Source organism: Malus sylvestris, chromosome 7 (genome assembly GCF_916048215.2).
Source record: "Malus sylvestris chromosome 7, drMalSylv7.2, whole genome shotgun sequence".
NCBI classification, from domain to species: Eukaryota; Viridiplantae; Streptophyta; class Magnoliopsida; order Rosales; family Rosaceae; genus Malus; species Malus sylvestris.
In genome coordinates, this window is record NC_062266.1 from 14,465,915 (window position 1) to 14,538,003 (window position 72,089).

The following is a 72,089-nucleotide window of genomic DNA, read 5'->3' on the forward strand; positions in this document are numbered from 1 at the left end:
CTTTGGTACCTAAACAAGCACTTATACCAAGAATACGACCATGACATGGCCCACCAATCACCTCCTTGTATATGACTCAATTATTCACTTCATTTGTTTCCATGGTAGTATTTTTTTGTTGTCCATTTTTTCTTCCAATAAAATTATAATATATAAGTATAGGTAATATAAACAATATCATGTAAACAAATGGATTCAAAATGTGACAACATACATAAAGTTCGTTGGCCTTTTTACTTGCCCAAGTTTCTTCACCTTCACTCTTACGCTTACTCAAATGAAATTTTTTGAAACAATCAATCAAGCTAGGTTCAATTTGGAATTTCTAGGCCCATATGTTTCTAAGCCAAAATATATACATAAACTTAGTTGTTAGCAAATCCCAGCAGCCATGAAAAATGAATAAAACTGAAATTGCATATAAATATTAATACTGATCATTTTAAATTAAATATAGATGCTAATACTGATCCTTTCAAGAAAATTACATGCTATTAATGATCCTAGTATTCGAATTTCATACCTCCAAAATAAAAGAAAACACAAAAAAAATTTGGATTCCCAACATAAAATTGCACAACAAGGGAAATCCAAGGTCACAAAATCTATAATACTGAAAAAGAAATGGTAGGGAACTGGACGAAGAAGATGTCGTTAGGGTTACCTATATGCTTCTTTGCTAGTTTGATCGTCTGAACTCCAAATATTGAATATGGAGAGTTTTTTGTTGCCTGCTTTGAAGGTTGGAGGCGTTAATATGGAGAATGGCATAGATATAGCCTTAATCTAATAAAGAGCACGATATCTATTTTTAGTTATGGTTAAGGGGGAGAATCAAATTGATAGTGTGCCTTGGTATGGAGTATTAAAAGACATGGTTGAGCTTTGTTACACTGAAGACAATAGAGTTGTATTGTTCAGTTTGATTGGTATGATGTAGTGCGAAAAGGAATGGGTTATAAGATAGATCATTACGGAATAATTAGAATTAATACAACTCGCAAATTGAATACTAAAAAGCCATTTGTGCTACCAAAACCAAGCCTAAGCTTTCTATGTGAGAGAGATTAAAAATAAGGCTCGGAGTTATGTGATTGAAACAAAGCTTAGAAATGTTATGAGATGCCTAATAATGATGATGATGAGCCATACCAAGAAGAAGAGGCGCATAGGGGTATTCAAGCCAACCAAAATGATGATGAAATTGTGGTATAAGCTCTCATACAATCATGATTGTGTTCTTTTTTTGTTTGACAATTTAGTTATGCAAGTGATGTAATTATAATTTGTTCAATGTCCATGACAAATGTTATGAGTTAACAAAGGCAAACAAATTGTTTCTTTGTTATAGAATATTATATTAAGTTATACACCTTTTTGCTCAATGGTTTTATTTTTATGGTCCAACTAGTAAATTTTACCCGTACGTTGTTGCGGGAGCGAAAATATAACTATAGACTATATTTTTAACATATAAATAACCAAAGACTAAGATAAACATGTAGAAAATGGAGCAAATATTTTTACAAAGTTGTATAAGTTTATATGACTTACAGAAAAGACATTGTCAAATGCCTTGTCATTGATATACAAAAATGGCTAGTCTAGTATTCCTCATTGACAGTCATCCCAGTGCTTCATTGAAGGATGATTTTGTGAAAACATGTTCATTTGAATAACATCTATAGCATGCATTTAACAATTAAAAGGCGGAATCATGCTTGCATGCATTCAAAAACAAAACATTACCCATGAAATTCAAAGCCTAGTAGATTGGTGAACCAAGACTCAACTCAAAACAAAGTGAGTTGAAATTTATACCTTTGTAGATTCCTCTTTGCATAAGCAAAGGCTAATCACCCAAAGAGAGGGCCTTCATTCCTTGCATCTAAAATCTATGGATTTGGATGGAAGAATAGGTTTCTCCAAGTTCCCAAAATTGAGAACCTCTAAGTATCTTCACCAAGGTTAGATTGGAGAAGAAAATGAGTGACCTTGGAGTGGTAGGATTGCTAGATACACCCTCCAAGGGGGCCGGCCTCTTTAGAGAGAAAGGAGAGCTTTGTGTTCTCTCCAATTTCCTAAAAGAAACCCTTTATGAATTTTAGGCTATAAAGTTCTTTATATAGTCACTTCTTTAAATGACCTAAAGAACCAAAAACCCTAATTCAACACACATGGCCGGCCACATAAGGGATTTGGGCTTTTGGGCCTTTGTGAATCTTTATTCATTAAATTGTCATACAACTTAAGTCAATGGGCTTGACGTTCGAAGCCCATTGGGCCTTAAGGTCCAAAACTATCCCGAGGTCTTTAACGAACTTATTCGTTTGATTAATTAACATATTAATTAATCCTTGCCATAAATAATTAAACCATTTAATTATTCTTACTCATCTCCATTGTTTCTTCAATCTCCACCTTACACGGTGTACGATCCATTAGGTTCCTTTTAGCGAGGCAATGGACGATTAAAACTGTTTCAAATCGATTGTGAATTGAAACTTACTTTCAATTCTCCCTTTAGTGTTTATACACGTTTAGGGTTTCCACAAACCAAGAGTGACACCTAGCAGCATATCATGGTTACCCAAGCTAATCAGAAAAGGTAGAGAACCTTTTCAGTTTAGGATTACAAATGCAATACGGTCTTTCTCTAATACAATACTCTTGACCACATTGTTTGGTTTGATAGTTTATTCATGTCTACTATCCAATGTGATTCGTGTGCTTATATGATTACCTTGAATGTAATTTGGAACGACTTTCCTAAATCTCATTCATACTCTGGCCAGAGATTCTTAATCATATCATAGAGTATTCTCCCCCAAACGGTTTGAAGGTTAGAGATCTCTTGTTGCGCATTCACTTGCCTCCATAGCTAAGTGGCTTAACCCCAACTATGCCGTGGATACCCTCCTGATGGAGTGACTTTGACATAATCAAAGATCAAGGACTTAACCACAAGACAACTATGATGCCTCAGGTCAAAGGACTACTTTGCATTATCCCAACCATGAGTTCTCATGTGACATGAATATGAGAACTCTTCGTTGATCGTGTTCAGTGAACTCATTCTCTATTGAGCACCTACGTACTTGTCTTGATGTCACACACACCAATGACTCGGGACTAGTCACTCTCCCTGAGAGAAGACACAGCACGTACTGATCTTAACGGACTGTCAATGCCCAATTGGCAATCCTATGATCAGGAACGTTTAGGATGTGTCTACGAAAGAATGGTCTCATGAATCTAACTTCTTTAGATTGCATTCTCCCAATCACATATTCCTTGGACTTATCGTTTAAGCATATAACATTTATATGAGACGGCTCAAACAATAATCTTTGCCCTTGATATTAAACTAGATTAGTTTAACATGTGAAATGTCCGTAAAGTATCATCATATGATTGGTTTTAGGGCACATTTCCAACATTCATTTGTATAATTACTTGAACATGGAATATCCCATAAGAGCACATTTTCCTTTAAGCGTTCACTGCAAATAAAACAATTTGGATCATCTGGAGAAAAAAAAAAGTTACAACTGAAACAAAATGTTAATACAATTGTAATTAATTAGCAGTAATACTTTTACATGAAGGAATCGGACAGACGATGGCAAACTACGATATCAATAAATGAAAAAAATTTCAACAACCATCATTCATTTATATATATGAATAATAAAATCCATTTGCATTAGCTCTGGATCAAGTTCAACTCAAGGCTACAAAAATTTTAAACCCAAGATTCAGATAGCATTATTCAACCCCAAAAACCAAATAGTACATTTAACCGACTTAACACGATTGAAGGCATAAATCAAATCTAGGAAATTATACTCAACCTGCAATGCAGAAACGAACACTGTAGCTTATATACATTCTCAATGTCCTCAGCAAGTCCTCTCTCCAATGGCTCTGCAATCTACAAAAGGTTTTTAGAAGATTATAATTTAAAAACTGAATCACATAAAATTTCTGAAATTAGGTTGCTTCTTACCATAGTTATTTTATTCTTCTTATTGGACGTTTCAGCAAAGCATTTGATTGACAAAGGCTACACTGTTTCACAAAATGAAACAATATGATCAACCTACAAACAAAAGCATATCCATCAAGAAAAGAAGAACATAAAATTTTACTTTAAAAAGAAAAAACGTGAAGATCACGAAGATTGTTGGAGATCGATTCCAAAAACAAATACAAACCCAGTAAAATTCAGCTCAAATTCGTGCAATATAATATAAGCCAAACAACCCCAATTTTCTCAGGAAACCAAGAAAACCCAAGAAAAAAAAACGAAAATGTGAATTCCAAGATCTAATAAAAAGCACAGTGCAAAGATAAATTATATACCTGGCCCATAAAGGGTTTGCAAACTCCCACAACAAAACCCTAAAGTTGGAAGATAAACGTTTCCTGCAACCAAAAACAAAATCAGACAAAAGATCCACACGCAAAATAGGAAAAAATAAAGAAAACACTTAGCAGGAATCGAATTTTACAACAATCAATTAAAAAAATTTCTTACCAACCAAGCACAGAATAACGGCACACAGCAACCAACGCACCCAAATCGTTGCGATTCCTCCGCGGAAAACAGCAGGAAAAAACAGACCAACCACCCTTCTAAACGATCGGATCGCGATAAAAACAGCGAGTCACACACAGAGAAACGCAAAGAGATACGGAAAAACAGAGAGAAGAAAAGAAAAGGAAATGAAAAAGTGGAAGATGCTGGAAGTAGAAGTAAAGGTGTAATGCTCTTCCAGTATCTTTCCTACAAAACGCAACGTGGCCAAAGCTCAACCAAAAACACCAAAAAACACCTTTCAAACGGGAGCAACAACTGGAAACAAAAATGAAAGAGGGGTAAAACCGGATGGGCACTGTTAATGAACAGTACCCATCCGCTGAGCTTTAGTATATATAGAATAGAATATCATTTTTTATCCTTTGTGCCACAATCCTGTGGTTGGGTTGAACATCTGATATTTTTTAATTAGTTTTTCATCCTACAACCGATTTTTTTATCATTTGTTTATCTTTTTCTGTACCACATATCATGTGTGTGGGTTTAAAAAACCAAGAACAGGTTAAAAGAAAGAAAAAAAACTTATGAAAAGACCTTGAAAACTTTGAGTTTTAATGATAAGGACAAAATAAAGGTAAAGTGAATATTATCAAGTTTGACTTTTTAATGTAAAAATGTGATTTTTTTTGTTAAAGTGAACAGTACCGTGAGTTTTTCGTTAAAACTTTCAAAAAAAAGAAAGGCTTCACGGTCACGGATGGTGGACACATGGTGTAGAAGAGCACCAAACCGGCCTCACCATTTTTAATCATTTTCTTTCCCTGCTCTAATTTTTTTTATAAATTTTTATAGTTTGTCGTGCCACACAACATGTGGCCGGATTTAATTCATATTTTTTAATATATTTTTTGCCTGCCATCAGTTGCTTTAAACACGATGACAGAAGAATGGCCTAGGAGGGCAATGAAGTCATTTTACTGTGGAAAAGATGGCAAAAAAGTGGCTTAACAAAGGAATTGAGGGGCATTTTGGTCCGCGCACTGTCCGTGAACAGTACAACGTGGTTGGGGTTTTAGTATAGGTATAATGTTCTACATATGTATCCTAAGTTATATGATATATTTATTGTAGAATATTAAATTAAGCATTCAACTTATTTTGAGAATATTCCAATGACACATGTGACCAATTGGTAAATGGTTGATTCCAACAGAACCATATGTCTTTTAAAAAATTATTCTGACAAAGAAAAGATATTGTCTGAAAAAGTATGATCACTTCCGACAACAACGAATCACACTTGAAAATATAAAAACATTATCGAGTGGACTATTTTTTCCTCGAAAATATTAAATCAATTTTGTCAATGTGAGCAAACCCTTGGTAATAACCATTATATTTCCAACAAGAAATTTGTTTGTCATTAATGCAACTACGCCATGTCTTTGCACCAAAATGTGAGACATGTTTCGAGGACATTATTATATGTGTCAGTAATAAAGTTAAGTTTCGTGACATGTTACCGACAACCAATATTCTATGGTCGAAATATGTACTTCTTACAACGATATTTTTTAGACCCTCAAAAAATCTTCGTTGGTAATGATCACTTTTTTTGTAGTCACCACATATAACTTAACGCAACTACAGGGAGGAAACCGAAAAGAAAAAAAAAATCACACATTTTAAAATTGTCGATGCACATACGTATCAATAAAGTACATTCTTTATTTATTTATTTATTTATTTTTAGTTTGAAGTTTGAATTCAAATCACATATGCCGCAAGCAACCGATACATTCACTGGAAACAAAAGGTTGAGATTTTTACCTTCCAGTTCAGCAACGACTACCAACACAACAACCCTAATTCAAATGTCAACCCCCTTCTTCAATAGAACAACTATGTTACACAAATGTATCAAATTAGAATCAAACTAATGAGATTGAAGCCAGAATTATCTATTCTAAAGTAGGGGGTCTAAAGTAGGGGGAGGGCAGGCACTATTCACGTTTGTTTTGATTTTGCTTTATTTACAACAATGCCAGCCGAATGTGGCTGGGTTGGGAGGTAATTCTCAAAAATTCAGAGGGTGATTTTGTCTTTTGAGGTCAATTCCTCCCCCCTCGATTTTGCTTTATTTACAACAAAACCGTGGGATTTGGGGCTGGGTTGGAACGTAGTTATTAAAAGTTAGGAGGGTAATTTTGTCCTGTGCATTTGAGACGGATTGGGGTGGGTTTGGGTTTGCTGTCATTCAGTGCAGGTTTCGGGGATGGCAGGCTATGCTTCCTCTGAGAGATGGATAGAGACAGACGGAGCGAGAGAGAGAGGGAGAGGAAGGAGTGGGGATCTCAGCACCATTGCTGCAGATCCTCGATTTCATGAGTGGGAGTGATGTTTAGAGATTTTTTTCCCACTTTTTGAGGGACGGATGGACAGGGAGAGAGATAGGGCAGAGAGCATGCTGTGTGTTTTTTGGGGTTAACGGGTTACCCCACGGGGTTGGTGAGCAGAGGATGTCTGAGGGAGGTATGGGAGAGGAGAGGGTTTTCGGTTTTGTCCTCTGATTCAACAGGTAAAACACTGTTCAGAAATTATTGTTCATTGTTTGTTTCTCATTTGCTTTGTTAAAACTGTGATTGACATTTTTTTGTTTCAATAAAATTGTAATGGATGTTTATAGCCTGTTTAGTTGGGTGTTAGGAGGATAGGTCTGTTTAGTGCACTGTTTTGTACACTGTTAGAGTCAGGTTTGTGTCTTTTAAACTTAGGTGTTGCACTATGCTCATTTCTGTTTTCTTCGTGCTTTGCTGCTGTTTCCTTCTCAACAAGTCGAATTCAGGTTCCTTTTCTGCTTTTCATCCTTTGAATATCCCTCTGTTGCTGGGTTGTTTCTCCATGTTTTGTTGCTTCTCTATTTATGATAAGAGTGTTAGAAGGCTGTTTCATTTATTGTTTTGCTCTTCTGTTGCTAGGTAGTATAATTTTGAAACAAGGTTCTTCTCTGTGTTCAAATGCATCATTGTTTTTTGTTCTTCAGTTTCTTTTTCATCATTAGCTATCTTATGATGGTTGATGGTTTAATACCACTTGGGAATTCACATGCCACAACAATATTAATTTCCAAGGTCCCCTGTTTGCAGCTTTAGCACGGTAAAACTTTAGTCTGATTTAGTATTGTGCTTTAGAGTGAACTTTGAGTATTGACGTAGGTGCATGCAAGTAGTCAAACCACGTACAAAGTTTGGTGTTCACGTTCTTTGATTGTATTCCTAAATTTGTGTTGGATATGCAATTATATGTTTGAATATATGTAATCTTAGTGGTTAAGACGGGTTAACATGTAAATGTGAATGAGTAATAGCTTCTGCTCTTATGATCCAATCATGCAATTTATAGAGGATGTTTGTCATAGAATAGATCAAATTGAATAGGTTTGGTAGTGAAGGCAGATATAGGTGCTAAAGGAAGATGTTACTGATTCATCAGTGTGTGTTAAGCTCACCACAAACAGGAGTGAGAGGAATGCTCATAGCTTTGGACTTATTGAATTGTTTTCCTTTAGGTTTGAAAAGAGATGTAGTTGATGTGCTAATTTCTGTGTTTATTCTTGCTTTGCTGCTGTTTTCTTCTCAACAAGTCAAATTGAGGTTGCACTGTGCTCATTTCTGTGTTTCTTCATGCTTTGCTACTGTTTCTAATATGATTTAGCTAATGCAAAACCTTTATATTGATTCCCATTGACCTTTATTTCATATTGTTTCCCCCTTTAATTTTAGGTCAATGCAGCAAGAAGGGCAGGAGCTCATGGTGTAATTGTTGGATGCGCTTCGTGTAATACGTATGTGATATGATAATTTGGATTTTCTTTTTCCTTTTGGTAAATTGCTGCAAGAACTTTCAAATTTGGTTATACTGTACATAGTTCAGGTCTCTATCTTATGACCCTTATATTTTTGTTTCATTTTTGTGTATGCGTGTGCATGTAATTCTAGCCCTTCGAGTAAAACTAGAACTCATTCAGTGGAGTTTTAGTTTCTTATCAAAGAATCAAATGAAATCTTCATGTGAAAACAAGTGATTAAATAGAAGATGAAAACGTGAAAGAATAAAATTAGGGGTACCTGATTTCTGTGAAATTTGAGCAGAGTGTTTGCAGGTGGGAAGAATGAAACCACTTAGGTTGAGCTTTTCTGGTCTAAGAGTCTTATCCAAGAAAAGAACACATTTTCCCTCCACTGTTATTTAGCTTACAACATCTCGCATCATGTAAGTCTATCTGCTGCCCTTGAACCAAATGCGTCTTGCATTGCCAAGGAAGAAATTTACTGGAAAGTGAAAAATCAAGACTTGAATGAAGACTAACTACTAGCTTTAATGATTCCACCGTATTAAATTATCCCCAACATGTTGGGTTTTAAGATTCATGTTAACTTTAGTTTGGGTTCTTATATATATATATATGGAATTCTAATAGTCCTCTCTAGCAGTGTTAATTTGTGACTCCATAGTTGACTGACAACGGCTGTACATTTTTCAATAGACCATGGCATGCTTTGGGACATGTTGATTCTGTAGTTTATGGAGCACGAGTACATTTTGTCTGGCCGGATCCAATGTGGTTAGCGCAGATCTCCCTCCCTATTGTAGAAAATCCGTACTTAACAATGTCATTGTACCTTGAGTTAAAATAAAATTGTAGATTTGGATAATCACGTGGTAGAGATGGAAAAGGAATAAGGCAACGGAAAATAGACACATCAAAACATGCAGAACTTTAAACAAATTACTGTATATTAAAAACTATTGTCACTCCAATCGTGATACAACAACTAAAGGATCAGAGTGACGTCCAGAACTTTTAACATCCTGCTTTGCAAGATAAAGATGTGTACCTAACCTATGGTAGTTAAAACCGAATCAAGTAAATAATGTACAGGTAAAACAATGAAGCATAAAGGGGTAATTTTGTGAGTACCAGATGTTGCTCAGGATTATGCTGAATACGTACAGTGGGTAGAACCAAATTACCTGCAGAGCAAAAATAAATAAATGAAAATAAGCAAAAATGATATGTTCTGTGAATTCAGAAAATAATTGAATCCCTTCAGTAATTGGGGCATCTACAATGATATGTTCTGCTTTACATCCTTTGAATATCCCTTTATTGGTAGATTGTTTCTCCATGCTTTATTGCTTCTGTATTTGCGTGAGAAGGGTGTTAGAAGGCTTTTTTACTTATTGTTTTGCTCCTTTGTTGATGGATTGTTTTTGCAATTCTTGCTTCCTTATGTATTTGTCTGATAAATTTTTAATTTTTTTCTTGACATGTATGTAGATCAAACACAAGTCTTGACAATTGGTTGTAGGAAGCTCTCTGTACTCAAGGTAAACAATTTCAACTTTTTACTTCTAAACCGTAGCTCTTAGGGTTTATTCACCCATGTAATTTTCAGTCAAATGAAATAATTGGCACTGCAAGCTTTTAAGTATGGAGGGATGTTTGATTATATGATGCAATGTGATGAACAATTTTGTTGTTTGAGCTTATATTGGAACTGAGTTTTTTTCTATTTAGTGTGCGTATCAATATTTGTCCATTTATGTCAGGGTTGAGATAACTAATCATCCATTTGGTCATTTTACCTTAGAATGGAACTAGGCTTTTTTTTATTTTGTGCACGTGTCTGTATCTCTCTATTTATGCAAAGCTTGAGACAACTTAGCATGTATTTGTAACAAACCCCGTTCCAATTGAATGGTTGGTGTATTTGTTCCAAACGCCATTCGAATTGGATGATTGGTTTATTTGTTCTAAACCCCATTAGAATTGTATTTGCTTGGCTGGTCTATTAGTATAGGGATAGTTAGATTAGGGATTTTGTTTTGCCATTTTGTGATTGAGATCTAATTACAGGTTTTGTGTTGCAATTCTCCATGTTTTGCTGTCTGTCTTGTCTGTGTAGTTAGTTTGGATTGTTTTTAGATTCTTAAATAGTGCTGCTTAATATTGTTTGTAAGGTTATTTTCTTTATCAAACATTTTCCAAAAAAAAAAAAAACTCTCCCAAATGACAAACTACAGGCTATTTATAGCACAATAAATACATGCCTTTGTCTCTATTAAACATTTTTATCGGCTTCAGGTGATTAAAGCCATGTAGAAAGCAAATTTATAGGAAGCATCTCCATTGATTAGATTTAAATAAAATCATATGCATCTCCCTCAATCAAATGACACTTATTAAAGACCATGCTTAGAAAAGAAAGCAGCCAAATTTATCTTCCTATACAATGGGAGACCAAAACTTAGAAGCAACTGGTAAGTTTCTGATACTATTGCATGCTTTGTCCATGACTACATCATCTTAGGATCGCATTAGATTATTATATGGTTAACTGGTAAGTTTCTGATGCTATTACATGCTTTGTCTCATGGAACCACATTGCGTTTTAGGTTCAGGGTGGAGTTATGACAAAATTAAGCATTACTACAAACAACGAAGGGGAAATATAAAATATCATGGAAAAAATTCTCAGCAGTTTTTTTAAAACAAACTTGAACTTGCAGTGCTGTACTACACCAAAACCAAAACAAATCTGCAGAAGTGTTTCACATTCTGCATTGGTAAAAGGGTTTAATTTGAATATCTTTTTCTTGAGTTGCTTTGCACAAGCCTCACAGTGCATGTTAACTTCGAGTTCTGCAGTTACCGCTCTATTAACAACAACAACAACAACAAAGCCTTTTCCCACTAAGTGGGGTCGGCTATATGAATCCTAGAACGCCATTGCGCTCGGTTTTGTGTCATGTCCTCCGTTAGATCCAAGTACTCTAAGTCTTTTCTTAGAGTCTCTTCCAAAGTTTTCCTAGGTCTTCCTCTACCCCTTCGGCCCTGAACCTCTGTCCCGTAGTCACATCTTCGAACCGGAGCGTCAGTCGGCCTTCTTTGCACATGTCCAAATCACCAGAGCCGATTTTCTCTCATCTTTCCTACAATTTCGGCTACTCCTACTGTACCTCGGATATCCTCATTCCCAATCTTATCCTTTCTCGTGTGCCCACACATCCCACGAAGCATCCTCATCTCCGCTACACCCATTTTGTGTACGTGTTGATGCTTCACCACCCAACATTCTCTGCCATACAACATCGCTGGCCTTATTGCCGTCCTATAAAATTTTCCCTTGAGCTTCAGTGGCCTACGACGGTCACACAACACGCCGGATGCACTCTTTCCATCCAGCTCGTATTCTATGGTTGAGATCTCCATCTAATTCTCCGTTCTCTTGCAAGATAGATCATAGGTAACGAAAACGGTCGCTTTTTGTTATCTTCGCTAGATTGCTCCGGTCATTAGTGTGGATAAGTATATAAATGGATAGAGATAGGAAAGCAAACACAAGATGTACGTGGTTCACCCAGATTGGCTACGTCCACGGAATAGAAGAGTTCTCATTAATTGTGAAGGGTTTACACAAGTACATAGGTTCAAGCTCTCCTTTAGTGAGTACGAGTGAATGATTTAGTACAAATGACATTAGGAAATATTGTGGGAGAATGATCTCGTAATCACGAAACTTCTAAGTATCGGAGTGTGGTGTCGTCTTGACTTGCCTTATCTGTCTCATAGGTAGATGTGGCATCTTCTCTGGAAGTACTCTTCCTCCATCCAGGGGTGGTATCTTTAACTGGTGGAGATGCACAAGGTAATGTATCAATTTCACTTGAAGCTTACTTGTAGTTTCAGGCTTGGTCAAGCGCGATACAAACCATGTAGTAGGAGTCCCCCAAGTCGCCGAGCTAGGAGGTCTGCTGAAAGAGGTGACAGACAAGGTAAGCAATCAGAGCTCCGACTGATTGTTCACCTTCTCCCCATCTTGCAGCAGCATGAAGGATAAAGAGAAGAAAAATGAGAAGAGATGATATGAGATACTTTTGCTTTTGAAGAAGTAACTTTCCACAGGCTTATTCTTGAACTGAGCTGGAGGGTTTTCTGGTTTCCTCCAGAGTATAAGGCCGACTGAAGAATTTGAGGGTCAAAACAAGTCCATCAAATCTAGAGTACGTTCCACCCTGCTGATATGGGATACTTTTGCTTTTGACAGAGTAATGGATGTATCGGCACGTGTGCTGTTACGCTTGTCTCCACATGCTTCCTTGTATCCTTCGCACTTGCCCTATCTGTTCCTCAAGCAGATGCGGAATCTTCCCTGGAAACATAAGATGTTGAAGATGAGTACTCGAGAGCAATGCCAGGTAAGTAATCAGGTAAGGGGTTCCAGGCAGTCAGTTCCTGGCTGGAAGCTTGATTCCAAGTGCTGACTGATTGCTCTCTTTCTCCTTGTCTTGCAGGTAAAAACAAGGCCAAAAGAAAAAACAGGGAAAAAGCATGATATGGGATACTCTTGCTTTTAACCCTGATGATATGAGATATTCTTGCTCTAGTATAGCTTGTTTGCAGAGGTATTATCGGGGGGAAAGAAAGCTGAATATTTCGAAAGGCTTTGTTGGGAGTGCCCTCTCAGATATGATGAAGGGTTGAGCATTTTTGCAGGTCTGCCTGTCCGTTGGGGATGGAGGTCGACATATATAGGAGTCTCCCTAACAACAAGTAGTAATGTTATTCCTTTACTCTGCTTGGTCATAGCACGGTAGTGGGAGCTGCCAGTTTCACATGTTTTAACTCTGTCAGAGCACTTTGAAAAAGTGGTCTGTGGTATCTGGCTCTCGAGATTCGGAGAACGATGCCTCTTCGATTTTTGAGAAAGCAATCATGTTGGGGGTCTGACTCTCGAGATTCGGAGAGCAGTGTCTCTTCGATTTTTGAGGAAGTAATCATGTTGGGAGTCTGGCTCTCGAGATTCGGAGGGCGGTGCCTCTTCGATTTTGGAGCAAGCAATCTTGTTGGGAGTGTTGTCTCGAATGTGAGTAAAGGTTGGACATGTTTGCTAGTCTACCTTGCCACGAAGCACAAAGGTTGACACATAGGGACTTTCCAATTATCCAGCAATGGTACTGTTCCTTTACCCTCTCTTCGATTTTGAGAAAGTAGTCATGTTGGGAGTCTGGCTCTCGAGATTCGGAGGACGGTGCCTCTTCGATTTTGGAGCAAGCAATCTTGTTGGGACTGTTTTCTCGAATGTGAGTAAAGGTTGGGCATGTTTGCTAGTCTACCTTGCCACGAAGCACAGAGGTTGACACACAGGGACTTTCCAATTATCCAGCAGTGGTACTGTTCCTTTACCCTTGTGGGTAATAATATGGTAGCTAGACCTTCAAAATTTATGTGTCTAAACTTTGTTAGTGCTGTTTCTTTGCTATTCTTTTACCTTTCTTGGTCAGAGCGATGTAGTGGGAGCTGCAAGCTTCACGTGCTCAACTTTGGCAGAGAACTTTGGCAAAGTGATCTGTGGTACCCATGAGTTATTGTTGCGTGTGGGAAGTGGGTGATTGAACAGTAAGATTCATGTGCTTTCTACTTCACCAGAAGTCTTCGACAGAATGCCCATAATTTCTGCAAAGCTGAGTGTGCGTGTGACAGGTGCTGACAAGGCTAGAAAAGTAGGTGCCTCTTTGATTTCTGAGATCGGCCCTCGTGGTCTCTGAGCAGCCCAGCTTTTGAGAAAGCGAGCGCCTCTTCGATTGATTCGGAGAACGGTGCCTCACCGATTTTTGAGAAAGCAATCATGCTGGGGGTCTGGCTCTCGAGATTCGGGGAGCAGTGTCTCTTCGATTTTTGAGAAAGTAATCATGTTGGGAGAGTGGCTCTCGAGATTCGGAGGGCGGTGCCTCTTCGATTTTGGAGCAAGCAATCTTGTTGGGAGTGTTTTCTCGAATGTGAGTAAAGGTTGGGCATGTTTGCTAGTCTACCTTGCCACGAAGCACAGAGGTTGACACACAGGGACTTTCCAATTATCCAGCAATGGTACTGTTCCTTTACCCTCTCTTCGATTTTTAAGAAAGTAGTCATGTTGGGAGTCTGGCTCTTTAGATTCGGAGGACGGTGCCTCTTCGATTTTGGAGCAAGCAATCTTATTGGGAGTGTTTTCTCGAATGTGAGTAAAGGTTGGGCATGTTTGCTAGTCTACCTTGCCACGAAGCACAGAGGTTGACATACATGGACTTTCCAATTATCCAGCAGTGGTACTGTTCCTTTACCCTTGTGGGTAATAATATGGTAGCTAGACCTTCAAAATTTATGGGTCTAAACTTTGTTAGTGCTGTTTCTTTGCTATTCTTTTACCCTTCTTGGTCAGAGCGATGTAGTGGGAGTTGCAAGCTTCACGTGCTCAACTTTGGCAGAGAACTTTGGCAAAGTTATCTGTGGTACCCATGAGCTATTGTTGCGTGTGGGAAGTGGGTGATTGAACAGTAAGATTCATGTGTTTTCTACTTCCCCAGAAGTCTTTGACAGAATGCCCATAATTTCCGCAAAGCTGAGTGTGCGTGTGACAGGTGCTGACAAGGCTGGAAAAGTAGGTGCCTCTTCGATTTCTGAGATCGGTCCTCGTGGTCTCTAGGGAGCCCAGCTTTTGAGAAAGCGAGCGCCTCTTCGATTTCTGAGATCGGCCTTCGTGGTCTTTGAGCAGCCCAACTTTTGAGAAAGCAAACGGCTCTTCGATTTCTGAGATCAACCCTCGTGATCTCTAAGCAGCCCAGCTTTTGAGAAAGCAAACGCCTCTTCGATTTCTGAGCAGGTGCCTCTTTGATTTCTGAAGCTCCGTCGAGTGCAGATTTTTATAGGGGCTGGCATTAAGTTCCAAAGCACACTTGAATCTCCACCAGTAGAAGCTTCATTCTTGCACTTCTAAGATCTTGATTTGTCCGACCTCTTCTCTCTTCAACACCTTTGAAAATGTCCGGCCCCTCCGACCGTCGTTTTGACTTGAACCTTGTTGAAGAGGCAGCCCCGCCTTCTCCAGACAACATATGGCGCCCATCCTTCGTCTCCCCAACTGGTCCTCTTACCGTTGGGGATTCCGTGATGAAGAATGATATGACCGCTGCGGTGGTGGCCAGGAACCTTCTCACTCCCAAAGATAACAGACTACTTTCCAAACGGTCTGATGAGTTAGCTGTTAAGGATTCGCTGGCTCTCAGTGTTCAGTGTGCAGGTTCTGTGTCTAATATGGCACAACGCCTATTTGCTCGAACCCGCCAAGTTGAATCATTGGCGGCTGAAGTGATGAGTCTCAAACAGGAGATTAGAGGGCTCAAGCATGAGAATAAACAGTTGCACCGGCTCGCACATGACTATGCTACAAACATGAAGAGGAAGCTTGACCAGATGAAGGAAACTGATGGTCAGGTTTTACTTGATCATCAGAGATTTGTGGGTTTGTTCCAAAGGCATTTATTGCCTTCGTCTTCTGGGGCTGTACCGCGTAATGAAGCTCCAAATGATCAACCTCTGATGCCTCCTCCTTTTAGGGTTCTGTCCAGTACTGAGGCTCCAAATGATCCCCCTCCGGTGCCTTCTCTTTCTGGGGCTCTACCGACTGCTGAGACTTCTCCTAAGCAACCTTTGTGAAGGCTCCCTCTTATTAACCTGAAGCAAAAATAAACCCGCTTTATAAGTCCACTGTTTTAACAAATGTAATTTTCTTTTCCGGTGCTTTCCATTTCAGACAATGCGACTTTATGAACTTTTTATTTGATGTTAAGTTTGATCGACTTATGTTATTCATTTGGTTTTGGCTTTGTTTCTCTTTTTTCTTCTCTTTGTGATCCTCTGATTATCCAGACATTTTCATACCTAAGATTTTATATTATCATCATTTTGTTCAAATGCACCATTTCCTTTTTTGTTTCCCTTCTCTCATCTTGCAAGCACTCATGATGTTCATTTCCTTTTAATTTTGGTTAATGCCGGTTTTGAAATTTTTGATGATCGTTTTCATATTTCTATAAATTTTGACAGAAAATACGATCTGAAAAAACACATTTGTCTCTAAGTATAAATTACGTTAGTCTAATTATGGCTATGATAAAAAACCATGTGATCAACTATGGTTTGCTTATACTGCAATTTCAATTTGGGAATTGAATTTATTTACAGAATTATGATCCTTTTTAAAATTTAGAAAAGAACATGTTAAAAGACCAATTTTCTTTACAAGAACTTGAATAAAAAGTAGACCATGAGAGTAAACCAACCAACAACGATTATGGTGATTCAGTAATTTAAACGTGAACTAGCTTTGAGAGTCATACTCACCCATTGTCGGTTTTCCTTTCGAGCATATTTCCTATCCAAAGTTTCCCAAACTGTGTTCTCAAACAGCTGCATTGGCATGTATTTCCAACTTCTAATAGTCTTTGGTCCCCATACTTTCCAGAATTTGTTTTGGATCTTGATAATAGTTGCTATATTGCTTGGAATTGTCAATGATTTCAGTTCTTCGTTTTCTTTTCTCTGATAGATTATTGTTTTTCAATTTAAATTTTACTCTTTTCCAACTTAGAGTGTTTCATTGAATAAATGATACATATTTTTCTCGAAGTCATTTCATTGTTTGTTTTCCTTTGGAGGATTGTTGTGCTTCGGTTAGTACCATTCAGGTTTGTCCATTTGTCAATCATCACTGCTCATGTTTGTGAATGTGTGGCAAAGCATTGGTGATGCAATCTGTCTAGACAAAATAGAGATCGTCTTTTAAAGTTAAATATGCTCCACTTTCTGCAAAAAAAAAAAGGCAAAATGGTTAACCATCTATTGGCAAAAACTAATTAGTGACACCTTGATCAACCTGCACAGATTGCTATCTGGCCACTAAGCATTATGTTTGGGGCATAGGGTGCATTTTCTATGGTATGGGGTATCCGGGAGAAACTGTTTCAAGATTAGGATTTTGTTTGTAAGATTTGCAGAGAGATGGGGGTGTTATAGTTTTTATGTTTAATGTTTTGAGACTCACCCTTTATTTGGTGCACTTTCACATATTGAGTCCGTTATACCATAACGATTTAAGTTACTCTTATTGTATCTGTTTGTTTGCACTTCGAATTCTTAATCACAGTCTCATTGCTTTTTTGTAGTTTAGATCGGGCTCGCATCGTGGAATCATAATCTGCTCTTGCTGCTGCCTTTAATGAAGGGGTTCTGAGCCATTACATTTCAATCAAGCCTTTGGTATGTCCTGAACTCGAATACGTTGTTTCCCCATGCTTTCCATTTCAAACAATGTGATTTTGTAATTTTTAAAATGACTGTTTGGTTTTTTTTTTCGGCTTATATTATATGTTTGTTCTGTGCTTTGTTTCTCATTTGTGGTTATCTTTGTGACCTCTGATTGTCCAGAGGTCCGATAGTTCTTTCTTTTTTTTTGTTTAAATTTTGTCTATGCAATTTTGTTAACAACTGCAATTACTTTGGTTGGTCGATGTTTTCGTTAGGTTTTTCTGGTAGTCAATATCTCATCCTCCCTGAAGTGCTTTAATAAGTACTATTAACAACTGCAATCTCTCAACAAACTAGACATATTTCCAAAAAAAAAAATCACAACTTCCATATTTAAAATTTTGAAATTTTTAACTGTGTTATTCTAAAGACCTACAAGCTAAACATATTTTTCTAAAAATTATAAATATTAACGCTATATTTAATTTGTGATTCAGGGTAGATAAAATGGTGAAAGAGATTGATCGAAGCGAACAACAAATTTTAGGAGGAGTTTTGGTTAAAAATTTAAAGAAACTGATTGAGGCTCGAAACAATGAAAAGATTCGAGGAACAAAACAGATATATAGAGAAACTGCCCCAGGACCCAGTACAAAGAAAGCAGTGAAAATAGAAAAAAACAAGGATGGGTTTGCGTGTTTATGGTAAAGGTGGAAACCGAAACAAATTGGTGGTTCACATTATCCATTCACCTGAAAATCGTAGTAATTCGCCAAAAGAACAAGTTCCGTTGGATGAAGAAGTTTAACATTTTTTTTGGGGGTTTTTTGGTGGGATCTAGGCTAGCCCGCAGAACATATATTTTGCCATCTTAACTTTAAGGCCAATTTAAATGTTAAATGCATGTTGCTCCTATTTGTTAGGGAAACATAGCATGTTTTTCCAGTTATATCTTTTGTAATAAGCTTGGTTGAATATATGTAAAAGCGGAACTACTTATCTTACCGACACCGTTCACTCATATATTTTTTTTTTTCGTTCATGATTGTGTTGAATTTTTTTTCATGTTGCATGTGTTTAATTCATGTGGTTAAGATTCGTGCATTCAAGTCCCGTAGCAGATGATCCTATTGGTCTTTTTCTTTGCACGTCCAATCTCGCCTGTTATTACACTGTTACCTGAGTGTTCCAGCAGAACAAAACGGATTCCTGCACCTCCTTAAACTATGCATTAGAAGATTTTCACAACGACACTAAGAATAAATAGGACATGATTAGAACTTCTAAAAATTGAGTCTTTCAGATAATATATTCAACTTTATTCAATTCAATTTAAAATGTACAATCCCCGAATCTAAAAGATGGTGAGTGTATTTCTTTCATCATCATGAAAACTTCTTTTCCCCAAAAATTGTTCTGCTTCTGTAATTAAGGCGAAAGAGAAATAGAATTGCCACAAACACTGCTATGTCATCAGGTCTAAATCTTTAAGACATAATTACGTTGGTTTAGGAAAAGTTTAGGACAAAGTTAAGTCTTCGTTTTTCAAAAATCAGAAAGGTGACAATGGAGTAAGGGTGTAAGTGTTGCCCAGGATCAAGCAAAATGAGTGATACATTTAGCATTTACACACTAAAGTAGGCCAAAAGTGAAAACCGATTAGTAAAGATTATGATAATTCACTAATTTAAACATAAACCAGCTTTGAGAGTGATACTCACCCATTGTCGGTTTTCCTTGCGAGCGTATTTTCTACCCAAAGTTTCCCAAACTGTTCTCAAACGACTGCATCGGCATATCTTTCCAACTTCTAATAGTCTCTGGTGCTAGAACATTTTCTAACTTCATTCTAAAAAAAATAGATTCTTAAGTAAAGACATCTAAAACCAGGTAAGTAAGCAGTTTAATGAGGACGAAATTCAAAAGTAGACCCAAATTGTTAGATATTCCTTGGGAGTAAGCATTGTTCGTTTTTAATCGCAAATGGTAGCTGAAATTATCTTATTTATTACCACCATTGATTTGAATTTGTAATACACAATGTTTAAATCATTTGATCGTCAGTCAGTTAAATCTAATACTGGTGGTTTGGTTGTGATCAAATCGATCCAATCTCAAAAAGTGTGACATGTGAGGTGATAACGGACTAACAGAGGAGAATAAGTTGATACATCTATGTTTGATTTACAAATTTTGGCAAATTCTTGCCTTTTTTTTGGTTTCATGTTGACATATATCTGTCTTCTTAACCAAGTAGCGATAACTTGAGTTTCTAGAAGTTTTAATGAGTGGTTTATTGAATTGATTTGGACGTGTGGTTTATTCAATTCGAATTTGGATATGTGCTAATTTGAAGAACTTGACAAAATCTGAGGAACCTTATTCACTATTTGGCCATTACATAAAACATCAACATAATTTCCCTCGCTTTCGCTGATTCTCTGTGATTAAAGTCTAGAAAAATACAGTGAAAAAGATGCAACTTTTTTATGGGATTGACAATTTTCGGATTCAAAATATTCCTAAATTTTTTTTGTTTTGATTTTTTAGTGTCTTTGGTCATTTAGCTAAAATATCATTAGCTTTCGTCTTTAAATTTGAAAGTCTTAGGGTTGCTAATGGATTTACTTTTTGCATATTTCAGAAATTTGGACCGCTGGAGGAAGAAGTTGGTTTCTTGATGTTTTGAGGTATATAATTATGTGCCATCATTTTTTTCAAAGCCTAATTAGCTTTCTACCTTTTTTTATTTATATTCGTGAAGCTTTCATGCTTGGATTTTAAATATATGATTAATTTTTGTTCATTTTAGCTTATATTGGAACTGAGTTTCTTTCTTTTTTATGTGCGTATCTGTTATCTATCCATTTATGCGAAGGTTGAGTAACTAAGCATTTATTTGGTGGTTTGAGCCTAGAATGGAATTGGGCTTCTTTCTATTTTGTGAACGTATCTGTATTTGTCTATTTATGTAAAGATTGAGAAAACTGAGTAGTGGGTGTATTAGTTCCAAACGACATTCAAATTGGATGATTGGTTTATTTGTTCTAAACCCCGTTACAAATGTATTTGCTTGGATGGGCTGTAGGTATAGGGATAGTTAGATTACGAATTTTGTTTTGGCATTTTGTGATTGGGATCTAATTCCAGGTTTTGTGTTCATGTCTCCATGTTGTTTTTGTTCTGTTTATGTGGTTGGTTTGGGATCTTATTGTCCAATGGTTGGACGGTTGGTTTGTTTTTTTTTTTTTTCTTTTAATTTTGTTTGTGTGATTCTGTTAGGGTTGAAGGTGCCTTGCTAACTCTCTTATTCTGGTTTAGGCCAGCATTGTAGCTTTTTTTATCAAACGTTGTTAGACATTTCATCTCTGTGATTCTGTTATTGGTTGGTTGGTGTTTTAATTGGGTTTTTTCGATAGTTAACTATTTCATCATTCCCGAATTACTTTAACATATGCTGTTCATAACTGCACTTTCTCAACAAATCAGATTTTTTTTTTTTAATAAAAAAAACCCATGTCTTAGAAAATGAGTTGCCTTTTAACAACGCATGAATACATGTTAGATGAAATAGTTATACAGAGAAATTATCTACTCTATTTATTTCTACTAAGCAATATTTCTTTGCCGAGATTATGTCCAACTTTAGCATACTTGAAGCCGCTATGCTATGCCATCAGCTGCTTCTAATTTTCTAAACAGTTAATACTATCTTAAAATTGAAATTATGATTCCTTATAATTGAAATGCTAATGATTCGAACCTCATGACTGAATTATTATAGCTCTGTAAGACTTATACTAACATGAATAAAAGTTGCTGACATGCTTACCATGTTAACTCATATCCACTATTCTCCTGCTTATTTGAAGACGTTAAGAGTAGTGGAAGAAGATAAAGAGCTTGACTTAGTGATCCTGTTTCCTTTACATGAGGAAAGAAACATAATAAAAGTTAATCTTCCTATCAATTTCCAGTTCATTATAGCGTTGGCCGAGGCCTCTTGCAGTTTACTCAACATTTCACTTAGGCCTTAACCTTTGGTATTCTTCGTTGAACCAAATTAGTTCTATTGGATTCAAAATATATGTAATTTTTTTTTTTTTTTTGGTGTGTCTTTTTGGTCATTTGGCTAAAATTTCATTAGATTTGGTCTTTAAATTTGAAAGTATCTGAGTTGCTAATGGATTTACTTTGTTTGCAGATTTCATAAATTTGGATCGTTGGAGGAAGAAGTTGGTTCTATACCGTTTTGAGGTATACAATTATACGCCATCGCTTTTATTCAAAGCTAATAAGCTATCTACCTTTTTTTATTTATATTTGTGAAGCTTTCATGTTTGGAATTTAAATATATAATTCAATTTTTGTCGTTTGAGCTTATGTTGGAACTAAGTTTCTTTCTATTTAGTTTGCATATATGTATCTGACCGTTTATGTCAAGATTGAGATAACTAAGCATCCATTTGGTCGTTTGAGCTTAGAATGGAACTTGCCTTCTTTCTATTTTGTGCATATGTCTGTATGTCTCTATTTATGAAAGCTTGAGATAATTGAGCATGTATTTGTACCAAACCCGTTCCAATTGAATGGTTGTTGTATTTGTTCCAAACACCATTCGAATTTGATGATTGGTATATTTGTTCTAAACCCCATTACAATTGTATTTGCTTGGATGGGCTGTTAGTACAGGGATAGTTAGATTAGGAATTTTGTTTTGCCATTTTGTGATTGGTATCTAATTACAGATTTTGTGTTGCATGTCTCCATGTTTGAGTGTATGTCCTGTCTGTGTAGTTAGTTTGGGCTGTTTTTAGATTCTTAAATAGAGTTGCTTAATATTGTTTATAAGGTTATTTTTATAACCGGAGGAGCAGGGGTACTGTAGCAACTGAACTTAGAGTTGTGAACATAACTGAATTGATAGGTAAGAAAAGTAGTGGGAGAACTTCCATGGGTAAGAATAAGATCGCCATTTTTTGCATCCTCTTAGCTCAATTTGGTAGTTAGATGTCCATTAAAGACACAGTCAAGGTTTAGATTCAATGTGTTTGGTGTAATTTTGTTTTTTAGTATTAAACAAGCAAGAAGCCACCTTTCAAGGACTGAAGCATATGTAAGAAAATATGTAAAACTGAAAACCATTTATAATTAAAAAAAAAAGGACGGATTAACTAAAGAAAAGTTAAAAAAAATTATCTTCCCCATATATTACTCATGATTCCGACATGCCTTACGGTTATACAAAAAACATAGGTCATAAAGATGTTCTAAAACATTTACATGAAGATATAAATTTGCATTTTTATTTTGTCATTTTGTTTATTTTTCTAAACATGACTCCGCCGTTACTTTGATAAATCAGCTTATTAAGTTTTCAATTTAATTTGCTTCTCAATTTTTTTCTATCTAGATTCATGGAGATAATGTCGCTTCATTCTCTAAGACCATACCAGCCAGCAAACAAGCTCCAAATCAGGGTTTGCAGGATGTGGATCACAAAAACCATCGAAGATGATCCTCAGCCACAGAGTCTTGATTATGTGTTTGTTGATAAACAGGTGAGAATTTTTCATCTTTTTCGTTATCGTAAGATGCTTACGTTTTTTATGTATCCAAGTGTGCATGCTGTGTTCTTGGTACAACAAATTTTGTGGTCAAACATTCTCTAAAGTTTGGGAACTAATTGCTCTATGCAATTTGTTGCCGAATTATACATCACTTCCACATGATTAATGTTTGTGTGGTTAATTGTTCTATTGGATTCAATCATGGGCCTTGATATCAATTTTTAAACCGGGCCACTACATTCATGCAAATCCAAAAGAAATCAAAATTCCATCTTCTCCATATAATGCCATGTGATACAATAAATTTTGTTCTTAGAAAAACAAATTTTAGACTCTGTTGTTGACACTTTTGCTCTCTTTGCATTTCACTATAGAGATTATATTTAATTATGCTCAAACAAATTTTTTTACATATGTAAACAAAACTAAGTAGAGTCCATCAATTCTTCTTTTTCTTAATTTGTTTTGTTTCTTTTTTTTTTTACCACAAAAATATAATTCAAACTTTATTTATAAGTTTGCTTCAATTGCTATCATTTCGATTCATAAAGTAATCTTTACTGTTGTGGTGTATTTTATCTTAAATGCTGCCTCTGTGGCAAGAATTATGCTATCCTCACTGTTTTTTAGCTTCTTAAACCGCATGTGTTAAATGTTCTCCTGCACATTTAATAATCTATATTATTTTAATTTTCTCCTTCTAACAGGGAGATGCAGTTCACGCAACTGTGAATGCTCGAGACATTCAATTTTTTTTGGACCTTCTGAGAGTCGGCGATGCATACGAGATCACTAAAGTTCGTGTTGTTCACAACAGGACATCGAGCAAAGTTGTCCCTCATCCTACAGCGCTTGAATTAAATAGGAGAACCACATTCGTTCCAATTGACAAAACAAACCACGAGATCCCAAAGCAATGGTTCAATTTGATTGACCTTGATCAACTTCATAAGAGAATCAACAACGATGTTGAGCTTACAGGTAACAAATTTGGTTTTGCGTGTTGCACTAACATCTAAAATTATCATTATAATTTATTCATTGCCTTTGGTGCGCAATAATTTTCACCGCTAAATATTGTTCGTAGATGTGTTTGGTTATTTAACGGCTGTGCAGCCGATTGAAGACGTGACTGTCCAAAAGTCAAGAACTGCAAAGAAGAAGAATCTTAACTTGCAAGATATCAGGTCATTCCTATGCGTTAAGTTCAAATTACGCACATAAAACGTCATATTTATGACATAAAACATCACATTTTTTTAAACTTACAGGGGCGAAACAATTAGGATCACCTTATGGGGAGAAGCTGCAACAACTTTTGAGGACAGTGGAATAAAATCCCTTCCACCACCTATCTTCGCTGCTGTAACAAGCCTCAAAGTCAAAGAATACCAAGGTTGTACCTCAACATCCTTTATTTAGCTGCTTAAACCTTCAATTGTTCATTCTTATGTTTTATATATAGGAAACCCTGTTCTTGGAAGCACTGGATCAACTATTTATATTTTCAATCCAGAGATTCCGCAGCTCACCCAATACAAACAAAAGTAAATTGACAACCTTCCTTCAATAACTTTGTTGTTTATATTTCTTCAATTTGTCTTTTTCAACCTAAACATACATGACACAGGTTTAAGGATCTGAGATCACCTGTTCAAATCTTGCGCACCTCAGCTGTAATGTATGCAGACCGTGCTGTTGGTCCTAATTTTGAGTCCAAAACAATTGAGGAGCTCCTTCTACTTGATCCTGCTTTACACAAAGTTAGTCTCTCATCACCTACTTATTAAGAAAAATCACATCTTTTTTAATAATAAATTTTAGAACTTCTTTCTTGGCTATCTCTTGCTTTCTACTTTATTCATTTATATTTCATGTTTACAAGACGATGAGTAAATGTATTTCATTATTTAAAATTGTGTGATTCCATAACAGAATGCAAGTTTTGCATGCAAAGCGACTGTCGTTAGATTTGATTTGACTAGAGGTTGGTGGTACAAGTCGTGCCCATTCTGCCATAAAGCTGTCAAAAAAACTTCCGGATCATTTCAGTGCAATGAACATGGTTTATTAAACAGGTTACCTGAACCATGGTAATCTCTTTTACACCTCTTTTACATATAACTGTTGTATTAAGCTGCTTAGTCATTTTTAAATTTCTTGCAATTATAAAATTTATGATTGATGATGTTTTTATGGTTATCATCTTTTTCACAACAAGAAGATTTAATGCATGACAAAGCTTCCTTTACATATGTCTTTGCACTTAATAAAGAGATTGGTATCCATGTGTTAAAAAGCTGGCTTTTTTTGCCTCTAATATACATATGAATGGAAGTGTCTTTTGTTGACCAAAGTTTTGGAATGCTCATGGACTTTCGTTCAAAGTTGTTTTTGTAAACAAAACGTCTTTGTATTTGGATCACAACTAATTGTTTAGATAGGGTAATTAGTCAGAAAGGTATTAGATTATTGAGAAATGAATGAGAAAGTTGCATCTTAACTGCAATGATGTGCTCATTGTGGCTACTTTTCTAATACGCAAACATATGGTTCCTGTGCTATTTTACTTCAAGAATGGTAGTGATAACTGCCTAACATGAAAATATCCAACTCTTCCTTAGGTTCAAAATCAATATTATAGTGGAAGATAGCACAAATCAACACAACTTCCTCATGTTAGGAAGGCATGCTGAAAAGATACTTCATGTTTCTTGCCACACTATGGTAATAGAAGATGGATATGACGATCCCTTTATCGTGCCACCGCCTCTAAAAAAATTGGAGGGAGAGACAAAAAGATTTTTGCTATCTTTTGGCAATCAAAACAGTGATTTTCGGAAGACGGACTTTATCATTTATGGATTGCTTCAAGATCAGCTGCCCTTGAACCCAGCGACTGCCTCTATTTACCCGCAAACGCCTCCTGCCACTACAGGAAAACAAATTATAAGTGAAGCGACTCCCGCCCCAGTGATGCCTTCCCTGCAATCAGATCGCCATCCCCAATTGGTTGCATCTCCCAAAACTTCAAAGAGGGCATTGTTCATTGATCAAGCAGACAAACCAGACAGGTTAAGTTTTCCTCTCAGTTATCATCTTATGTATAAATCTTCATAAATATGCTTGCTTATTTTGGGTGTACATATGTGTTATGTTGTTGATAAAAAACCGTTAGCCAATCTTTTTGCTTCAGTCTTTAACATTTTTTTTGCATACCTATCACAATTCTCTCTGACCTTATAAATTGTACCTTCATTCACAGCAAAAAAACTCGCACCGGGCAAACAGAGACAACCAATTCTGCTAGAATTGCGAGAGAATTCCACAAACTGGTTGTCCCTAAGATTGAGCCTGCCGATAAAGAACCGATAGCTGCACTCAAAACAAAGTCTCAAACCAAAAAAACCAAGGATAGGTAAATTACAATTTATTTTTCACATGCACACCTGCATAACATCTGTTATATCAATGTTTACTAAACTATGATTCCTGTTTTTTCTTATAGTACTGAAGATGTTCGCCCACTGAAAAAATGAATGACTACAGTCTTCGTTATGAATTGCTACAAAGTTGCTCTACAGTTTTTTGCCTTTAAAACATGTGCAGCTGAAAACTTAGTTGTGGAAACAACAACATAACATTTTTTTGGGTTTTTCGTAACTGCTTAAACAGGTGCCTAGGCTGCAGGGTATGTATTTTGTCACCTTAACTATAGGGGCAAAATATGTGTGGACTGCATCTTCCTTTTGTAACTAATGGACATAGGCATGCTGCATCTTTATTCCTTTGAACATTTGAGTTTCTTTTTTGTAACTACTTAAACAAGTGCCTAGATTGCAGAGCATGTATTTTGTCACCAAAACTGTAGAGGCAAAATATGTGGACTGCATCTTCCTTCTTTAACTTATGGAAACAAGCACACTACATCTTTGTTGCTTTGAACATATATGCTTGAAAGATAAGCTGCCAAAACAAAAACAACCTACTTTTTCACCTTTCACTCATCTATCCTTTTTATTTGTTCATGATTTTGTTAATTTTTTTTTCAAGTTGCATGTGTCTAATCCGTGTACTTAAGATTCGTGCATTCAACTCTCGCAGCAACGCGCAGGCATTTTTACTAGTTTTAAACTAAAACAAAAAAATGAAATTGAACTAAACCATAACTCAATTGAAGCCTATGTTTAACTATTATTGAAATTAACAAAACCCTTCCTGATTTTGAAACCTAAAGGACGAAGGTAGTAATCGAAATATGTTATTTGAAATTAAACTAAAACCTGAATCACATTAATACAATCATTCATCAAACCCACTAATACAATCACACGAAAACCCCCAATCATTTATCAAAATTATATTCAACCATTTTTAGCATTTTCTCAAAAGATCAAACCTTCAATATCATAGCAACAATTACCAATTTTTTTTATCAAAACCCAGAAAAGTCAGTTTAGATTTTGTATGAAAAAGTAAGGCAATACATAAAAATTCAAACCAAGAATAGAGCAAGAGACTTGCAACTCTAAACCAACGTCTAAACTATAAATTGCTTACCTTCAGTAGAGGTGGAAACCAAACAGAGAGGGAGTTTGGGTTTCATGTTCTGACTTATATACAAAGTTTGAGTGAACTGGTGGTGGTGGTGGTGGTTACAATTTACAGAGAAGAGGGATGACGTTGGGAGGCAAGGGAAGTAGCCAATTTTTTCAAGGGATTTGTCGCACAAGAGTATCCCTACATTTTAGTTCTGGAAAGTTTTATGTAAGAATACGGTTTTAAAGATGACAAGCAAAACTCAATCATTTTTTATCAAGCAGCATGTTGCCTTGGAAGAGATTCATGGGTTGTTTGAGGTTGTTTTTTGAAGGCTAAAAGTAGTTTCAGACATTCAAATCCTAATGTTGTAATCATTTCGTATTTAATTTTTACTTTTACTTTATATGCTTGAGATATGATGACGATTATATGGAAAACGAGATGGACGAAGAAGATTTATGTGAGATAAAAGAACTAAGGAAGAAGGAATGAAAACAAATTCATAAAAGTGAAAACAATTAAAATAGTTTTGATTTTTTGTTTTCAATTTTGTCACTTTGCGTGTCTTTCCTTGTACATTCATCACATGTCTCCCACCATCCTTTATTCACTCTTCTTCATCCATCATTTTCCTTATGTATTTCCGTTCTAACACAATCACAAGACATAAAAATAAAAAATAAAATGGTTATATCAAATACTTGTTGGTCACAAAAGCCCTTCACCATAAAATATTTCTCCATACGCACTAAAAAGTGTTTATGCTGAAGCACTTTTCGAACTTTTTAAGTGATTTTCTATGAAACATACTTTTAACAAATTTTTATGTGCTAATAATAGACGTACTTATCAAAAAATGCTGATAACCAAAAGTGCTTCTTGCTAGTACTATTAGAGCAACTCCAGCGGATGCTGGTTGCTCGGGCGACAGGGGAGGAGAAAGGGCCTGAGGGCCGGTGGGAGCAGCTCCAGCGGGGAAGGGCCCGAGTGAGGGTGGGAGGCCGAGCGAAGGGGGGGTGGGAAGTCGACGGGCCTGTGGCCCGAGGGCTTTGTAATTGTTTATTTTTTTTTTTGTGTCAGAGAGAGAGAGAGAGAGAGGGGGTTTTTTATTATTTAAACAAACAAAAAAAACTATTATTTTAATTGCTTATTGTCAGGGGGAGGGTTGCAAGGGTGGAGATGTAAATGGCAATTACTGTTCATTAATGGTGGTTACTATTCATTTAAGGCAGTTACTGTTTAATAGGGTGGATTGAATAGTGGATTGCCAGGGGAAGGGCTCCATGGATGGAATTGCTCTTAGCTGTCTCAGAAACCTTGATATCCATCCATCTTTGGTGTTACTTTAAAGTGTACCTCTTTATACTTGTAATAAGAACCTTAAAATATTTATAAAGGGTTACGCTAAAGTTATAATTTGCTATTAATGGATTGGCTAATCGAAGATCCAGTACAATATATGAAAGAAAGCCCTTGCTGCTTGTTTCCCAAAATCCCACATGTTACAAAAACAAAACCATCACGATCGAAACAGCTATAAAAATAGAGGAAAAGTAATGAAAATGACTTTAAAACTTTAAGTTTTAACGATAATGACAAAATAAAGGGTAAAATGAATAGTACCAGGATCGACTTTTTAGTGTAAAAATGTGGTTTTTTGTTAAAGTGAACTGTACCGTGGACTTTTCGTTAAAACTCCCTAAAAATAGAGGGAATGGAACATTTGGGATCCACACAGCCATGTGGTGAGCACAAAGTGAACTATCCACACATCCACATAGTTTGGAGGAGTTTCTCTTTACAGAGAAGCCTCTAAATATTAGTTTTCAAGAATTTAAAAATGGTCTTTACTTGCAACAAATGAAGCACTGAGTCTGAGTTCAATTCAGATAATTTGTAAAATTCAATACCAGCATCTCAAAGTAGTAATATAATGTCATGACAATACCGGTTTGGGATACTCCCATAACCTCGTGTATGGAAGTCACCATTTTATAAGGAACCAATTCAGGTGAAATTTTACAAACAAATGATTTTGGTCTTCCTCATCAATGCCACATATAGGACAAAGCTTGTCAATGTTGAGCAAATTTACTTAAACGAACCCTAGTTTGCAATTTTTCGTGAATAAAGAGCCACACAAAAATCTTTAGCTTTGGCGGAATCATCAAATTCCATAGTTTTTTTAGCAAATTTTGTCTCTTCACTTCTCAAAGACAATGTAACTTTTCCAATGCCACCCCCATTTCTCTATCTCAGCATTTGGAGGGGAGAGAAATGTTGAGCAAATTTTATTTCTCCCCTGCAAATGCTGAGATAAAGAAATAAGGGTGGCGTTGAAAAAGGTACGTTGTCTTTGGCGGAATCATCAAATCCACTCAGCTTCGAAGCTTAATACAATTTACAAGTCCTTTTTCTATTGTACCTTTTTATGGGACAAGTTCCATCAGATACGTTTTAGGGGAATTCTTTTAACCGATAGTCCACCGACCCCATCCAAAAGCAACATAGGCATGTAGGAACACCGTCTTGGATCCTGGGTAGGGCATGATTGCAATATAGTACAAGTTGGGGGTGGATTTAATGACGTGTCCATGTCCAGCTGCTTAGATTAACTTGGAGGGCATGGAACATGATGCCAGCTTATTTAAATGGAATAGGATTTTCAAATCTTTTTACCCTTCTTCCTTCTTTTCTTTTCTATTTGAACGGTTACAACTAAATTACGTTAACATCTTATATTAATTTTTTATAGAAAAAGAAAGGCAAAATAGATAATGTGAGAGGAGGGGATGAAAAGAAATAGAAAGATGAGGCTAGAGAATTCTAATCTTATTTAAATATAAGGGGCTAACAAGACGTGTGAACGTTGTCTTCTTTTGTATCAGATTCACTTGGAGATGGTGATTGATAACTGAGAAATTTATTTTCTTCTTACATTTCTATAATGTACAAAACATCGATCCATTGAATCTTGAGGATCAAATGTACTTCAAAATATAGTGTTCTTGGTATCTGTATGTTGTGCCACGGTTTATAATCAACTCACTCATTATGTAAGTTTAAAATTTTTCTTCAGTAGTCGGAGTAGTTAAGAAAATAAACCGTGAAAATTGATTTCGAGATTAACCTTAAGATATTGAAAGGTAAAAATTATTTAAAAAGTTAGTTTCTTAGTAGGCTAGATTACCAAAGATATACCCCGTAAATTTTGCCTAAATTTGCATCATGTTTTCCATATTCTTCTTGGTTATATGCGTTGAGATTGATAACGGTTGTTCTCAAGTTTATAATTTAGGTTTTGGTGGTTTTGGAGAAATTTTTCCAAATGCTAAACATTCAAGTGGTACTCCACATGTCATTATACAAATAGAAGAAATGATATATTTTTCTATGTTCCCTCTACTTGTAAATTATGACACGTAGAATATCCGCTTAATATCGGACACTTTAAAAAATTTCTCGTGATTTTGGGTTGCTTGGACTAGACTAGTAGTTAAGATTAATTTTGGTTTTACAGTCTATTTAGCTATTTCTCCTGCTTTTTTACCATTTTTTTGGTCAAACTTTTAGATACAATCCTGTAACCCATTAACAAATCAACATACAATATTTTCCTCAATTTAATTATGTGTGCAATTCCATAGATGTGAGGTCTTATACAAAAGACCTCAATTTAATTAGTAGTAAAACCATTTATTATAATGGAAATATAATTTTATGAGGTTTTTTGTTACATTCCACATCATCTAGGGATGTGGATCCTACAAGCCTTATATGTATATTCTCATCTCTACCTAGCACGAGACTTTTTGAGAGCTCACTAGCTTCGGGTTCCATCGGAACTCTGAAGTTAAGCGAGTTCACGCGAGAGCATTCCTAGGATGGGTGACCCATTGGGAAGTTCTCGTGTGAGTTCCCAGAAACAAAACCGTGAGGACGTGGTCGGGGCCCAAAGCGGACAATTTCGTACTACAATAGAGTCAAGCCCGGGATATGGTAGGGGCCCGGACCGGGATGTGACATTTATGATGCGAGACAAGCTTCAACAATTTTTTCCTTTTAAGCATGTTTATGTGATGTTGGGTATATCTATTGAAGTTATTTCTTTGGATAAAAATATTGTTTGGGTTTATTGAGTAAATGGAGTTAGCATAATACATGTTAAAGAAGTTAACTAAATCATAAGTAAAAACAAGTGGTGTGTTTTAACTTCGTCTACCACTCATTTTGTCACATAACAAAGAACCTAAGTCCTTCTCAAGGTTTATTCTTTCCATAAATGAGTAATAAAGAAAAGAAGGAAAAAAGTGTTGTTCCCTAGTGGCAGTGGGCAATGGGCAATGGGCAATGGGCAATGGGCAATGGGCAATATTGGCCAATGGCCAAGAGAGAAGGCAGATAAAAAGGGGTTGGAAAGACCAAAATAATTGTTATCTTTAAGGCTTTTTAGTCAAAATGATCTCATAGATTAACATAGATCCTCACTTTAATCCTTATAATTTGAAATCAATAGAAGTGGTTCATGAGTTTGTCCATCATCAATCATTTTGGTCATTTTGTGAAAAATTATATTAAATAATGACCAATCACAAAATACCCTAAATTTAATAAACAATAGACCAAAATAATTTGACAAAAATTGAAGGTATTTTTGTCATTTAACCTTAATTAATGGATATTTTTCACGGAATGACCAAAATGATTAATGGTGGATAAACTCAATGACCACTTCTATCGATTTCAAATCTCAGTGACCAAAATGAGGAATTATGTCAATCTCGAAAACCATGTAGACTAAAAAGCGTACCTTTTATGGTAAAAAAATTCAAAATGTAAGATTATGCATGACATGTATTATCATAAATGAAGAGCACGTTGCATGGAAAGTGGGGCACAAACAGAGGTGTGATTTATTCATTTTGGGTTGAGGGGGCACTGAGCTTTTTGGATCAAGTAATGCAGTTTGGGTTTGTATCCTCCAATAATATATATTAACTTTCACATGACACTTTTGCACCAATCTACATGATGCTGCTAGCCTTAGCCTGCCATAAATTGCACTATAAGATACCAATAACACTTCTTGGAATGATGTTTTTGCCTTCATTTCAAGCAAGCCTTTGCATTACTTAGTACTAATCGCATTTGAGAGTGTCTATCTCTTTTTCTTTACGAGCAAATACTAGTATGACATGTATAAATAAATTAGGCCTGCTCTGTGTGCGACCGCATAGGGTCACGGTTTTTAGGGGCCCCTGAATTTTAATAATCTTTGTAAGGTACTACATATAGAAAAAGCGTGAACATAATTGACAATGTTGTTTTAGCGGAGTTGTCAAGTGCTGATACTTCCAATTTATTGTATTCTTTTAACAGAGTTGTCAAGCGCTAGTACTTCCATTTTTTTTTTTTCATATTAGCCATGTGCGGGGTAACCATTTTGAGCCTTTTTTGAGCTATATTATTATTTTTTAAATATTTGTAGCTTAATTTCTTTCATTATAAAAGATAACTTTTGGTAATAAATCTTTAATTAGGAATATTCATAATAAATTAAACTCCTTAAAACTCAGAAGATATAATCTTTAAAAAGCTTCCTTATATGCCTCCGTTTAATCGAATACATGTCATTCGTTTATTCTTTTGGTCATTGTTTAAAGGTCATCTAATTTTCATTCTCTTTAAAAATCATTTAGTCATCCAAAAATTAAAAAGGAAATTTGTCACATCCTGGCTCAGGCTCCCACGACATCTCGGGCTCGACTCATATTGTCCGTTTTGGGCCCCGACCACACCCTCACAGTTTTGTTTATGGGAACTCACACGATAACTTCCCATTGGGTCACCCATCATGGGATTGCTCTCGTGTGAACTCGCTTAACTTTGAAGTTCCGACGGAACCCAAACCCAGTGAGTTCCCAAAAGGCCTTGTGCTAGGTAGATATGAGAATATACATATAAGGCTTACAAGATCATCACTCCTGGGCGATGTGGGATCTTACAAAATTATTATACAACTTTGCTCACACCACTAAAGTGCCTCTCAATGATTATTGTTATATTAATTTGCTATAATTGATTTAAGGAACGAATCTCGAATTTTAAATAATCTAACGGCAATCAACCGGGGTGGGGGTTAGAATCTTCCTAACGATTTATTATAAGATGCTATAAATATCATTACCAAAGATTTGTTTAACTAGTTGATAATAAAAAGCATGAGTGTTTCTGATTATGATATTCATACGGTAATATGATAGATACATAACCACCACACCATGCTTCATTTTTATTTATTTTCTTTTGCGTTTATATCTATTTATACATAAGAAAACATAGCAACCAAAATTTAGACCATGTAAAGGCCTTCATTTGAGTCTTGCACAGAGCCTTCAAAATCTTAGAACTGGCCTTGACATAAACAACTCGTTATAAACATGAAAGAAAAAGATTATGCACGTGTATGGAATTGTAACTTGTGTCTTAAAAGAAATGTGTTCTTTTAAGTAAGAGCAAAGTATTGTTCATACAATATAACACAAAAATGAAAATGATAACCCCTGATAAAGCTGAAATATGTACATATATATATTGAGATGCAGTTGTTTGTGCCTATTTCACTTCTGACGTGATGCAGGAAAGTCCCTCTCGCACGATCACGATAGAGAGGCTTCTTTGCCAGATCAATATGGCATTGCATAACATAGTGTTGAACAATCACGCATGACGATCACAATGTGGTTATCATGGAATTGTAAGCTCACCTACCACATGACACATAATGGAAAATTTAAAGAAATATGTAAAGACTAGTTTGAAATACAAATTACAATCATTATGTATTTATTTGGCGCAGCATAATTATGAATTCATAAAAAATACTTAAAGTGTTGGACACTTGTAATCGCATTATAGGAAAGTATTTTAATTTAGAGAATTTTAATGAAAAACTTCTGGTATTGTTTATTTTAACAAAAAATCACATTATTACACTAAAAAGACAATCATGGTACTATTTACTTTACCCTTTATTTTGATCTTATCGTTAAAACTCAAAGTTTTCAAGACATTTTCATTAGTTTTCCTTTTAATTTAATTGTATATCAAGCCAATCCATGTTGCCTATATGAATTTCATTTTTAGTTTTTTATATTTACTTATTCTTGTATATGTTAATGGAAATAGATTGGGACTTTTTCTTTCTTTATTTTGTTGACTTTTTGACTTTTTTTTTTTTGGTTAATGACCTGATCAAAGATATCTAGAAGCTAAAACAATGTGACCACTCACCACATTGGCACATTTTCATCACCAATTGCTTTCACTCTTAGGACAAATTTTGGTGTGTGATGTAAATATCGCATGACATGTCCATTGGGTTGCAAGTTTACTTAAATTATAATACATGAAATAAATTTTAAAAATTGTTATTAACATTGTAAAATTTTAATTGTGTACTCTAAACTTTTTATATCTTGAAAGAAAATACTTTTATGGGAAGTGCACAATTAGAGCATCTCCAAAGGAGATGTCAAAAATCCTACGTGAATTTTTTTTGACAAAAAAAAGCTGGTTTCTGGTTCCAATTAGATGCCAAAATTTTAACATGGATTAACATTCTCCAATTTAAAGGCAACATAAAAAAAATGTTTTATTTTAATGTTGAACCCACATATTTCTTTATTTTCTTCTCTTATTAATATTTTATTATTAAATTCTGACCCACTTGATTTTATAAATAACCAAAAAGCATTTTAATTTAAAATCTTAGTTGAAAATGAGACTTTACAAATGAGGAGATGTTCCTAAATTTTGGAGTGCTCTCATATGAGAAGTGCACAATTAGATTTTTAGAACACAAATAATAGTTGTCTAAAATTTAGACCCACAATTATGTACTCAAGATTTAATAATTAACTAACATCTACACACATTATGTGTATGAACTCTTTTTATTTTTGTTTTTAAAATGAAAATGAGAAAGTGTCACATCCCGGTCTCGCCTTCGCCGTAGCACGATATTGTCCGCTTTAGGCCCTAACCACGCCCTCATGGTTTTGTTTATGGGAACTCACGCGAGCAGAACTTCCCAGTGACTGGGAATGCTTTGGCCCCCTTTCTTCCTTAACTTCAGAGTTCCTACGAAATCCGAAACCAGTGAGCTCCCAAAATGCCTCATGCTATATGGAGGTGGGCATGTACATATAAGGCACATCACCCCCTCTCCGTTGGTCGATGTGGAATGTTACAATCCTCCCCCTTAAGGGCCCGACGTTCTCGTCGGCACACTCGCACCACACGATAGACTAGCTTTGATACCAAATTGTCACATCGCGGCCTCGCCTCTGCCATAGCACGATATTGTCCGCTTTAGACCCCAACCACGCCCTCATGGTTCTATTTCTGGGAACTCACACTGTCATAGCCCGTCCCAAAATAAATTATCAATGGCGTGGAAGTTACTAAATTACCTTTGGACGTTGAGATATAATTGAGTTATGTGGTGGTGTGGTTTAAGTTTAAATTTATTTGGACAAATTCTAAATTTTTAGGACTCAAAGTGTTTTCTTTGGTTTTGGTTGATGACCCACGTGAACCACACAGACACACACACAAACTCTCCCTCTCTCCAATGCCTTATCTCTCTCCTCACTCTCGGATTTTTCAGAAAATCAGCACAAAACGTACGGACGAACTTCAAAACCAACCATACACGCACAGATCGAGGATTCAAAGGGCACCATTGTGTTCTTGAGGTTCATACGAGTTGAATGGTACCATTTTTAGGAAAGAACTTCTTAGAAAACTCGTGAAAACCCTAACCCGATTTTTTGTCACTATTCATGCAATCATAAAATCGTGTGTTTTTTGAGATTTCAAACTCACAGGAAGCTTTAGAAGGTTCTCACAAAGCTCGGAGTGGTCTTTTTGGAAGAAATTGGACGTCAAATCATCGAGAACGACCGGTTTTAAGATTTGTCGAAATATCGAGGCTTTTTCCAGTGGGTTTCTAGTGGTTTCAGGGCTCGACTTAGCTATGGTTTTGTTCGTCTTGGTGAGATCTTCAAAATGGTTCAAGTTTATTGAAGTTTGGTGTTAAAATGAGAGAGAAATTAGGGTTAGAAACTTTTTCCAGAAACCGGCGAATAGTCGCCGGCCTCCGGTGACTCGTCGGGAAGAAGAAGCATATTCCGTCAGTTTTAACGGAATATGCTAACGGTTAGACGGAATACCCTAGATTTTAACGGAATATTCCTAACGGCATTAACTGCCGCCGTCAGTGCGCGTTTGGCCGTGCCTTGGTCGGCGCATGAAGGGTCGGAAATTTTTTCTAAAAATATGGGGATGTTCGTGAGATTGTGTAGATCACGTTGGTATATTCAAACATCCCATTTGAGCAATGTATGAGAAGTTATTAGCTAGTATTGGTTATATGCTTTAAATTAACGTTTTTATAAGTGTTTCGTATATGACTTATTCCGAGGACAAGCGCAATCAAGGGCGACTCGGGGGCTACGACCCTTTGACATACCAGTGAGTGGGCTTTTGGTTTTTAGTATATACTTATATACTTGATATTTTCCCAAAAAATGCGTTTAAATGAAGTATGCCTTGAAATGCCATGCATATAAGTTTATGTTCAGTATATGAATTAGTATATGATGCATTATATATAATTGTGGTGTTGTGGATGCTCAGGTAAGCCCATGTGAGTTTATGAATTGTGAATGTGAGTAACGGTTGTGATTAAGTAGGGGAGGCTATAGCTAATGCCATTCAATCTTCACTCCGTCCTCCTCAAATGACACCTCTTGAGACTGTGTATAATTTGAAACTGAATCATTTCATGGGAAATGAAGGACATGAGGGAGCGAAGAAGTGGCTTAATCATGTCGAGAAGATTTTCCTTATGGTGTAGAGTCAGGGGAATCTTCCTCCTGATAGGTGGGTCGAGACGACTACCTGGTTTCTAGGTCCAGAGCCTACATCCTGGTGGAGACAGGAGTCCTATCAAATGCCACCAGAGGTAGCAGCCGATTAGGAAGTGTTTAAACAGTTGTTTTGGAAAAGGTTTATTCCTCTTGAGTACATTGATTGCAAAAAAACAAGAGTTTACACATCTGAAACAAGGAAAGATGTCAGCGAATGAGTCTTAAAGGAGGTTCACCGATTTGTCTCGATATGATCTGGAGGTTGCTGCTAATCTGGTTTAGATGCTCCATCGCTTCAGGTTAGGTACTAAGAAGAAATGGCGTTCTATAGTGACATTGACTCTCTGTGCCACTTACCAGGAGTTTTATGAGGTTTTATTGCGAATTGAGGACTCAAAGAACATGCCCAGTGAAAGTGAAGATGAAGAAAAAAAGAACGGGAACCAGAGGCGAGATGATAAAGGCAAAGGTCAATCATCTTAAGAACCTCGTAAGACCTAGAGCTTTAAGAGAAGTGGTGTCAGTTCCAGCTCTTCTAATGAAGGCTTGAGCTCTAATATGTAAAGGAGAGGTGGTAGATTTTCTGGAGGCCCAAGATTTCAGAGGCAGAGGGACTTTGGTGGTTTAGGTGGTTCAAGTGCTCCTTTATGCCACATGTGTAATAATAGGCATTTTGGGGAGTGTAGGAGAGGCAGCAATGCATGCTATACTTGTGGACAGATGAAGCATAGGGTTGCACATTGCCCTTAAATTCAATAGAGGCCCCAACAGCCTTCCTTACCACCATCTGCGCCGAACCAGCAAGCTTCAAGACCTAGTGGTTATGCTCAGACTGGTCGTGGAGGTGCTTACCATTATCAGGACGACACCGTTCCTTAAGCTACATAACAATATCAGTACTCGCAGGACCCTAATTATCAGGGTGGTTACCCTCAGTATCAGGGAGGTTCTATGCCATATCAGCCACATTCAGCAGGTGGATCCCAATGGTACCAGGGGGGACAGCCCCAGCAGGTAGAGATTGCTGCTAACAGTGCAAGATCTTCGAGGCAGTCTGGTTAGCTAAGACAAGGACGAGGTATTCATGCTAGCAGAGGTCGTGGTGGACGACAGTAGAATCAGGGACGTATCCATAACATGACATGCAAAATGCTCAAAACAATCCTGATTTAATCATGGGTACGTTAAATATTCTTGGTCATTTTGCTAGAGTATTGATTGATTATGGTGCTACGCATTATGTTGTTTCTCATACATTTGTTCAAGTGACGCAACCTCATCCTACACCCCTAGGATATGATTTAGAGTTTTCTATGCCTAGAGGGGAAGGATGTTATGTGGATCGGGTATATCCAAGATGTCCAGTGATGATGGAGGATATTGTTATGCCAGCTAATCTTATTCTGTTAGACATTGTTAATTTTGATGTGATTTTGGGCACTGATTGGTTACATTATAATCGTGCCAAAATAAATTGTTATGGAAAGACAGTCACATTTCATCGTCCTGGATTACCTGAAGTTACATTTGTAGGAGAACCAAGTGGGGAGAAGAATGGTGTTATTTCTGCCATGAAAGCCAAAAGATTGTTGTCGAAAGGTTGTCAGGGATATTTGGCTCTTGTGGTGTTGAATGATAATGCTCCTAGTAGTGTGGAAGATGTGCGTGTGGTCAGGCATTTTTCGGATGTGTTCCCTAACGATTTACCTGGATTGCCGCCAGACAGAGATGTGGAGGTCGTTATTGATCTACTTCCTAGTACGAATCATATATCTTTGACTCCTTATAGAATGACTCCTGATAAATTAAGGGAATTGAAAGTTAAGTTTCAAGAATTAGTGGATAAAGGTTTTATTCAGCCTAGTACTTCACTCTGGGGAGCTCCAGTCTTATTTGTGAGGAAGAAAGACGAAACCTTGAGGTTGTGCATTGATTACAGGCAATTGAATCGGGTAACAATTAAGAACCGTTATCCGTTACCTCATATAAATGATTTGTTTGATTAACTCCGAGGTGCCTGTGTGTTCTCTAAGATTGACTTGAGGTCTGGTTACTACCAGTTGAATATTAGAAGTGAAGATTCCCTAAAACAGCTTTCAGGACTCGATATGGTCATTATGAGTTTCTTGTGATGCCATTTGGGTTAACTAATGCACCAGCAGCTTTCATGGATTTAATGAATCGAGTATTCCAGCTGTATTTAGACAGGTTTGTCATTGTCTTCATTGATGATATTCTGGTATACTCTAAGTCTAGGGCTGAGCATGCTAGACATCTTAAATTGGTGTTGAAAAGTTTGAGGGAACACCAGTTATATGCTAAGTTTAGCAAATGCCAATTCTGGTTTGATCAAGTGACATTTTTGGGACATATTATATCAACTCAAGGTATCCGAGTGGATTCTAAAAAAGTGGCAGCTGTGGAGAATTGGGAGCAACCTCGAACCGTCACTGAGATGCAGAGTTTTCTTAGCCTTGTAGGCTATTATAGACGATTTGTTAAAGATTTTTCAGTGATTGCTTTACCATTGATGAGATTGACCAGGAAGGATGTTAAGTTTGAGTGGCATGATAATTGTGAGTAAAGTTTTCAACAGTTGAAGTATTATCTCACTCATGCACCTGTTTTAGCACTTCCTGATGATATTGGTAATTTCGAGGTCTACAGTGATGCTTCTTTGAATGGTCTGGGTTATGTATTGATGCAACATGGTAGGGTGATTGCTTATGCTTCGAGACAGTTGAAACCTCATGAGAAGAATTACCCTACTCATGATCTGAAGTTAGCGGCTATCATCTTTACTTTGAAGATTTGGAGACATTATTTTTATGGTGAGAAATGTAAGATCTTCACAGATCATAAGAGTCTTCAGTATCATTTCACTCAGAGAGATCTTAATCTTCGACAACAGAGATAGATTAAGTTGCTTAGTGATTATGATTGCAAGATTGAGTATCACCCTGGTCATGCAAATGCAGTGGCGAATGCACTTAGTAGGAAGACTCCAGCTAAACTTAATGTCATATATGATTGTCATGTTCCTCTTCTTGCAAATTTGAGGTCCACTGGAGTGGAGTTAGGAGTGGAAGATAGAGAGGAATCCTTACTTGCTAATTTTCAAGTTAGGCCAATCTTAATTGATCGTGTGCTTGAGGCCCAGATGAATGATGAAGAGACTTAGGAAATAATTCAAGCAAGGAATCAGGGGAAGAAGAAAGATTTCAGAATTAGAAAACTGATGGTGTGCTTATGCAGGAAAGCAGAATGTATGTGCTGAATAATGTAGAGCTAAAGAAAGAAATCCTTGATGAAGCGCATATTTCGGCATATGCAATGCATCCAGGAGGTAACAAGATGTATCATACCATTCACCCATTTTATTATTGGCCTGGTATGAAAAAGGAAATTGTCGAATATGTGAGTAAGTATGCCATTTGCCAACATGTTAAAGCTGAAAGGAAGAAACCGTTTGGGTTGATGCAGCCACTTCCCATTCCACAGTGGAAATGGGAAAATATTACCATGGATTTTGTGTACAAGCTTCCTCGTACACAGAATGGTTATGAAGGCATTTGGGTGATAGTTGATCGGCTTACTAAGTCAGCACACTTTATTCCAGTGAGGGAAAAATACCCATTAAGCCTATTAGCTAAGTTATTCATATCGAAGATTGTGAAGTACCATCGTGTTCTAATTGATATTGTCTTGGATAAGGATCCTCGATTTACTTCTAAGTTCTAGATAGCATTCCAGGAAGCTCTTGGTACAAGATTACTTTATAGTACGGCATATCATCCTTAGATTGACGGACAATCTGAGAGGACTATTCAGACATTAGAAGATATGTTGAGATCTTCAGTGCTACAGTTTGGCGATGGTTGGCATGATTGTTTAGATTTGATGGAGTTCATTTACAACAACAGTTACCATTCAAGTATTGGTATGTCACCATTTGAGGCACTTTACGGGAAATTTTGTCGTACACCTTTATGCTGGTCAGAGGTTGGTGAAAAAGTTTTAGTGGGCCCTGAGATTGTGGACGAGACTACTCAAAATGTTCAGGTAATTAAGTTTAACCTGAAAGTGACCCAAGATTAACATAAGAGTTTAGCAAACAAACATGCCACTGATCGGGTGTATAAAGTAGGTGATTGGGTGTTTTTGAAGTTATCACCATGGAGAGGTGTTGTGCAGTATAGAAAGAAATGCAAGTTAAGTCTTAGATACATCGAGCCATATTTGATCATTGAAAGAGTTGGTGAAGTTGCTTATAGGCTTGAGTTGCCTTCAGAATTGTCTAAAGTGCATAATGTATTCCATGTTTCAATGCTCCGACATTATATCTCAGATCCTTCACATGTGATTCCTCCTCAACCTTTGGAAATTAATTCGGATTTGACTTATGATGAGGAACCAATGACTATTTTGGATTGGAAAGATAAGGTTCTGAGGAATAAGACAATGCGTTTGGTGAAAAGTCTTATGGGGAAATCATTCAGTGGAAGAAGCTACTTGGGAGACAGAGGACCGGATGAGAGAGATGTATCCACGCCTATTTTATGATTATTAGTGGATTGTAAAGATGGTATAAATTTCGAGGACGAAATTTTTATAAGGAAGGTAGATTGTCATAGCCCGTCCTGAAATAAATTATCGATGGCATGGAAGTTACTAAATTACCTTTGAACGTTGAGATATAATTGAGTTATGTGGTGGTCTGGTTTAAGTTTAAATTTATTTGGACAAATTCTAAATTTTTCCTAAGTTTGGGAACACTTAGGACTCAAAGTGTTTTCTTTGGTTTTGGTTAGTGACCCACGTGGACCACACACACACACACACAAACTTTCCCTCTCTCATGTGCCATTTCTCTCTTCTCCCTCTCAGATTTTGCAGAAAATATGCACAAAACGTACGGACGAACTTTAAAACCAACCATACACGCACAGATCGATGGTTCAAAGGGCGCCATTGTGTTCCTGAGGTTCATACGAGTTGAATGATACCATTTTTAGGTAAGAACTTATTCGAAAACTCGTGAAAACCTTAACCTAATTTTTTGTCACTATTCATGCAATCATAAAATCGTGTTTTTTTTTGGAATTTCAAGCTCACATGAAGCTTTAGGAGGTTCTCACGAAGCTTGGAGTGGTTTGTTAGAAGAAATTAGATGTCAAATCATCGAGAACGACGGGTTTTAAGATTTACCGGAATATCAAGGCTTTTTCCGGCAGGTTTCTGGTGGTTTCAGAACTCGACTCAAGTATGGTTTTGTTGGTCTTGGTGAGATTTTCAAAATGGTTCAAGTTTCTTGAAGTTTGGTGTTAAAATGAGAGAGAAATTAGGGTTAGAAACTTTTTCCAGAAATCGGTGAACAGTTGCCGACGTCAGGTGACTCGTCGATGAAGAAGAAACATATTCTGTCAGTTTTGACGGAATATGCTAACGGCGTAAGGTAACGCCGTTAGTTTTTAGACGGAATATTCCTGACGGCGTTAACTGCCGCTGTCAGTGTGCCAGCCACGTGCCTGCACATGGGCGGTGCGTTTGGCCATGACTTGGCCGGCGCATGAGGGGTCGGAAATTTTTTCTAAAAATATGAGGATGTTCATGAGGTTGTGTAGATCACATTTCTATATTCAAACATCTCATTTGAGCAATGTATGAGAAGTTATTAGCTAGTATTGGTTATGTTCTTTAAATTAACGTTTTTATATTTGTTTCGCATATATAGAAGACTTATTCCGAGGACGAGCGCAGTCAAGGGAGACTCGGGGGCTACGACCCTTTGGCATACCAGTGAGTGGGCTTTTGGTTTTTAGTATATACTTATATACTTGATATTTTTCCAGAAAATGCGTTTAAATGAAAGTATGCCTTGAAATGCCATGCATATAAATTTATGTTCAGTATATGAATTAGTATATGATGCATTATATATAATTGTGGTGTTGTGGACACTCAGGTAAGCCCAAGTGAATTTATCAATTGTGAATGTGAATAACGGTTGTGATTAATTGAGAAACATTGAGCTCATAAACCTGCACCCTGGTATTAATGATTTAGCCAGAGATATGGCCCAGGTCTGTTTATAATGTCACATCTTGCACCCTATGCTCACATTGGATCCAATTTAGGTCCACAATCTTGTCGTATAGACCACTATAGGTGGTTCCAACTCGTAGGTGACTAGCGATTTATCGCATAGCTATCATGAGTGCGTAGCATTGAGCATAACTATATTACACCCAGTCTTGTCATATAGACCTTTTCTATGGTTCCGACTCGTTTGCAGAGTAGTGTCGTATAGGTCACTTACAGTGACTCCGACTAGATTGATTAATGAGTTATGAATTCAGCCGTACAGACTTCTGTAGGGGTTCAGGCTAATATGTTATTTTCCATGAGTTACTTATTCTATTTTATGTTTTGGCATGGCATACTTTATGAATATGGTTATGTGAAGCATGAATTGTTAAATATATATATATATATATATGTATATATGTATATATATATATGTATATATATATATATATATGTATATATATATATGTATATATTTATATTCTATTTCTGAGAAAATTATACATGTTTTACGACGAGGGGTTAGAGCATTTGATAATGAAATGATTTTTGAAAAGCTTTGTTTTTGCGCATTCACGTTTTCTGTTTTGCACCCTTCCAGGTTTTAGGTAGACTTGTTGTTGGTGGCTTTGAGGATCTCGGCGGTTCTGACAGAATAAAATATTCGTAGGATATCTTCTGGTACTGTATAACTAGTACTTCACCTACTGGACTGCACCTAGACTTTCTATGCTCTGATTATGAGTATTTACTCGTGTATCTCGTTCCTAGCACTTTCTACTTATTAGTGCACATTAGTAGCTTTCAGTTTTTTTTATTTATTCGTAAATTTCTTATCCTTATCGTTTCCGCATTGTGCACATGACTACGTCACCCTCACGTGACGGCCAGCACGCCTCGATCTTGGTCGGTGTGTGTCACACGCGAGCAGAACTTCCCAGTGGGTCACCCATTCTGGGAATACTCTAGCCTCATTTCTCGCTTAACTTCGGAGTTCCTACGGAACCCAAAACCAGTGAGCTCCCAAAGGGCCTTGTGCTATATGGAGGTGGCCATGTACATATAAAGCAGATCAACCCCTCTCTGTTGGTCGATGTGGGATGTTACAGAGAGGATGAGAGAGAACGCATGTTGGAGTGGGAGTGGGAGGTTTTTGTTTTGTTTTGTTTTTTTAATATTAGATATATGTTAACATCACTTGTAAGTGGGATTTTAATAAAAAAAACAGTAAAATTTGAATCTGTAAAATTACATTATTACTAGCTCATTATGAGGCTAAGCTCATCTCATCTCCCTTAGTGTAAATAATATCGTTTGTTCAAAAAATAATAAAAAAAAGTAGTTTAGATAATTGAATAACAAATATAGTTGGGGTGAACCTTTTGAAGATTACTTGGTTAGGGTCAATGTGAAGAAATTGAAATTGTCTACCTAAGGTGGAGAAACTAGAGTGAGAAACCCATGATCCTACATGGTCATTAATTAAGGAGCTTGCCCGCATAATTTAATTATTGATGTGATTAATTGGTATATGTAATTATTATAATGTGTCCTAATCATCACCATTATTATATTATAACTCTCTCTTTATGAAAAAATTGCAATCCCCTATCCCAACATTTTTCTCGTATTTTAAGTTTTTAACTAGAAATATAGTTTCGTACATTTTTTTTCTTCATCATACTCTTGTTTAATGTTGTCTTTAAATTTTTTTTCATACAAGCGACAATGTGAGATGTCAATTGCAATAATAAACTTTCTTTCAAGTTTATTCAATTCAAATACAAAAAATAAATATAGGTGTTAATAGAAAAAGTATACATAAATCACTTCTCTTAAAAATTATTTTTATTTATTTATTTATTTATTTTGTATAGAATGCTCCCGAACGTGCTTATGTCAAAAAGAAAAACTAAAACTAAAACTAAAAACTAGTTACTTTTTCTTTTAATTTCTTTTTAGTTTTTTTTTTTTAAAGAGGAATAACTGGTGGCAAGTCACACTTATCCACCTCTTTCGGACCCAGAGATACTATACGGAATTTCACCCTGCCTGTGGCAACAGTAAAAAAAAAAACTCACTAACTTGAAGTATCGAACATGAGACATCTCACAACTTTTGTTTATTGGGGAGCCACAATTTGGATCCTTACCAATGAGCAATTTGCTGTAATTTTTTAATTTCTTTTTAGTTTGGGAGCTAAATTAATTTCTTTTTACTCAATGAGTCAAACTTTCCAACAAACAAACCACATCCCCACACTCCTCAAAGCCATAAACGTTTATATTATAACTCCAACCCAAATATAGATACAACTCCCCCACAAAATATCCCAAAATAAATCCCAAATATTTAGAGGGTTCCCAACCAATGAAATGTTAAAATTTCCACCCTGAAATTTGGAATTCTCGTTCCCCCATTAAACAAATCTTTTAATTTTTGACAGAAAAAAAAAACAAAAACCAAAACCAAAATCTTTGAATTTTCTTTGTTTTGATCAACCAAAACTGTCAACCGAAAAATGAGACCAAAACCAGCTATCTTTGCAGAAAACCACCATCAGATTAACTGATTTTAATTAAGTTTAAACAGTTTCTTTGTCTTGTTTGATCTTCATTAAATATTGCAGTTCTTTGTCCTCTGATCTCCATCAATCTCTCTCTCCTCTTCTTCCTCTCTTTCTCTCTCTAAACAGTGATTAATCACAGATCATTAACCCAAATCAAAAGCTTTCAACTTTGCTTTTACTCTTTCTGCATAAAAGAAGAGAAACTGCTGCCACCAACAACCCATCTCTCCAAGAAACCAGAAGATTCCCCCATCACCTAACCAGAACATGGATAGGAGCTAAAAGGAGCTCACTTTTTCTTATCTGCAACCACCGCTACCCCCGCCGCCGCCGCCACCGCCTTTTTCTGAGGAAATCTCGAGGAACCCAGTTCGTCAAACCCTAAACCGGACCCAAATCCCAAGCTTTCCGGCCGAAATTCAGCAACCCGAGACCTGGGTTTTGCTCACATTCGCCATTGAAGATGACCCAGCTCAAGCAAATGTCCCACCTCGACATCAGTCCGCCAACGCCCGGCAAGTTCAAGATGGACAAGTCGCCCTATATTCACCGCCTCCGCGGGCACGGCTCTCTCGCCAAGCTCACATTCTGGTCCTTCGTTTTCCTCGGCTTGATCTTGATCTTCTTCTTCCACTCCCCGTCCCCCAATTCTCTGCCGTCCGATCCCTCCCGCCGCTCTCTCAGAACCTACAATTGGGGCGGACCCGCCTGGGAAAAACGGGTCAGGTCATCCGCCAAAGTCCGGTCTCGCCACGGAATCTCCGTCCTCGTCACCGGTGCTGCCGGCTTCGTCGGGACCCACGTGTCAGCGGCGCTTAAACGTCGCGGAGATGGGGTCCTTGGTCTGGACTGCTTTAATGACTACTACGACCCTTCGTTGAAGAGGGCTCGGCAGGCGCTTTTGGAGCGGAGTGGGGTGTTCATTGTGGAAGGCGACATAAACGACGCCCCTTTGCTGAGCAAGCTCTTCGAGGTGGTGGCGTTCACCCATGTGATGCATTTGGCTGCCCAAGCTGGTGTGAGGTATGCCATGGAAAACCCAGGTTCATATGTTCATAGTAATATAGCTGGTCTTGTTAATCTTCTTGAAGTTTGTAAAAATGCAAATCCACAACCTGCAATTGTTTGGGCAAGTTCTAGTTCTGTTTATGGATTAAATACTAAGGTACCCTTTTCGGAAAGAGACCGGACTGACCAGCCGGCTAGTCTCTATGCCGCCACCAAGAAAGCCGGTGAGGAAATTGCACACACTTACAACCATATCTATGGCCTTTCCCTTACCGGGTTGCGGTTCTTTACTGTTTATGGCCCTTGGGGAAGGCCTGATATGGCATACTTCTTTTTCACGAGGGATATATTGAAGGGAAAGACCATTCCAATCTTTGAGGGGGCTAATCATGGAACCGTTGCAAGGGATTTTACCTACATTGATGATATTGTGAAGGGATGCTTGGCGTCATTAGATACCGCTGAGAAGAGTACTGGGAGTGGAGGAAAGAAGAAGGGGCCTGCCCAATTGCGGGTTTTCAATTTGGGAAATACATCGCCAGTGCCAGTTATGGATCTTGTGACCATTTTGGAGAGGCTTTTGAAGGTGAAGGCTAAGAGAAATATAATGAAGTTGCCACGTAATGGGGATGTTCAGTTTACACACGCAAACATTAGTTCGGCTCAGAGGGAACTTGGATATAAGCCTACAACTGATCTGCAGACAGGGCTGAAGAAATTCGTTCGGTGGTACCTCAGTTACTATTCTGGTGGGAAGAAGGCTTCTGGGTGACAAAATTCTTTTGATTGTGCGGTAGACCCCCTTCGAATTCTTGTTCATTATAATTCTTACGATTGTTTTTGTAACATTTCTGTCATTTCCCGGTACGTTTTTCCATATATCATAATGATGTAATGCCATATGAGGAGGAACCTTGTGAACTATGGTGAAGAAGTTTTGTGGTTTAGGGACATTGTTTTCTAAGCACTCCCATGCTCTATTGAGCGAAATCGAGGACCATCTGTTTCTTTTTTTTCTTGGAATGTAATTGTTGGAGCTACGGCGTTGTAGAATTCATGACTGATAGAACATATGCTAATTGGTGAACGTGTATCATTGCCAAGCAATCAATAAAATAGCACATGATAGTTTGGGTCCTTAATACTATATGAAGTGAATTACAGTATTTTTGTGTAATACGTTATTTGTTTTTCATTCAATGCATTTTCTTGTAATTGATGTCCATCGATTCCTATGCTGCAGTTTTATGGTTAGTTTTGTAGCTGACTTTGTCGTCCTGCACTCTGACCTTTAGAACGTGCTTAAGTATGTCATGTAGCTCAACTGCAAGACTAATCCTGCTCGCACTTTTATTGCTTAGAGTTAATGACAGATCATTCTTGCATATCAGGTTTGCATTTCGGTTTTCCTTTACTCTCTGGTTTATATTGTCATTAATACACACAATATTTGGAGTGCTAAAATTATATGTTCTACTAAGCTTTGTACCCTAGATCACGAATTTGGGGTGCTCATTTACTGTGTTCCTCGTTTATGATATAGGTAGCGAAAGAACTTTTAATTGTTACCTCTCTGGCATTTGGTTCTCTCCCGTATAGGGTTCTTATTAACTTTTTGGTTTTCTTCTTTTGTTGAAAGACGATGAATATAGAAGTACATAAAAAGGTGGAAAGTGAAAACTTCTATTCATTTATTTATATATCTTCCTTCTGTTGTCAATTTCTTTTGTTACAGACTTTACCTTTCTTCTTTTTGCAAACCATTCCATACAAGGATCCAATCAACCAAAGTATCCAAAGTCCAAACTACATGTCTTTCATTAGTTTGTACTAATGATAAACCCTAATTCTAACTGCAATAAATGCAGTTGCTGATAAAACCCTAACAGTATAATAATCATGCATACAAACCTGAACTTGCAGTCATGGTTTGTATAGAGAATTGTCTTCTCTTCTCTTGTACGCACAGCAAGGGAGTTTTTGGTTGTCACTTGTCAATGAGACAACCATGCACAAAATGAACAACCTATGTTTGTACCGAGAAGAGAGACCAATCCCACTTTCATTTTGGTAACCATCTCAGCCCATCAACGAGGCAATTACCTACATTTTTCATTAAGCCAACTGCTACATTAGTTCAAATGTGACTTAATGACATTTTCCCTCCAATATGGTTTAAGTTGTCCGGATATAAAACCCTTAGAAGTCTAACTCTATGTATAGTTCATTTACTAAGCTTGGCTGCAATTCACATGAATTCATACATAATGAACTCACATGAATTCTTACACATTTTGCTCCTTCGGCTGATTTTGAAAGACCTGTTTGGCATTATACGTATGTTAAAACTTAAAACTACCTCAAGTAACTCCTTCATCTTTTTTATCCACATTTCCTTGTTTGTGCATGATATGGTTTTGGAAAGCTGTATGTTGTCTTTGTTTAGTAAGTGAATTATGACAAAGATGATAATTCCGTTGTCCAAATGCAGGGCTGGGCATTTTTTTTTCTTTTCGGTAACATGGTTTGTACATTTCTGGCATGCAAGCAGGGTAAGTAAAGATTCGTAGACTGGTAGTGTTTGCAAATGTAGAATGAATAACAGCAGTGCTCTGGCAGAAAATAGTTGATTTGCTTTTTGTTACAATTCATTTATTCCTTGTAATCAGTCTCATGCTCAGCCCATTTTAGTTCCAGAAGACGGCAAGAATACGCTTGACTCTTTGTTATACTTTCTTTACATGCTAGGGACGAAAGCATTCTATTATAAGCTAGTAGTTTGTGTGCGAATAAGTTGCAGGAACACTGAATCATTAGGATTGTTTTGCAAGAAGTTCGAGAAAGGGTAATATTCTTTTCTCAGATATCTGGCAAGTTATGTTATCAACACTCTTAATCTGGAACATACATTCAACAAGAAAGGAACAAGCGGGAAGGCGTCAAGCGTATGGCTTTCTTCCTTCTTGTCCCGGATCATTTGACATGTGGAACGGAACAAGCTGCGAAAGCTTCAAATGGTAATGAGTTTTCTTGTATGTCGTTTCGACATATGTTTATTTGTGTTGTTGGTTTGTTTTACATATTAGACGTTTATTGCCTGTCAAGTGTTCTTTGGAGAGGGGCCGTCCTCTTTAGCAATTCAATTATTTGATGTGCCTGAATATTGGACACTTGTGAGAAATTGTGTTGGGTGTGTGCGCGCCTGCATTAACTTGCCAGCAAAGCCTAGTAATTTCAAGAATCCAGCCATTTGGCTCCACACGGATTTTCTTGAAGGAACTTACCAAACTATGTTTAACAAGTTGTGCGTTTCTAGCACTACGTACGTAACGGTACGTACCGTGGTCGATTCTGTTTCCTTTCAACTGCTTTCGGATCAGCAACTTGGAGTACCTCAAACAAATACCTGCGTACTCCCTTCCCAAGTGCTCCAAGTGCACCAAGTGATGCCGGTTCTGCAAGAAACCCTTGTACATCTACAGAAGAGAGAATCAAAGAAGCACCAATATGAAATATAAGGGACTGATCCGGCTGAGTCCTGATTCAATCAGGAGTCTTCAAAGATCAGGATGGCATAGGAATATTGGTAACATTCTAAGGGTCTGGTTAAAACAAGGAGCGCGTGTTTGACACAGCTCGTCGTCGAGTTGTCACGTTCCGCATTCAACCGAAGGACGTAGTTAGCTCATTAGCTATTCGGCCTGCACACCAAGTAGGCTAAGTAGGTTTTAAGGTCAACAAAAACATAATAATTCTACACAAAATAGATTTTGAAAGTTATGATAGGAAGAAAAAAAACACACAGCGTAAGATTCCTCATTGTGAACCTTGCAAACTAGAAAGGGACACCTATATCTTCAACTGCTGAAACCATCCACAATGTTCCTCGCAAAATGCTCTACAATTCCTGTCCTCTCTTAATTTTCTGAGAACAACAGTAAGTAGAAATTTCGCGGATACGAAGCAAAACAAATATAATGCCTTCAAGTCCTAAAGAGTCAACAAGGATGGGGACACTTCCTGAGAGTAGAAGCATGAGAGGGCCATGACGTTGAGATAATGCTTGAAACAAGCGATGAGGGTACAACCCTAGTTGGTGCAAGTTTCCGATGATAGGGAGCTTGGGTGGAGAAGGCGGTGACGGGGTTTTGTTTGTGTAAAGGAATTTTGCACTCAAATTAGCGAGAAATTGTAGCATAGTGTAATATTCACACATTACAGTATGGTCTTTACCACATTATGAAATAGTTGTGAAAAGAGTAATCATTACATTTTAGGCAAATGATGTGATGAGTACAAAGCAGGGCTGAGGGCGTGTAAACGGTGCACCGGCACATAGCTCCTAATTCTTGAGGGCCCCCAAAAAAATTTCGTCCTCCTATGTTAAATTTTTCATCCTCTAACTTGGTTAGTAGTAAGATATGGTTGTAAATCTTGATGCCCCTTATCACGTGATGTGATTAAATGGAGAAATACGACTACCCAAGATATCAACTTAGAAAAACGTCATTAATTAACAAGCAATCCCACATCGGAAGAGGCAAAGCAGAGTCCCTGCTAGAATGCACTGTGCGGTGTGCATAGAGCAAACTATTCTTTCACCTTTTACTAAGGAATACCGTGTGCGTGCGCATTTAGTGGCATACGCTAATTTTGTGAAGGGATTTCTCTCACAAGAGAACCCTACAATTTAGTTCAACTTTATAGTTCTCTAATCTCTATGCGCAAGCTTTCGACTCAATCAGGCTTTAAAGTACTTTATTTACACATTAACTACATTCCAGGTCCAAAGAGGTCCCTGCCTTCTGTGAGGCCGTGATTCTATTTCCTCGAATTAAACATGACACGCAAAACTCAATCATTCTTTACCAAGCAGCATGTTGTAGCCTTGGAAGAGATTCATAGCTTGTTTAAGTTTTTTTTTTGGAATGCTAAAAGTACTTTCGGACGATCAATTCCTAATGTTGGAATCATTTCCTTTTTAATTTTTGCTTTTCACCTTTTGTGCTTGAGGTATGAGGATGATTATATGGCAAAAAATGGATAGATAAAAAAGATTTATGTGAGAGAAAAGAAGAAGAAATTAAAAGAAAATCATAAAAGTGAAAACAGTTAAAATAGTTTTGATTTTTTGTTTTTGTTTTGTCACTTTGCGTGTCGTTCTTTATACGTTCATTTACATCTCTCCCAGGATCCTTATTCACTCTTCTTCATCCCCCATTTTCTTTTTCTATTTCTCTTCTAACGCAAACACACAATATAAAAATAAAAAAACGAAATGGTTATCAAAATAGTCATTCAAATACTTATTGGTCACGAAAGCCCTTAACCATAAAATACTTCTCCAACAACATTAAAAAGTGTTTATGGCGAAGCACCTCTTCATAAAGTACTTTTGAACTCTTCATAAAGTGCTTTTCAAGTGATTTTCTATAAAACATATTTATGAAAAAAATTTATCTGCTACTAATAGAAGTACAAAATGCTAATAACCAAAAGTGCTTCTTGGAGAATAAATTCCAAATCGTCCCTTAGTTTGAGTCAAATACCACCGAGTACCATTTAACTGTCTCGGAAACCTTGCTATCCATCCATCTTTTGTGTTGTTTTGAAGCGTACCTCTTTATACTTCTAACAAGAACCTTAAAATGTTTAAAGGGTTACCCTAAAGCTGTAGTGTGCTATTAATGGATTGGATAATCGAAGATCCAGTACAATTTGAAAGAAGGCCTTTGGTGCTTGTTTCTCAAAACCTCACATGGAAAAGAAGTAAAACCATCACAGTCGAAACAGCTATTAAAAACAGAGGAAATGGGAACATTTGGGATCCACGCAGCCACGAGGTGAGCACAAAGCGAACTACTCCTTCACCCTTTACTAAAAAAATGCCGTGTGCTAGCTGCAATTAGTGGCATACGCCAATTTTTTTAGGAGTTTCTCTTCACAGAGGAGCTCCTAAAGATTAGTTTTCAAGAATTTAAAAATATTTTTTTACTTGCCATAAATGGAGCCTTGAGTCTAAGTTCAATTCAGATAATTTGTAAAATTCAATATCAGCAGGACAAACCTCTTCTGGAGGTAAGTCATTGTGGTGGTATTTCAAACTGATATTATTGGTGCACTACCGATTTGTGATACTGCCATTACCTGGTGTACGTAAGTCTCCATTTTATAAAGAATTAATTCAGGTTTATTTTAGCAGTGTGGGATGGTCAATGGGTACCCATGGATACTTCATACATCACCATTATCACAATGACAAGCACAAACTCCACTCACCACCACTAATAACACATAGTTTACACTTGACCTCCATTCAAGGTTCTAAAAGACGCAAGGCGATAGTCGGGCGGTGGGCTGGGGCCTAGCGCCTTGGCGGACTAGGTAGATTTAAGAAAATATGTTATATTTCGTGTAAATAAGTGTCTATTTATACTTAAAATATATATAATTATATCATAAATGACAAGATAGAATGACATATATATTATGAAGTATAGAATAACATATCTATTTTCTGTCTAAGTGAGTCGCAACCTAGGCGGGTGTCTAGGTGTGTTTGGGCGGGCTAGGCAGGAGCCTCAATCGGTTTAGGTGCCCTTCTGAATTTTCAAATGCCTAGGCATTAATCGGGGCGGTGGCTAACTGCCTAGCTCCTAGGCAGGAATTTTTAGAATAGTGCCTCCATGTATCTAAATGGGTACCAATTGACAATCCCATCAAACCCTAAATCTGGACTCTAGATGCTTACCAAATTTATTAGCAATGGTTCTAACTTCATTCCACTTTCATTAGATACACCAGTCATATGCCCACACGTTATATGTGTAATTAAATTTGTCTATTATTTGTTTTGAAAATATTTATATCACTTAAAAAAAATTTAAAAAAAGGAGAATTTTAACAAAAAACTGCTGGTACTGTTCACTTTAATGAAAAACCACATTTTTACACTAAACAGTCAATCTTAGTACTATTTACTTTACCCTTTATTTTGTCCTTATTGTTAAAACTCAAAGTTTTCAAACCCTTTTCATTAGTTTTCCTAAAAAAAAAAACTCTTTTTTCTAAACGAAATAAAATTGAGCATCGAACTTGAAGTGAGAGACGCAGGTTAAAAAGAACCTTCTTAATTTTTTTTATTTAATTTTTAAATAGGGCGTGTGATGAATACGTGGCTGTTAGATTTGTGTAAAAAAAAAAACAAAGTTTGTGTTGTATGTAATTACTAATTGCCCATGTATTTCATTTTTGTTCATGTTTTATGAGAGGGTTAGAATCATAATTTTTTAGAGTTTTGACTGAAAAACAGAGTTGCATTAATATGTAGTTTAGATACGAAAGGTAGAATTCTAGCACTAGCAATCTGGACACAGACATCAATTTGATTTCCATTTATACAAGGATACGAAAGGCTGAACATGTCTTACCCAAAAGAGAAGTGTTGTATCTCATTAAGCTGACACAACGATCCAACAGATGTAGGTTCAAAATTGCAATTTAGGTTCAGATTCTTCTGAAAGGTATTGGCGTTCTATCGGGCCATGATTCTATTTTCTCAAAGTACTTGACTGGAACAACACCCTCGAAACCTTCAGTCAAGATCACCTTGTTCTCTGAAATGTAAAACTTCATTCCCTCTGCAATAAAGATTAAAAAGAAATAAATTAGGCAAAAGAAGTCCTGCATGCTCCCTGCACTGCCATGATAAAGAATAAAAGGCGCTCGGGCATTTGATAATGAAAGGTTTGAGAACTATACCTTCCAAAGCTTTTTTAACATCGAGATAGATCAAAACATTGACATCGCGTCTCATACCTGAAAGAATGCAAAGAAAATAAGTTATCAAAGTGAGATGGATAATGTCCGTGTCTTGTATTCAAATGAATAGCTTATCCGTATCTTCACAATCATTGTCACTATAGCTCACTAAGTCATGATAGTTACTACCAAGTCGTACCCCAGTAAACAATCCTATACCCAAAAACTTTCAAGAAGTCTAGAATCCTGAAACAATCGGTGACCTCAGAATGCCAAATGCCTCAAGGTTAGACTCAAAGGGTAACAGATAAACAATGGGTGTTCATCATCACAGGTTCGTGTACATATATAAATATCCCTAATCAAACACATTACCGCTAATCACTTGCCCATCTGTCGGCAAGCCACGTGAGAAGTGAGCATGTAATCTTTTCATGCTTTTTAGACCGGACCTTAATATCGATTCCAAATTCCTCCTATAGGTCCCATGCACGCAAACTGCATATCAAGGGGAAAGAAAAACAGTGAAGCAAACAAAAAGGTACAATTTCCATAGAAACACAAACAACTCTTCATTCTGGACAGAGAAATTATGTGCTAAGAATACAATAAGATTGCAGACAAAAAGATAAACCTGGAACTTCTTCGGATGAAATGATTGGTGTTAACAATCTTTCAGATTCAACTATCTGCCAATATACACAGAGTAGATATTAATACATAATGTTAAAGCCAACAAGTATAGATGGATGCTCAATCCAAAAACGCATAACGAAAAAATAACAATGGTAAACATAATGCTTGCACATCACAAATAAATTGGAGAACTAAAATTCTGATTTGTTAAGCATTCGATAAGTATCTACATAATGATCTGAAACTCAGAGCTCAAGAACAACAGTGAAAGGATATCCAGTCAAGTGTAAGAAAACAATTCTCCAGCGTCAACAAATTTTCAAGTCTTAACAAAGATTCCACTTACAGAAAGACTCTGACCTGACTGTGCTTTCACTAGATTATGCAAAGAGAAACTAGTTAATACCTTGCCATGACTTTACAAGATTACACAGACAAAAACTACTAGGATAGCGTGTGACTAAAGCAGTAAAATAGTAATCCAAGAAAAACAGTTCCCCATTCAAGCACTTCACAAAAGGTCTCGCATCTCCATGAAATGACTCAAAACAGATAAAAAAAGGTCGTACCCAGTGCACAAGGCTCCCGCTTTACGCAGGGTCTGGGAGAGGTGAATGTCGGCTAGCCTTACCCCCATTTATGGAGAGGCTGCTCCCAAGTCTCGAACCCGAGACCTACCGCTCATGGGCGAAGGCACTTGCCATCGCACCAAGTGCGACCTCTGAAATGACTCAAAACAGATATTCAAGATAAATTACCTTTGTTGTGTGGCCTTGGTTTGCACGTATCAAAAGTTCCCCATTTTCTTCCAAGAGGCCAAAGCGCTACTTATCATCCTTTCTGACAGCCTAACAAGAAGTATCACATAATTAAACATGCTTCTTAGTCAGTAAGTTCATGTGACATATAAAGGACTATCAAGAACTGCTCACTAACCTCCTTAATCTCATCAATAGTATGTAATCTCACTGGAATATTAGCAAATGTCTTTATGTTTAGCTTTAACAGATCATTAACCTTCACATATCCATCGCTTCGCATATTCAAACTCAACTCACCCGCCATATGGCGCAATATACGCGTCCTAGAAAATTACCAGAGAGGCTAAGTTTTAATAAACTATGCCATTAAGCTGCATTACTCTACCAATAATTAACATTTATATACAAACAAAACAAAGAAACAAAGAAACAAAGACTGAGTGGGTAGTGCAGTGCTTACAATAATCTACCAAGTGCATCAATTTTATCTTTTCCAGCGCAACCAACTCCGCCGCCACCGCGGCCCCTCGATCGTTCTCTATCATTTTTCACCTCCCAATGTCTTCCTCCTCCTCCACTGCCCACAAAAATATACTATCAGAATTTCACAGTATTGTTATATGCAAGCAAAAAATCCAGTATTATTCCTCTGCCATTAAATGAAAAAAAAAAGTTCAATAAATCGTCAATTGATTGAAACAATTCAAAAGTTGAATAAATTTCTCAGAAAACAATGGAAAGTCACAATTCTGTTTTTTTTTTTTTTTAATTGGAACTCGTTCCCTGATTTTCTCAGCAACCAAACAGGATAGGAGAGGAAATGGGAGGGGGAAGAAACTACCTTCCGGAGGTACTGCTGCTGCTGACGTTGCGATTGTTGTTGTCCATGAAAACCAGAGCAGGAAAGCTGGGAGGGGGAAGAGGAGGAGGAGATTTAGGGCTACATGGAACGAGAACACGGTAGTAGCGTAGAACTCCAATGTTACCGTGGGTAACAGACGACCACACGAATGTCTCGAGACCCTGTGAAGCCCCGAGAATCTGAGAGAGATGAAATGATGAGGAAGGAGAGGGAGACGAGAATGCTTACTTTAATCGGTTCGGGTTTTTACAGGGGCTTTTTTTTTCTTTTTTTTTTGTCTAATTGGAATTCCATAATAATGGTCGAATCCACGACCCCTTTACAAGTGAGATTCAAATTCATGTCACTCATTCTTACTTGTGGTATTTCTCTTTATTTGAAATAATAAGTCTTACGTTCAAATCTCGTAAATGGTAAATTTGATACCAAATTAGGTTGACTATTGTGTGGCTCAACCAAACTCATCTTCCCTTAGGTACTGTTTGGTACGCAAATGGGGCGGAACGGAACGAGACGAAACAGGACAGGACAGAGGTTCCGTTTGGTACGCGCATGAAGGAACGGGACGGTTGTTCCATTTTGCGTTTGGTAAGCACATGACGGCACGGAACCAAAAGATAAATGACTAACCTACCATGTTTCATTTGTTGTTTGGTACAATGTTTATGCGTGGGACGGGACAGGACAATTTTTTTTTTTTTTTTTAACTTGTTAATATTTGAACACATATATACTTATCTATGATATATTTTTTTACTCTAGCACTACTGGCAGATATGGACTTTTCTGTGTTCATATATCAGTTTTTTGAATAACTATTCATCGATTCAAAACTACGTCAAAAACACCAATCCAAAATATTGTAAGATACATGTATATTGCACAATATGCAAAGCCATCAAATATATGCAAAGCGGCATCCAAACCACTTTGTTTTTGTACTTTACATACATAACAGTTAGTTCCTTGTAGTTGGATTGTGTTAAACCACTACAAAATTAAGTATTACTAATTTTTTGCGATATACCATTTCGTTGACATAGCACAAAATATGTCTCATAAAAGTTGGCCAGGCATAATGTACAGGATGAAATGACAAAAATTGTGAAAGACTTGACTATTGGGGGAATATTAGCATAAATTGAAAGTTTAGGATGCTCAATATCAAATTGAAAGTTCAGAGCAAAATGGAACAAGGTCCCAAATTCAGGAGATTCAAGGGTTTCCTGCTATGAGATTCAAGGGCTTCTACAACTTTCTGCTACAATTCAGAGCTTCTTCCTCACAACTAGTAATGCTATTGGCCTTTGTTAACTACATTGTAGTGTTTGAGAATTGAAGGGAAAATCAAGAAGAAAGGATGAGTAAAAGGAAGAACACAGAGAGTTTAGAGAGAGAGAGAGAGAGTTTTATATATTTGAGGAAAATGACAACTAACTACATTTGTAAGTGGAAGTGCATTATATACTAAACAATACAAGCTTACTTAACCACAAGTAACTAATTAACCAACTAACAAATTATTTAACCACCTAACAAACATTATAACAACTTAGGCTGATGTGGCATTGATTACACAGTAACCAATAATCAAGAGACATCTGTCTTCATCCCCCCTCAATCTCAGCTAGGTTACCAAGCCTGAGATTGTAGCAATGTGAGCATGAGAGAAACTGTTGAGTCCTGCAAGTTGAGACATCTGCTCCTTATTGATCTTTGCAATCTCCAAACTGGCCTGCCTTGCACCAGGTCCAGCATATGGCTCCTCTGCTATGCCTGCCAATCATGTATCAAAGTTTTTGGCACTAATGTTTGCTCATTATCCTTTTGTTTTAATTAGACAACCACAGTGGAGTAGCAGCAAACGGCCTGATCATAACATAACACACACAAGTGTACCCCATAACCTCTTTGTAGCTGTTGACCAAAAACCTCTGTCTGTCAGTCCAAATTTCTTCCACTGCCTTACAAATAAAGACACTATGTATGCCTCTGCCTCTATCAGGAGTTTTACACAAGAACAACCTTCTATAAAGTAGTTGTAGCACACCCTCATGCCGGTATAACAACTTCTTACTGGATTACCCTTCGTGGGATTCACCGTCAACAATCTCATTCAACTTGGCTTCGGCCTTTAATATTTACAAAAACAGAAAATTAACAAACTATAGTGTGGCATCGGCCTTAACTATAGCACCACGGGATCGCCCTTTGTGGATTTTACCAAAAACAACTTCTTTGAACAATGGCATTGGCCTTCACAATTTCAACAACTGAAAAATCAACATTTATGTAGGATTACCCTTCGTGGGATTTACCTACTCAAAACACGGGATTACCCTTCGTGGGATTTACCGTTAACAACTTCTTCTACCCTTCGTGTAACCGGACTTACTGTAGATTCATGCTAATAACTGAGTTGGTTAGACTCTGAAATTATAGGCTAAGATAAGGGAAACATACTGCACAAACTCCTTAATCAGCACCTTCACATGAAAATGTTGAGCTGGGCATTTCGACAGACACATGAATTGCGCATAGGTCTAATCTTTCTTTCATAGCAGAGAACAGAGTACAATCAAAGAATCCAATCACACAGTTCTTCAAGCAATTAAAATCCAACTTTCAATTCTTACAGACTTATCAGACATCTTGATGAACAATTTCAACTTCAAGATTAACAATATTCAACATTGGAATCTTCAGAACATCAATCCATTGGCATCGGCCTTATGATTCAATTAACAAGAACTCATATTTCATCATCTTTCAACATATGACATCGGCCTTCACACTTAATCATGCATAAAATCCCACAATATATGTCTAAGACATTTTCACAAACACCATATACGCAGAAAAGGATTAAAGATACAGAAAACAACCTGAACCCCGAAATCGACGATCTTAGACCCATCAGAGTCAACCAAGATGTTTCCGAGCTTGATGTCGCCGTGGAAGCGTCTGTGACCATGGAGATACGACATGGCATTTAGCGTCTCTCTCATCTTCTGCCAGTCTCAAACCCAGAAGCTAACCATGGCGTTGAGGCTACCCAATACGCAATCAATCTTTGCAACAAACTTTGAAACAAACACCATTATCTCGAAAAACTCCGATTTGAAACAAACTTTGCACCAATCTTCACATGAAAAATTCTAAGCGGAGCAATTCGTCAAACACGTGGACTGCATCCATGTCTGACCTTTCTTCCATACCAAAGAACAGAGTAGAGATCCAAGAATTCATTGTCCCATTCCTTCAAACAGTTGGAGTGCACAGAATCATAACCTGAAGAACTCCCAAGATTTGCAATCGTGAACAAACAACCATAAAAAATTTGCAATACCCAATACACAATCAAGCCGTGATGCTCGTCGCTGCCATCAGCAAGTGCAACCATCAGCTCATATGGGATTGGAATCGGTGAAGCCGCCATTTCTCCGAAGTCGAACAAGCCGAGAACTTTGCCTCGGTTCTCCAACTTTCGATCTCTCGCTTTCAATCGGGCACGAGGAGACTCATGAATTTGATCGGAAAGAAATCAACCCAAAAACAAATCAACCTAAAAGAATGATCGCAGAAGCACCCAGAAGCTTATCCTAACACCTAATGAAAATTTGGAAAAGAAACTAAGCTGGAAACATATGTAAAATAATGGGAAGTGGAACCACCAGAATCAATGGCGTGAGCCTGGTGGCTCTGATACCATGTTAACTACATTGTAGTGTTTGAGAATTGAAGGGAAAATCAAGAAGAAAGGATGAGTAAAAGGAAGAACACAGAGAGTTTAGAGAGAGAGAGAGAAAGTTTTATATATTTGAGGAAAATGACAACTAACTACATTTGTAAGTGGAAGTGCATTATATACTAAACAATACAAGCTTACTTAACCATAAGTAACTAATTAACCAACTAACAAATCATTTAACCACCTAACAAACATTATAACAACTTAGGCTGATGTGGCATTGATTACACAGTAACCAATAATCAAGAGACATCTGTCTTCAGCCTTAACAATCTATATAACAAATGTACGCTCTAATTGAAAATTATCTCATTGCGGCAATTTGTCAAACACCTTCGTGCACTCTTTCCCACAGGGCAGTTTAAGAAAAAGCTTGTATAACAACACTAACACAACACAAATCCGATGGCATTACAGCGAAGGTGGTGTAGGGAATTACCTTTTTGGACCTCTGGGAGGAAGACAAGGCTGAAGATTGATCGACAAAGTGGGGGACTCTAAAAAAAAAAATGGAAAACTGAAAATGAAACCACAAACAGACCACTTATCAAATGCAATTCCCAAGCACAAGTTAAACCAATGAAACCAAGAAAACGAACTTATTTTTTCAGAATCATCCTATTTTCCTAGAAAATTGAAATTTTCCATAGAAAAATCAAGAAAACGAAAAAGTAAAACCCAAACAAAAAAGCAAAATCAAAGATCTACAGAGAGCAAGATCGAACATGGAACCTGGAACCTGGAGATGCAGAGCTTTGAGTTCCACTCCGTGGGGAAGAGAAAAGAGAGGCTACGGGAGAGGATGAAGAAGAAAGTTGCGAGAGACCTGGGAGAAAAAAGCAGCGGCAGAGAAGATGGAAAGAAGATGATAGAATTTTAGGGTGTGTTTGTTGCACCGAACTGTCTCGGACTGGACTAGCTACAGGGACTAAGCTGGACTGGCTTAGACTAGATTAAGCTGGATTAACTTAGTGATACGTTTGGTGCAGTGTCGGACTAAGAAGTAGGATAATAAAATTTTCAACATGCAATTCACAAATCCGACACCAAATTAGCACAAACAACTCAAATTAGGTCCAAACAGGGACTCTTTCTTCTTTTTCTTCGCTGGAAATTACAAGCAGGGACTCTTTCTCCATGTCATTGTCCCTGGAGCCCTGGAGCACATTGCACATTGTACACTACACACACACACACATAGCAATATGCTTGAAACCCATCAAACAGTCAACGCAATCGGTAAAATCCAATCAGTCCATAAAATTTAACAGATAGACAAACTCTAACACATAAACCTTAACTAAATCGCATTATACAACCTGCAAAAACTCAAGTTAAATTCTGAAATTCAACACCTTTCAATAAACCCAGATTCCATAAATAAATAAAAAATAAAAAAAACAGATGGAAAAAGTTCAAAAGAACCAGAGAGAGTTAGAGACGGGGAGAGAAAGGGTTACTTCAAGTGGGATCGAACGGGGGAGGAGGAGGGGCGATTTAGGTGTAGGGCGACCAGGATGCTGATGAGGGCAAGCAGGACACAGAGATGAGGGTGATGAGGACGATGATGAGGAAACAGGGCAAGGAGGGAGCAGGGAACGCAGGGAGCGATGGTGACGACTCTCTCTCACAGGAAGAGCGAGGTTCTCTCTCGCAGGTGGTCTTACGAGTCCGGCCGAAATTGGGGTTCTTGGCCAAGAACTCCTAACGAAGTCTTTAATCCCAGCGAGTCCCATCTAATCCCATTAAACCTAATCCTTGTGCAAACCAAACATGAGACTACACTAGCAATTAGTCTAGTCTAGTCCAGTCCCCCCTAATCCGGTCAAAGAAACACCCCCTTAGGGTTTATTTTATGGTTTGGATGGTGTAAATATTGAAAAAAGATGAGGGGTATTTTTGCCTTAAAATTTTATAATTTTGTGTTTCACGGAGATGGAATGAGTCATTCCAGGGGGAGAGGTGGAACTGAAATTTAACCAAATTTCGTTCCATGGGACAGCATGGATGACGTAAAAGCAGTTGATGATGTCGTCTCATCTAGTTAGCACAATAAACGGATACGAGTCTCAAAACAAACAGAAGAATGCATAAGAAGTAAAACTCACAAAACCTGGTTATTGTAAAATCCAATGTAAGATAAAATCTATAGTCTAACGAGAAATGTGAGTAGATGAATTATGTTAAGCGCCTTCAAGATGCAAGTAAAACACACACAAAGGTATGACTGGCTCAGGATAGGTGCCTCGTTAGAACCTAGTAAGGTAGCAAAAACCCAATGGGAAAAATGCTCCAATTCTTAAGGGAAAATAGTACATTAAGGTCAAGTGAGTATACTTTTATATACTCCTTCCCAATTTGACAAAACTTCCAAATGAGAACTACAAGCATTGCCAATCAGACAATTTACACAATCAGTTCCTTGAACAAGCTTTTGGAAAGTAGGCTCAGACAGTAACTTCGTAAAGAGGTCGGCAAGGTTGTCTTGAGGTCAGATTTGCTTGACTTCAATCTTCTGATGCTCTTGCTGCTAATGTGAGAATAAAAATTTTGGCGCAATATGCTTGGTGTTATTTCTTTTGATGTATCATTTCTTGATCTAATCAATACAGGCGGCGTTGTCTACATATATCATTGTGGAGACGTTAATGTAGGAAGAAAGTCCGCAAGTGCTTCAAATATGCTCAACAGAACCAGAAAAATTTGCAATGTCTGGATTTAAATATAAAAACTAGGGTTCGCACGAGGCGTGAAGCGTAAAAGGTGTGTGAATGATGGAAAAAACATAACCAAAATACAGACACTACAACACAACATCCAAAAACTAGAACTAAATATAGACACTGCATTGTAATGTCTGAATCCAAATGTAAAGGAGTCAAGTGATGTATAAAGCGTAGGAGCTGTGTGAAAGATGAAAAAAACGAAGTCAGGAAACAGACAATGCAATGCAGCATCTAAATTCATATGTAAAAAACAAAATCAGGACACGGACACTACATTGCAGTGTCTAAATCTGCATTGATATTTCCAATGATATATAGTTTGTACGGTGTAGATTCGTATGCAACACCCACAAATCAAATGTTTTTCACAATATGAGAAAGGGGGTTTCATCTTAAGCGGGTGTCAGTCGTGGTGGCAGATTTTGTATATTTTTTTTTTTTTTGAGGGAATATTTTGTTTATTTTAAATGCATTTAAGTATCACATAAATGAATGTTATATTTATCATTAACATGTTGATATATTGTTAATATAGTAACTTTTTGTGATTTTATACAAAATCACCCTGATTTAAAATAGTATGGATAAAATAGTGATTAACCACTTTTATGTAATAAAAATTGTTGTGGTTATTAAAGGAAGAGAGAGGGTGCAGCAAAGAGAGAGAAAAGAGAGTTGAGGAATTTTTGTGATGTGTATTTCTCATCACATGTGCCTTTATTTATAGTAAAATGGATAAGATTGTCTGCCTTGCAAGTAATATATTCATAAATAGATAAGATCTTCTAGTTCCTAAATAAAATCTACTAATGATTTATACAATCACACTTGTGCTAGAATTTATGTCATAGCACTCCCTCTTGAGTGTGTAAATACTCAAGTAAATGTCACATCGGATCTTTATGGATTATGTAAAAGCAGTTGATGATGTTGTCTCGTCTACTCAGCACAATGAGTGGATGTGAGTATAAAAACATAACAAAAGAATGCATAAGGAGTAAAACTCACAAAACTTGGTTATGGTAAAACCAAGGTAGGATAAAACTCACAGTCTAAGGAGAAAGGTGAGAAAATGCATTAAGTCAAAACTAAGCACCTTCAAGATGCAGGTAAAACGCATAATAGGGTATGACCTGAAGGAAAAATTTGTCCTAGATAAGAACAAGTATGAACATTTGAATACATATGCAAGCAATTAACACTTTAAAGTAGACATGCATCCAAAAAACAATTCATAAAACCCATGACTTTCAAAGCCTAGTATATGGTGAACCAATAAACTCTTTAACAACATTAAAGATAAGTAAAGATTTAGAGTTTCTTTACCCTTGAAGCTCATCCTTGTTTACACAAGGGATTCACCCAAGTGGAGGGCCTTCAAGTCACCTCCAAGCTCCTTGAATCCTCCTTGTGTTTTCCTCCCTTTAGTGCTCCTTTGAAGATTTGAGGAAATGAGGATAAGTTCTCCAAAACACCAAAAGTTTGATGTCTCTAAGTCTCTTCACCAAGGATGTATCTTGTGAAGATGATATGGATGACTTAGGGAAGAAGAGATTGCTAGATGTCCCTTCCCTTAGTGGCCGGCCTCTTGGAAGAAAATGGAGAGAAAATGTTTCACCCAATTTCAACTAGAAAACCCTAAAAAGAAAATAGCTATAAAGTTGCTTTTATAACCTTTTCTTTGGTGAGTGGCAAACTTGCAATTAAGCAAGCTTTCACCATCCACCCTAATGGCCGGCCATCATATTGTTGTTGGGCTTGTTGCTCATTTTGTTTTAGTTGTCATACAACTTAAACATAATGGGCCTTTTGGACCAAAACGCTTTTGGGCCCCGAAACCCAAAACCAACATATAAGCCCAATACAAACCTTTCGTAAAATTAATTAACTAATTAATTAATCTTGACCATTCTTCAATTAAACCATTTAATTGCTTATCCATTTCATTTAATTTCTTCACATACATCCTTACTCGGTGTACGATCCATTAGGTTCCATTTAGCGAGGCAGTGGGCGATGTTACTCTTAACGATCGATTGTGAATTGAAACCACATTTCAATTCTCCCTTTGATGATTAGTGTTTGCTAATCATTAGGGCTTCCACAAACCATGAGTGACGCCTAGCAGAATATCATGGTTACCCAAGCTAAGTAGAATTGGTTGGAGAACCTATCCAGTTACAACTACAATGCAATACGGTCCTTCTCTAATACAATACTCTTAATCACATTGTTTAAGTGATAGTTAGTTTCATGTCTACTATCCAATGTGATACTTTCCTATATGATTCCCTTGAATATAATTTGGAACAAACTTCCTAAGTCATATTTATTTGCTTTGGCCAAAGACTTTAGAATCATATCTTAGAGTATTCTCCTTCCACCTTGGAAGGTTAGAGATCCCTTGTTGTGCATTCATATGCCTACATGACTAGATAGCTTGACCCTAACAATGCCGTGGACACTCCGATGGAATGCCGTTTGACATGATCAAAGATCAAGGACCTAACCATTAGACATCTATGATGCCTCAGGTCAAAGGACTACTTTGCATATTGCAACTTTAGAGTTCATACATGACATGTATGTTCGAACTCTCTTTTGATCGTAGTTCAGTGTACTCGATTACTCTTTCGAGCACCTATGTGTTTGTCTTAGTGTCCAACACCAAATGACTTGAGACTAGTCATACTCACGCTTAAGTCAACACAACACATACTAACCTTAGCGGATTGTCAATGCCCAATTGGCAATCCTATGGCTAGGAACGTTTTAGGAATGAACATAAGAGAAAGGTCTCGATAATCTAACTCACTTAGATCACTTATCTCTTAGAACAAATACATTCCTTGGATTCCCTTATTGCTTAAACACATGATACAATAAATAATGATTAACAATAAGATTTGCCCTCCATTAAACATATAAAAGTTTAATACAATAAGTATTCCAAAAAGCTATTACATTAAATGAGTGGCTTTGTGGGCATACTTCCAACATGACCGGCTCAGGATATGTGTCTCGTTAGAACCTAGTAAGGTAGCAAAAACTCAGTGAAAAAAATGCTCCAATTCTTAAGGGAAAAAAGTACATTAAGGTTAAGTGATTATACTTCTAGATACTCCCCCTGAGTTTGACAAAACTACCAAATGAGAATTACAAGCATTGCCAATCAGATAATCTACGCATACCAATTCCTTGAACAAACTTCTGGAAAGTAGACTTCGATAATAACTACGCAAAGTGGTCGGCAAGGTTTCTTAGGGTTAATTCTACTTTACTTCAATCTTTTGACGCTCTTGCTACTGATGTGAGAAGAAGAATTTTGGAGCATATGATTGGTGTTATTTCCTTTGATGTATCATTTCTTAATCTGGTTGATACAGATGGTGTTGTCTTCATATTTATCGTTTTAAAGACATCAACAATGGAAGAATGTCTGCAAGTTCATTGAACATGCTCAATGGCTTTCAGCCAGAAGCAATCCTGAGTAACTCCATAAAGGGCGAAAATTCAGCATGGTTCGAAGAAGTCGTAATTAACGTTTGTTTAGTTAACCTGAGTCAACGAGAACGTGCCTTGTGCGAGCCAGATAAATAACCTGAGTCAACATAACTAACAAGGCAATCATCATTTTGAAACCAAAATGGTATGATCTTCTGAAATGCATAGGTGATAGAATAATCCCAAATCCATAGTACCCTTAAGGTAACGTATGGTGTCTTTAACACCATTCAAATATCTAAGTGAAGGCTCATTGTTGTATCTTACCAAAAAGATTACTAGGGAATGAGATGTTCACTCTAGTGCAATAAGTTAAGTACAATAAAGCGTCAATTGCACTTAGATATGAAACTTCAAGCTCCATAGCCTCTTCCTCATTGTCTTTAGGACAAAAAGATTCTCGTTTTGCATCTAGCGTTCAGACGACCATATGAGTACTCGAAGGTTTCACTCTATCCTCGTTAAAGCGTCACAAGACCTTTTCAATTGGAGGACCAGAATACCATCTAAACAATGTTTGATCTCTAGGCCAAGATAGTATCGAGTCTTTTCTAAATCTTTTATCACAAATTCCAATTTCAGGTACGAGGCAGTTTCCTCAAGCTCTTCAGGAGTTCCAATAAGATTCATGTCATCAATATAAACTGCAACATTCGCAAATCTGGAATGTGACTTCTTGATAAACACGCATGGGCATAGTTATCATTTACATATCCATGCCTATTCAAATACTCACTTAAAAGGTTATAACACATTTGTCCAGATTATATCAATCTGTAGAGTGAATGCCTCAATCTAATTGAGAGGTTGTTTCATGGTCTAGGACTATTTGATCTAGTCAATGTAAGTCTTTCGGGTACTCTCGTATAAATTTTCATATCAAGATCCCTATAGAGATACGTTGTTACCACGTCCATAAGTTGCATATTTAGTTTTTTTTTTAACTATCAAACTGATAAGGTAGCGAAAAGCCATGACATTCATTATGGGGGAATACATCTCCTTGTAATAAATCTTATGACGTTGAGAGATGCCTTGCACCACGAGGCATGCCTTATATCGCACTATCTCATTCTTCTCATTACGCTTCCTTATGAGAATCCATTTGTAGCCAACGGGCTTAACATGTGAAGGTGTAGGAACTACGGGCTCAAACACTTTACGTTTCGCAAGTGAATCAAGTTCATCTTGGATTGCTTCTTTCCAGTGTGACTAATCAATTCTACATCGACATTCATTAGCAGAACACGATTCAGTGTTATCGTGTAACTGTCATCCCATTTCAATTCCAAAGTACATCTAAGCTAGCATAATGGACCAAAATCTCACGATTCTCAGGAGGCGAATTCGTTTCTTCAAGAACTCTTCCGTAATCTAGAATAACCTAATGTGTTAGAATGGATGAGTTAGCGATGGTGAATTTCCTTTTCTGGGGTTGTGACTCCTTTGAACAAACAAGTTTGCCACGCTTTAACGTAGGAACAGATGATTGGCTAGCCACTAGTGTGCCCAGCCACGCAGCAGATGCAGTACATTAGGGGCAACTCGTCCTTTCAAGCACATTTACAGTTGGCATATCTAACCTTGTCACTTTTACTGGATCGTTAAAAGCATTTGGCATGCTTCGAGCAATGCTCTGTAGATCTAAAATGCATCTCACTTTTGTTTCAGACTGTGCAATACGGTGATCTATATGAGACATAATGGGGTTAATGCACGACAATTCACAGTGTTCTTCGGGAACATTAATGTACTTAGCTCCCCATAACGACATAAAAACTGTTTCCTAACAATCTGCAAGGCGAGTGGTAAAAGATCGCATGTCAAGGGCTTTAAGTAGCAAATAATGGATTGCAAATCATAACTGACATAGATTCTCACTTTTCTCTAAGTACCCATTTTGGTACGCAGTGGTGGCATTATTGGCACATAAATTGAGCAATCAAACACTCGTAAGTGCGAGACGTCAAGCTCGTATGCAGTAATCAGCTGTAATGGTGATGGTGAAATGGATTTGGTAAAAATGGGTCTCAAGCGAATCAAAATAGTTGCGTGCAAAATTTCACAACCCCAAGCATATTTCGGAAGCTTGGTCCTCATGACCAAGGTCTGAAAGATCAATTGAAGGCACTTATGAACAATTGCTAGGCCATTTGGGTGTGAACATGGGGTACATAATGTATGCAATCAAGATGAAAATATATCTGCATTCGTATTTTAAAAGAACCTGGATTGCTATGATGATTCTTGTGAACAAGTTTGTAGCATAATATCCTTCAGTTTTTTTACCACAGCATTAGGAGCATGCTTGATAACGTATAGTGCCTATTTTACTGAAGGGGGAGAGAAGGTGCAGCAAAGAGAGAAAAGAGAGGGTTGTGGAATTTTTGTGATATGTATTTCTCATCATTTGTTCCTTTGTTTATAGTGAATTGGATAGGACTCCTTGCGTGACAAGTAATACACTAATAAGAGAAGGTTTTCTAGTATCCTACATACATTCAACTAATGGTTTGCACAAATACACATGTGCTAGATTTATCTCACAACAAAAAGAATTCTCTCATATTTTTTCTTTTATTACTTTTTTTGTTTATGCGCTTTTAACTTTTTCAACAATAATTGTATTACATACATGGTATAAAATGTTGCCTTTTTTATATCACGCCATCATCTTCGATGATGAATTTGCCTCCAATTTTGTTCATTCACTGGCATAATTCGATCTATGTACCCATTGTTTTCAGAATCGGAGCAATAACGAGCCAACAAGATTAGCAGTTTTAAATTCTAATCTTGCGACTAGGGGTGGGTACAAAAACCACTACACCGCAAAACCGCATCGAACCGTATGAAAAAAAAATCGTGTTGATCGGAAAAGTCAACTTTGAGTAAAAAACCGAATCAGATCGTTCAAATCGGTTCCAGTTTCGAATGACCAAGAACCGGCTGAAACCGAACCGAACCGTTTTATTAATAATAAATTAATTATATATATATACACACACACATCTCATGGTATGATAGGTTGAAAAATTGGTTTCACCAAATTGCAAAGCATTGGATCCCATCCCAATTAGGGTTCACTCTCGTTCACCTCACCCTCACCTCACTCACACACACAGCCTCACTCACACCCCATTCCTGATTCCCCCATTTCACACAGTCGACCGGCGACCGCCCACTCACGACTTCTTATCCAAAATATTAGTGATTCAACTCACAACCTCAACTGCGACGGCCCTCATCATCCCTCCTTTGCGACAGCTCACGACATTTGGTCCTCTGTCGGTCTGTCCTCACTCCTTGGTATTTTCTCTATCTATTCTCATATTTGAGATTAGGAATATGGTTGAGTTCCACTAGTTTTCCATTCTCTTTTACCTGCACTATATGTCTAATTGAGTCCTTGACTACTGTCGTGCAGATGGGTTCCTTGCCGATGTCTAATTTAGAAACAGAGGAAACATGAGTTATGCTTAGTTCATCACCCACTTGTATCCTCTGCACTAAACATACAAAATCTCTACACCTTTGGATTCACTCGCATGGTTTACTTGATGGACCACTTGATTGAGGTACCATAGCTGTCAAGTCTTTTATTTTTATTTTTTAAATTCTCCTTGTTTTGTTACCATACGCTTCAATATGATTCCAGAACTAATTCATTTGTTCTTATATATTTGAAGATGTAATAAAATTACAATCTAGTGGAACTGTTTGAAAAATATAACCATGATGAAGGAGTTAAAATAAATGGATGTTACAAGACAAGGTATTTGTTCTTTTTCATTATAGTTTTGGTGATTCTTCTCTTCTATGTTGCAGAAAGGGTACATTTAACCGTACATGCTTAAAATACTTGGTGAAATTGCAAGGATGTGCGTTTTTGGGTCATCTGTGCATTTGCATTTTGCATATATACATGTACATCTTATGTATACTATTCTAAAGCTGATTGCTCTTTTGGGTCACTGACTTCACCGAAACATGTGTATTCTGCAATATAGTTACCTACATTAACTATGCAAAATGGTTGTTATCGTATATTATTGGAAAATGTCAAAGGCACATTGACATGTGGGAAGGTAAAACACTTGGCGACAAATGTTAGGTTTGGGACACCGCCAATTTGACGTGCCCATTTCATGCAAGTCTTTATATATGTTGTGATGATAACAGTTGTAATTTTAACATGTTCTATGCTTCTGTTTGGTTTTATGATGTTGTTATGTTGTCACTGACTTCCTCTTGTTTTCCTGTTTTTTTTTTTTTTTTTTTTGCTCTGTCAAATTCCAGCGGCTCCAAAGGTAATAGATTTGAAGATAGTTGGTGATCTAAGGGAGAACAATCAGGTTACTGCAATCTACCTGTTTAGAGTAATTATTCCTCAATTGCTTTGCAAAGGTATTGTCTTCTCTGCCTCCTTTTGGAATCTGAGTGTAGTTAATTGATGAGATCTTATTATAATGACTCGATGTGTCTTTTTTGGCCTATACATTGAATGATGTAGGGGCAGAAGAATAAATCTGAGCCGAAAGATTTATGGCTGGAGCCATTAGTTCCTCTGTTTCTTAGAAGCCTTGTGCCGACCAACGGGTTAGATTATCAGGTGCAACGGATAGAGAGAACTGAAGGTATGTAATTGTCCTTTCTTATTCCAATAGACGAGTTAGATTATTAGGAGTTTATTATATATTAATGCAAC

At 37.1% G+C, this 72,089-nt stretch overlaps 1 protein-coding gene, 3 long non-coding RNA genes, 2 other non-coding genes and 2 pseudogenes across 8 annotated transcripts; 5 read left to right on the forward strand and 3 right to left on the reverse strand.

Annotated features, from left to right (window-relative positions):
• Positions 1-1,474: 1,474 nt before the first annotated feature.
• Positions 1,475-4,974, reverse strand: LOC126628310 (uncharacterized). Of its 3 annotated transcripts, none has more exons than XR_007625365.1 (6): positions 4,541-4,974; positions 4,366-4,428; positions 4,010-4,102; positions 3,855-3,934; positions 3,439-3,503; positions 1,475-1,635 (listed from the first exon to the last, which is right to left on the reverse strand). It is a non-coding gene; the product is annotated as an uncharacterized LOC126628310 (long non-coding RNA). The 3 variants fall into 3 exon arrangements; XR_007625366.1 differs by having other exon boundaries at positions 4,010-4,071; positions 4,541-4,973; XR_007625367.1 differs by lacking the exon at positions 4,010-4,102 and having other exon boundaries at positions 4,541-4,972.
• A 3,349-nt stretch (positions 4,975-8,323) lies between these two features.
• Positions 8,324-18,673, forward strand: LOC126628311 (uncharacterized). The gene is made up of 4 exons (XR_007625368.1): positions 8,324-8,387; positions 9,885-9,934; positions 17,588-17,681; positions 18,167-18,673. It is a non-coding gene; the product is annotated as an uncharacterized LOC126628311 (long non-coding RNA).
• Positions 11,727-16,086, reverse strand: LOC126628312 (uncharacterized). The gene is made up of 2 exons (XR_007625370.1): positions 14,737-16,086; positions 11,727-13,822 (listed from the first exon to the last, which is right to left on the reverse strand). It is a non-coding gene; the product is annotated as an uncharacterized LOC126628312 (long non-coding RNA).
• Positions 18,674-21,852: 3,179 nt separating the features above from the next.
• On the forward strand, positions 21,853-27,033 carry LOC126630121 (uncharacterized; annotated as a pseudogene).
• Positions 27,034-46,227: 19,194 nt separating this feature from the next.
• Positions 46,228-48,522, forward strand: LOC126628306 (UDP-glucuronate 4-epimerase 3-like). Its single transcript, XM_050297944.1, has one exon. It carries the CDS (start codon positions 46,836-46,838, stop codon positions 48,150-48,152), a length of 1,317 nt encoding a protein of 438 aa, XP_050153901.1. The 5' UTR covers positions 46,228-46,835; the 3' UTR covers positions 48,153-48,522.
• A 3,420-nt stretch (positions 48,523-51,942) lies between these two features.
• LOC126630853 (U5 spliceosomal RNA) lies at positions 51,943-52,063 on the forward strand. Its single transcript, XR_007626135.1, has one exon. It is a non-coding gene; the product is annotated as a U5 spliceosomal RNA (small nuclear RNA).
• A 1,151-nt stretch (positions 52,064-53,214) lies between these two features.
• Positions 53,215-53,334, forward strand: LOC126630855 (U5 spliceosomal RNA). Its single transcript, XR_007626137.1, has one exon. It is a non-coding gene; the product is annotated as a U5 spliceosomal RNA (small nuclear RNA).
• Positions 53,335-54,806: 1,472 nt separating this feature from the next.
• On the reverse strand, positions 54,807-57,673 carry LOC126628309 (uncharacterized; annotated as a pseudogene).
• Between the last annotated feature and the right edge of the window lie 14,416 nt (positions 57,674-72,089).

What these genes read in the sequence shown, in the direction of transcription:
- LOC126628306 (XM_050297944.1), top strand. Translation starts at nt 46,836, where the DNA reads ATGACCCAGCTCAAGCAAATGTCCCACCTCGACATCAGTCCGCCAACG.